Here is a 60758-nt window from a genome sequence, read left to right as displayed (position 1 = left end):
CACTTTTAGTGATAATGGTAATCGGAACAAAAATAGAGAAAATCTCCCTAAGGGGGGCACAGGCAGCAATAGAAACCCCAGGGGTTCTAATCCCTCCCCACTCTATACAGAGATGTAAAGGTTTGCCTTTAGTTACACTTTAAACAGTGACAGTTGGTGCATATAATATAATAATAATAATAATAATGATAATATTTGGGGGAGGCAAACCAACGCCACCCCCCCCCACCCCCATGCGGGAGACGGACGGGAATTCGGCGACCCCCCTTCCTGCGGGAGATGACAGGAATGTGGTGATGGATGGGAAGCGGGTCCTGACTGAGACCCAATTGGCCAAGAGTCCTAAGACTCCCCTGGTCAATCAGGTCTCAGGAACTGCTTCCTGATTGGCCGGGAGGTGAATCTGGGAGACGATAGCGAATATTAATTCGCTATTGTCACACAAGTGGGTGGGCTCGGGGCGCAGTGCTCTGCGCCCCAAGCCCACCCTTTTTTTAAGCCAATCAGGCCTCAGGCTCTAATCATGTGCTTCCAGAAAAAAAAACAAAGCATTGAAATCCATGCGTCCGGCGCCCCGCATGTAGATTAGGGGGCTGGAGGCATGGATAGGGGGGTGGCGCCCGTGCGCCCTATATGGACAGGGCCGCTACTGACATTAAATGAAAGCTTCTGTGCCTGGGTCCCGACTATAAATCATAATGACAGTTACCCAATATATTAGCTCACCGCTACACGAAAAATGTAAAGGTGAACTAACACTGGACACTCTTTTTTGTGCCGGCAGCAGGTTGCATTTTTGGTTCATAGACTTTAATGGAAACACAGCACAAACGCATCAAAATTGCACTGCTTGCGTTTCTGCTGCATTTTTTTGCTGGTTTCTCCTGCATGACTACAGATACCTCCCAAAAACACGCTAAAAACGTCTGCCAAAAAAATGCAGAATGCACTGGGAACAATGCATCAACTGCAACTTACAAAAGTGTGAACCTAGCCTATGGCCCCATTCAGATATCACATAGCGTTCCCACTTACGATTCGGAAAGCGTGACTTACATGCGTTTCCCTGTATGTCGAATAGGGAAGCATCTTTACTTCAATGGGCTGCCCTATGCGTGTCTTTCACATAAAAGAAGCTCCTGCAACAAGATTAACGTGATTTGTAAATACGCGTTTTGCCATGATTGCCGCACAATTCTGTTGCACAACAGTTGAGAAAGAATTGCCACCGCATTTTGGGTGCCATTAGCAGGGGGGGGCCGTCCATTAGGGGCGCACAGGCGCCGCCCCCCTAGCCATGCGTCCGCCCCCCTTATCTACATGCAGGGAGCTGGATGCATGGATTCCAATGGGGGGGGTTTAAGCACATGAGGCTTTAAAAAAGGGTGGGCTCGGGGAGCAGAGCATTGAACTCACCCAGTTGTGTGAAAATAGCGAATTAATATTCGCTATTCCTACACCCATCCTCCACCCAGCCAATCAGGAAGGGGGTCCTGAGACCCATCACCCAATTGGCTGAAAAGGACAGGTGATCCGATTGGACACCTAGGAGGAGGAGAAGCCTGCCCTCCCCGCCGCTTGTTGCCTACCTGAAACTTAGATGGGGTAAGTCGACTGACCGACCACGAGACCCCCGGGGTGACCTGACCGAAGGGGGAGCAGAGGGGGGGTCCCACTGGCCGACCCAGGGGGGAGGGGGGTTAGTGGTTGTTTTCCCACCCCCCCCCCCCCGAAAAAAAAACCCATCAGCCGCCACTGGTCATTAGGAATAATGGCATCCAGATGCGCATTGCACATTTTGCTGACATTTGGTGTCCTGGAACAGAATCACAGCGATTCTGCCCGTGGTTCCAAGCTGCCTAATATGAACAGGGCTTTAGATTTTTTTCTGTAAAAGTGAACTCATACCTTAAACCTGACCACCTCCGAGGAGCCAGCATCTTCTACTGGTCTTCATCAGGGTGCCAGGCTGCAGCAGTCTTTATAGGCCGGAGCGGGATGACGTCACTCCTGGCGCATGCACCAGAGTTCAGTCACAGTGCCAGAATGTAAACTGAGCATGCGCAGCTCAGTGTGCATTCCAAAGAAGACTGTGAACAGGCAGGTAGGTTCATTTTACTGAATCACAGAGCAAAAGATCAGGACTACAAACTCCTCACCTGAATTACTTTAGAGTCCGCATAGCCCCCTTTACATAAAAGTCTGCACAGCCCCCCCCCTTACAGAAGAGTCCTCACAGCCCCCCTTACACAGTGGCAGCTGGTGCTCAATAATTTAGGGGGGCGGCAAACCAATGCCACCCCCCCCCCCCAGTGGGAGACAAAGGGGGGAGGGTGGGCCGTTACCCCCTCCCCCCACATCCCACATGAGACGGACATGAAGACGGGGAAAAACAGCAACACCTCTGCCCTCCACCCCGCAGGAGACGAATGAACGGGAAGGCTGAAGGCCTCCTTACCTTAGGAGGCAAATGAAGAGTCCTGCCCAGGATGACACTCCGATCTCCCCTCCTCCTCCCTCCCCTCTCCGAGACGGGGAGTGCTGGATGTGGCTGAGTCGCTGCGGGATAGCCATCCCTAGAGACTTCACTTCGTGGCCTTTGCTTCTCCTCGAACTTCCGAACGGAAAGTGAGTCCTGAGACTCCCTGACCAGTCAGATCTCAGGAACCGCTCCTGATTGGCCGAAAGGAGAATCAGGAAGACAATAGCGAATATTAATTCGCTATTGTCACTCAACTGGGTGGGCCCAGGGCGCAGTGCTCTGCGCCCCGAGACCACCCTTTTTTGAAGCCAATTAGAGCCTTAGATTCTAATCATGTGCTTAAAAAAAAACAAAACCCATTGAAATCTATGCGTCCGGCGACCTGCATGTAGATTAGGGGGCTGGATGCATGGATAGGGGGGTGCCGCCATTGTCCTTACATCAGAGTCTGCACAGCCCCCCCACTTTACATAAGAGTCCACACAGCCCCCCTTACATAAGAGTCCACAAAGCCCCCTCTTACATCATCAGAGTCTGCACAGCCCCCCCTTAAGCCTTGTACACACAATCGGATTTTCCGCAGACAAAACCTTGAACTTTTGTCCGAAGGCATGTGCCTGGATTTTTTCTGGCATACAAATGGTACACAATTGTCGGCCAACAAACGAGCCGAAAAAGAGGAAGTTTAATTGTCAGGCACTACTCTTTGTGCTCCTTCTGCTAATTTTGTGTTAGTAGAAGTTTGTTGAGTGAGTTATTGCTTTGACCCAAGTCCAGTCCAGGAACAGGAGGAGGAGGATTTTCTTGGACAAAAAATTGGTCGCTTTATTAATCATGACCAATTATGTTATATGCCTTTGCTGCGGGAGCTCCAGGAGAATAATCCGGATGATTTTCTGAATTATCTCCGGATGACGGACCCCTGCTTTCACCAACTCTTGGAATTGCTGACCCCCTATATCAAGAAGCAGGACACATGCATGAGGCTTTTATTTTATTTTTTTGGTTGAATAATGATTTGATTTGGTATATTTTCTATATTTTTGGATGCATAGAATGCACTTTTTGGTTAAGTTCTATTGGCAGATATAATGTCTAATTGTATTGGTTTTCTTTTTTTAATGCACAATAAAAACATTTGTGTAGAATAATACTTGGCTATATGTTTTCCTTCAAATGACAGTTTGGGAGTAGGCAGTTACATTTTTTAAAATACAATGTAAAATTAACAAGGGACACCAACATAGTTGTATCTTTGATATAAAAACTCCGGGATAAGGGATATGGTGTTGTGGTAACTTGCCCAAATAAAAAATAACAAGCATAATAATATTATTCTTGATATCACTACAAAAAAAAGCCTTTTAAATTTGTTTGCAAAAACTCCATCATCAGTATCACCAGCAAAGCAGCTTCATTATTATCCCATTAAAGAAGAGAATTGTGCGCTGCATTTCCAGATTTCATAATTTGCCGCGTCACGAATGTTAATTCTCCATTACGAACGCTAGTTTACAAGACCGACCGCTTCTGGCTCGTCCTTGCTTTCCGAGCATGCGTGTTTGTACTTTGGACTTTTGTCCGACGGACTTGTGTACACACAGAAAATCCGACAACAGACAATTTTAAAGCCTGCCAATCCAACATTTGTCCATGGAAAATCTGACAACAATTTTCTGATGGAGCGTAAACACGGTCGGATTTGCCGCCAACAGCGTGTCATCACACATTTCCCGTCGGAAAATGCGATCGTGTGTATGAGGCTTTAGAGTCACCGACCACCCCCACGAACGCCTACCCCCCCCCCCCGTCTTGGTCCCTCGAAAAATTGTCTGCTCCGTCCAAATCGCCCGGGCCTATTTTCTGTCCCAGTCCATTTATGTCTATAATTGGATCTGATTAGATAAAAGTGTAATTGGAGGATGGGGTAAATAGCTCAATCTCTGTATTTGTGGACGATACTAAGCTAAGCAGGGCAATAACTTCTCCACAGGATGTGGAAACCTTGCAAGAAGATCTGAACAAATTAATGGGGTGGGCAACTACATGGCAAATGAGGTTCAATGTAGAAAAATGTAAAATAATGCATTTGGGTGGCAAAAATATGAATGCAATCTATAGACTGGGGGGGGGAGAGAAGCTCTGGGGTAATCTAGGATGGAAAAGGACCTGGGGGTCCTAGTGGATGGTAGGCTCAGCAGTGGCATGCAATGCCAAGCTGCTGCTAACAAAGCAAACAGAATATTGGCATTAAAAGGGGGATCAACTCCAGAGATAAAACGATAATTCTCCCACTCTTCAAGACTCTGGTCCGGCTGCACCTAGAGTATGCTGTCCAGTTCTGGGCACCAGTCCTCAGGAAGGATGTACTGGAAATGGAGCGAGTACAAAGAAGGGCAACAAAGCTAATAAAGGGTCTGGAGGATCTTAGTTATGAGGAAAGGTTGCGAGCACTGAACTTATTCTCTCTGGAGAAGAGACGCTTGGGAGGTGATATGATTTCAATATACAAATACCGTACTGGTGACCCCTCAATAGGGATAAAACTTTTTTGTGGAAGGGAGTTTAACAAGACACGTGGCCACTCATTAAAATGAGAAGAAAAGAGGTTTAACCTTAAACTACGTAGAGGGTTCTTTACTGTAAGAGCGGCAAGGATGTGGAAATCCCTTCCACAGGCGGTGGTCTCAGCGGGGAGCATTGATAGTTTCAAGAAACTATTAGATAAGCACCTGAATGACCACAACATACAGGGATATACAATGTAATACTGACATATAATCACACACATAGGTTGGACTTGATGGACTTGATGTGTCTCTTTTCGACCTCACCTACTATGTAACTATATAACTATATGTAACTATGTATAGTGTATGTGTGCCCTCGGCCTTCTCTTCCTATGACTCTGTAGATTTCGTTGCTTTCACTTTCCCTCTAGCTGGGTGTGACCGGCCGCCGTGCTGAAAAACAATACATGGAAAGTCCCTCATATCTTCTAGAACTTGCTTCCTCAACTGCAGAAGCAATAAAAAACTGTTCACATTGCCTTTAGCTAGTCTATTGTTAAGCTGGCCGCACACCTAGATTTTTATTTATTTTTTTTTCTTCCAGCCAGCTGGCTGCTGAAAAAAAAAAGAAACCGACAGATTCCTCCATCGGCACAAACAAGGTGGGTGAAGGGATCCCCCTGCTAGCCAATTGGATTCTGATAGTGGGATCTTGCGCTGTCAGAATACAGCGATCAGCAGCTGCAGGCGCCGATCGAGAAAACATTTCCAACAAGTCCCTCCAAGAGAAGTTAATCAGTCAGAATTTTCGATCGGTGTGGCCAACTTAAGGCCGGGTTCACACCTATGCGGGTTTCCCCGCATCTAATTCGCACAGCAGGAGAATGTGACTGGCTCCCTATGGAGCCGGTTCACATATCTTGCGGCTGCACAGAAACGCTGGGCGTCTTTGGCTCCGTTTCAGGGCCGAATTCAGGCAAAAATTCTGCCCTGATTCGTCCCTGAAACGGAGAACAGGGACGGACAGCGTTGCTGTGCGAACCGCGGCCGGTTTAGGTGTGAACCGAGCCTTAGGCCTCATGCCCATTGCCGGCCGGGTCAAGGTCATCCAGTGCCCAGGGCAAAGATGCCAAACCCCCCCCCCCCGATCCCCTGTTCATGATTCATGATGTACAAGCTTAGTGGATTCTACGATTCTAAAGGTCCATACACACGATAGGACTTTTTGACAACAAACATGCAAATTAGCTGTTTTAAGGCAACATCTGACCGTGTGTACGCTCCATCGGACAAACTTTTTCAGTTTTTCGGACTTTTGTTGGCTGTGCGAATGGATAAACTTTCCAGCAACAAAAGTCTGATGGAGCAAAGTCGGATCGTGTGTACACAAAACCATCGGACTTTTGTACAAACTACAGTACCTGCCTGCGAGAATGTTTCCAGCGCGATCCCATCGCGCTGGTTCTCGGCGACAGGGTACTGTACATCTCGCGCTGGCAGCAATAGGAAAAACACATTTTCCTATTGCAGCGAGCGCGAGAAGGAATTCCCCTCCAGGGGCATACCAGGCCCTTAGGTCTGGTATGGATTTTATAGGGAATCCCCCTACGCCGAAAAAAACGGCGTGGTGGTCACCCCCAAAATCCATACCAGACCCCTTATCTGAGCACGCAGCCCGGCCGGGCAAGAAAGGGGGTGGGAATGAGCGAGCGCCCCCCCCCTCCTGAACCGTACCAGGCCGCATGCCCTCAACATGGGGGGGTGGGCACTTTGGGACAGGGGGGTGCCCTGCGGCCCCCCTCACCCCAAAGCACCTTGTCCCCATGTTAATGAGGACAAGAGCCTCTTCCCGACAACCCTGGCCGTTGGTTGTCGGGGTCTGCGGGCGGGGGGCTTATCGGAAGCCAGATCCCGGCCCCCCACCCTATGTGAATGAGTATGGGGTACATCTTACCATGTTTCTCGGCCGACCCTGCACCGATCATCCCACTCCGCGGTCCATGCCTGGGTTGAAATGTCTGACGCATCCGCTCCTGACGAGTGGGTAAACCCACGAAACGCGTAGAGCTCTATGTTGATGCCGCAGCCACATACCTCATACGGATTATGATTTATTTATTTAATTACTTTTTGACCATTAATATATTCTATTTTTTATACCATCTGGTGGATACAGATGTACCACGCGGGTGCATGTGCTGGTGTCAAGCCTGCTGCTATTGGCATAGACATGTCATTTTTATGTGTATATATATGTCCATTTCTGACTACATGATGTTATGCAGGTATTTTCCATTCTATACACTCAGCCCTTGTGTACGCTTCTTGTGTATATAAGATATGAAATATTTTTATGTATGCAGACCTATGCTATCAAATAAATGTGTTTATATTAATTCACCTCCACTACTCCATTGCTTCATATAAAGTCCCAACTTCCTTTCTTACAATGCCATAAGGGATGGAGGCACCTTAGGGTGCTTCATCGAAAGTCCCGCGGGATGGAGGCACCTTAGGGTGTTTCATATAAAGTCCCAAACTCTCCCCCCATTTCTATACCCATTCACCTGGGGGAAAAAAGTGTCAATAAAAAAACACTAGACAGGTTTTTAAAGTAATTTATTAGGCAGCTCCGGGGGTCTTCTTCCGACTTCGGGGGTCTTCTTCCAACTTCTCCGCTCTCTCTGGCCTCTTCTCCAGGTGTCCGGTTCTTCTCCCGCTCTCCGGCCTCTTCTCCAGGTGTCCGGTTCTTCTCCCGCTCTCCGGTTCTTCTGCCGTGTTCCTCCGCTATTTTGTGCTCTTTTGCCGCTCTTTTGCTAGCGGTGGCCCGGTCTTCTCTGTTGTCTTCTTCCCTCTTCTCTTCTTCCGATGTTGACACGACGCTCTCTCCCGCTGTAATGCCATGTGCGAGGTGCGCAACGACTTATATAGGCATGGGGCGTGGTCACCAGGTGATGTCACCCGGAGACCCCGCACCTTATGATGTCACAGTCCCGGGCATGATGGGACTGACATCACCTGGTCAACATCGGAAGAAGAGAAGAGGGAAGAAGACGACGGAGAAGACCGGACCACCGCTAGTAAAAGAGCGGCAAAAGAGTAGAAGATAGCGGAGGAACCCGGCAGAAGAACCGGATAGTGGGAGAAGAACCGGAGAGCTGGAGAAGAGGCCAGGGAGCGGGGGAAGAACCGGACACCTGGAGGCTGGAGAGAGCGGAGAAGTCGGAAGAAGACCCCTGGAGCTGCCTAATAAATTACTTTAAAAACCTGTCTAGTGTTTTTTTATTGACACTTTTTCCCCAGGTGAATGAGTAGGGGTACGATGTACCCCTACTCATTCACATAGGGTGGGGGGGCCGGGATCTGGGGGCCCCCTTATTAAAGGGGGCTCCCGGATTCCGATAAGCCCGCAGACCGCAACAACCAACGGCCAGGGTTGTCCGGAAGAGGCCCTTGTCCTCATCAACATGGGGACAAGGTGCTTTGGGGTGGGGGGGCCACGGGGCGCTCGCTCGTCCCCACCCACTTTTCTGACCGGCCGGGCTGCGTGCTCGGATAGGGGTCTGGTATGGACTTTGGGGAGGACCCGCACGCCGTTTTTTCGGTGTAGGGGGTTCCCCTTAAAATCCATACCAGACCTCAGAGCCTGGTATGCTCTTGAAGGGGAACCCATGCAGGTTTTTTATTTAAAATTTGGCGTGGAGTTCCCCCTCATGATTCATACCAGACACCTGTCGGCAATGCTTGTCGCTCATCGGGAAAGGAAAAAACATTTTTCCTTTTCCCGATGAGCGAGCCGGCTCAGCCAGCTTGAATGGTTATTTATGTCACAATAGTTATTTATATATATATTTGTATATTTTTTTGTTTCGTATACATGTTCACATTTATGGGGGTCTGAACCTTATGGTTTAGGAGACGCATTTTTCATATGTTTTCCATTTGGACACATGAGCGTTTTTGAAGGGCACAATCCTTCGTGTCTGACATAGAAATCTAGTTATTCACATAGTGCACTGTTAGGATAATCTAACTATATATATATATAGTCTATGGTTAATAAAACATAGTGGTGGTACACAAATTTATTCAAACTAGTTGGCGCAGTCCACAAACACGTTTCTCTTTTATACCTCACCCGCTAGCGGGGAGGGGCCTTTTTTTGAATGCAGCAGATACAAATGATTGGCATAATAGATATATATTTGTGATTCTTTGCGCCAGTACCCTGTATGTTCACATACTCTTTTACATTAAACTGGTAATTGCGCGGTCATGCGACACTGTACACAAATCACATTTATATCATTTTTTTCACACAAAAATGTTTTTTTTTTTTTTTTTGGTAATATTTAATCACATCAACAGTTATAGGGAAAAAGGGAAAAAGACGGGGTAAGGACACGTAGTTGAATGGAGGACCAAACCATGATAATCATATGCCATATGAAATTTATTACAGCAAAAAATGTCTAATAATGAAAGAAATATTTGGGTTTTTTTATTTTTTATTATATAACAAAAAATGCAAGAAAATTTTGAAACAAATTTGAAAAATTATTATTATTATTATAAAATATATCTAATAAAATCTAATTTTTTGAACAAATTCAAAAAAAATTATTATTATTATAAAATATATCTAATAAAATCTAATTTTTGAAACAAATTTGAAAAAAATATTATTATTATTATAAAATATATCTAATAAAATCGAATTTTTGGAACAAATTTGAAAAAATATTATTATTATTATAAAATATATCTAATAAAATCGAATTTTTTAAACAAATTTGAAAAATATTATTATTATTATTATTATTATTATTATTAATAATAAATATATCCAATAAAATCTAATTTTTGAAACAAATGTAAAAAAATATTATTATTATTATTATAATTATTTTTATAAAATACATCTAATAAAATCTAATTTTTGAAACAAATTTGAAAAGATAGTATTATTATTATTAATATTATTATAAAATATATCTAATAAAATCGAATTTTTGAAACAAATTTGAAAACATATTATTATTATTATTATTATTATTATTAAATATATCTAATAAAATCTAATTTTTGAAGCAAATTTGAAAAATTATTATTATTATTATAAAATATATCTAATAAAATCTAATTTTTGGAACAAATTCAAAAAAATATTATTATTATTATTATTATTATAAAATATATCTAATAAAATCTAATTTTTGAAACAAATTTGAAAAAATATTATTATTATTATAAAATATATCTAATAAAATCTAATTTTTGGAACAAATGTGAAAAAATATTATTATTATTATTATTACTATAAAATATATCTAATAAAATTGAATTTTTGAAACAAATTTTAATAATAATAATAATAATAATAACAATAATAATTATTATTATTGTTATTATTATTATTAAATATATCTAATAAAATCGAATTTTTGAAACAAATGTCAAAAAATATTATTATTATTATTATTATTATTATAAAATATATCTAATAAAATCGAATTTTTGAAACAAATGTCAAAAAATATTATTATTATTATTATTATTATTATTATTATAAAATATATCTAATAAAATCAAATTTTTGAAACAAATTTGAAAAAATAGTATTATTAATATTATAAAACATATGTAATAAAATCAAATTTCTTCAAAAATGTAGAACAAAATGTCACAAGTGCTGGCAGTGATTGGAGCTTGTCCTGCTGATACTATGTACTGGAGACACTATACTATTGGGGACACTACTAAAGCAATGATCAGCGACTTATAGTGTGAATGTGATAGTGTGGCGGACAATCTGACACTAACTGACACTGGGGTGGCAACTGACCAACTAACACTGACATCACCAGGGACACTAATACAGCGATCAGTGCTAATACTATACACTGTCACTGTACTAATGACACTGGCTGGGAAGGGGTTAACATCTTGGGGTAATCAAGGGGTTAACTGTGTGCTGCTTTTGACTAAAAATCAATTTGCTCCTTCTCCCTGCTGGGAGAAGAAACAAAGAGATCGTTCCCTCTGTACAGAGCACTGTGTTGTTTGTCAACACAGGACTCTGGGCTGTGATTGGACACAGTGGATCAGCAGGTCTCGGCCATGAATCATTATGCCAGGACCTACTGACACTGGCTGGGCAGGACAGTAACTGAGTAACTGGCACAGACATCGCTAGGGACACTAATACAGTAATCGGTAATAATACTATACACTGTCACTGTACTAATGACACCAGCTGGATGACAGGAGTGATCAGGAGGGCAGTCAAGGGGTTAACTTTATCCTGAACATGCACTTGTGTGCGGCTTTCACCTATAGAATGGTCTGGAGTCCCTCCTTGGTTTGAGTTCTGAACAGTTACTAATATCAGGGAGAAATCCGTCCGGAGCGATCAAACATACCGATCTGTGCTGTGAGATCAGCAGGTATACAGCCAAAATGATTGGCTGTAACCTGCTGACAAACTCCAATCCAATGTCCAATCACCGCACAGATCAGCAGGGGGCGCACATGCACCTTTGAACCAGGACTGGATGGACAGAAATATGACGGATAAAACAGACAGAGCTGTGTAAATCCCAGGACTGGATGGACAGAATCATGGAGGATAAAACAGACAGAGCTGTGTAAATCCCAGGACTGGATGGACAGAAATATGGCGGATAAAACAGGCAGAGCTGTGTAAATCTCAGGACTGGATGGACACAACTATGGCGGATAAAACAGGCAGAGCTGTGTAAATCTCAGGACTGGATGGACACAACTATGGAGGATAAAACAGGCAGAGCTGTGTAAATCCCAGGACTGGATGGACAGAACTATGGAGGATAAAACAGGCAGAGCTGTGTAAATCCCAGGACTGGATGGACAGAACTATGGAGGATAAAACAGGCAGAGCTGTGTAAATCTCAGGACTGGATGGACACAACTATGGCAGATAACACACAATACTGAGTACAATGTATCCAATGTCACTTTCTTTCTGCTCTCTGTCGCCATCTCTGGCCATATGTGTAGTAGCAGTGTGAATGTCACGTTCTTTCTGCTCTCTGTCGCCATCTCTGGACAGATGTGTAGTAGCAGTGTGAATGTCACTTTCTTTCTGCTCTCTGTCGCCATCTCTGGCCATATGTGTAGTAGCAGTGTGAATGTCACGTTCTTTCTGCTCTCTGTCGCCATCTCTGGCCATATGTATAGTAGCAGGGTGACTCAGTGGCCGGGAAGTCACATGATTTTCTAGAATCCGATACGGACGCCTCCCGCGCTTCAAGTTTCTTCCAGCGTCACTCTAACAAGTCTCAGCAACCATTGTGAGAGAGCCAATCCCTTTCCGGCATTCGCAGTCACATGACCCCTTTGATAATAGCAGACTTTCCGATTGCAGGCCTCCTCTCCTGGACTGAAATGGCTTCCTCTGATTTCACTGCACACTGTGAGCTTTGTAAATGCAGCTGTTGTCTGTCCCTGGATTAGTCTCTGGACATTCTCCTTTAGATGGACCAAAATCCATATAATATGAGGTCACAGATAATAAACACCTTCAGGCCGGGTTCTCACCTATGAGAATTGGATGTGGATCTCCCCATAGTAGTAGAATGTGATTGGCTCCCTATGGACCCGGTTCACACATCTCCGGGGGGGTTGCGGAGCGCACTGTACAGAAATGTTGGGCGTCTTTGGCTCAGTTTCAGGGCTGAATTCAGGTAAAGAATCGGCTCTGATTTGTCCCAGACACAGAGAACAGGGACAGAGAGCGCTCCTGTGTGATCCACAGCCTGGTATAGTGTGATCCCGGGGCTCAATGTGTAATCAGGACGGTCCTTGTACTCGGGGGGGCAGGAGGGACGGCTGCCCTGGGCACTGTGGTGTCATTGGAGGTGCAGGGGCACCACAAGGAGAGTGGGGGAGGGGATTTGTGATGGGAAGGGGAAATTGGGGCGGGAGGAGTTAAGAATTGTTCTAGGAAAGGAAATTTGGGGAGTTGTGCTAGAAGTGGTGATTTGGGATGGGGGAAAATGATTTATGCTAAGAGGGGGATTGGGGGGGTGCTAGAAGTGGTGAATTGGGGGGGGGGGGGTGCTAGAAGTGGTGATTTGGGGAGGGGGGGTTTGGAGTTGGGGGATGGGGAAAAATGATTTGTGCTAGGAGGGGGGATTTGGGGGGATGGGGAAAATGATTTCTGCTAGAAGTGGTGGTTTGGGGGGGGGGATTTTTGTGGAGTGGGGGATGGGGGAAAATGATTTGTGCTAGGAGGGGGGATTTGGGAAGGTGTGCTAGAAGTGGTGATTGGGGAGATTTTTGTAGAGTGGGGGAAAGTGATTAGTGCTAGGAGTGGGGATTGGGGGGGGGGGATTAATGCTAGAAGTGGTGATTTGGGGGTGTTGTAGAGTGGGGGGATGGGGATAATGATTTGTGCTAAGAGGGGGGGATTTGGGGAGGTGTGCTAGAAGTAGTGATTGGGGGGGGGGGGGGGGTTGTAGAGTGGGGGGATGGGTAAAAATGATTTGTGTTAGGAGGGGGGATTTGAGGGTGTGCTAGAAGTGGTGATTTTTGGGGGGGGGGGGCGTTTTTTGTGGAGTGGGGGATGTGGGAGATGATTTGTGCTAGGAGGGTAGATTGGGGGGGGGGGGTTGTAGAGTGGGGGGATGGGGGAAATGATTTGTGCTGGGGGGAGGGGGGATTTAGGGGCAGTTGACAGAGATGTATTATTATTCCCCCCACCTCAGTACCGCCTGCTGAACATGCCCCGTGTACCTGCATGGCGGTGGCGGCACAGTGTGGTGTTTTTTTTTAGGGGTTAAAGCAGGTGGTGAGCAGGTGTTATGTTGCCTGTCACACTGTGGATCGCTCTTCAGAGGGCTTAGTGTAAATCAGCCCACAATCAGAGGAATGAAGTGGAGTAGTTTTTGGTCGGATGAGATCTCGGGAGGGATTATATCTGTAGAGAGCTCCATGGAATGTCTTACCAGCCGGTGACTCCTTGTTATCTCCTAGTGACATCACCCGGCTGTATGAGGCTCCGCCCCTCACCGCAGACTCCGCCGGACATGGAGTAATTATGGAGACTTCCTGAAAAACAGACTCTGCAGAGGGCGGTTCTCGTGCAGAAAAACCTCGGAGTGCTGTGAGAATCGCAGGAGAGGAAACAGCTGCCTACTGTATTGTACAGAGAGGGGGGAGGGGATCCGGGAGACATCACAGTGATAGGTGAAGGGGTTGTCAGGCCCGGAATCTGCTCATATTTTACCTCCTTGGTTCCTCCATTCTAATGAAATGTCATCACTGGGTCTCTGTGCTTCTCTATGCAATGCAGGCAGATCATGGCTGGTGGAAGGGGCCAGCAGGGTGATGTACATAGACCCCTGAAAACATCCAAGCCCCCGTCCTCAGTCCTCTCAGGAGTCCTCAGTCCTGATGCAGGCAGTGGGCGGGCTCATGGGAGGAGTGAACTATGTTTACTACACTTCAGTTTGTGAATGAATAGGAGCCTATGTACAGAGACTTCTATTCATTCATATGTAGAAATGGAATGGGGACGATGTCTGTCCTCAGATGTTTCACCAAAGCCCCACCCCCAAAAAATAAAACAGTAACAAATATTACAAATAACATTGTTTTTTGTTTTACATGTTTTTTTGTTTTTTGTTTGTACACAGTGAGGCCTCATTTCCATGGGGGTATAGTACAGTGTACACCCATGCCAGGCTGTGTTTACCCGCACAGGGAGGCACAGGTGTTCCATACACCCCCCATACGGGCCGTCCCATTCATGTCAATCAGGAGGCAGCGGCACACACACAATCTGCCCTCATGTGGGGCGGGGGTGGGGCGGGGGTCAGGGTGCGCACTGTCTGTGTTCAGGGCTCTGCACCCCCAAACACACTGATTGGGAGCAGCAGCTGTGTCTGTGCCGCCCCTGTGTCCTGAATGACATGAGTGGGACGGCCTGTATGGGGGATGAATGGGACATCTGTACATCCCAGTGCATGCAAATACCGCTAAGTGTATTTTTAGTGAATTCAAGGATTTGATAAACATTTGCACAACTATTGTGGGGCCTAAAAGGTCAACTATTGCACAGATTGTACTGGGGGTCAGACTGACTTGGGAGGGGGTTATACTGGGGGACAGACTGACCTGGGGGGGATTATACTGGGGGACAGACTGACCCGAGGGGGGGGATTATACTGGGGGACAGACTGACCTGGGGGGGATTATACTGGGGGACAGACTGACCTGGGGGGGATTATACTGGGGGACAGACTGACCCGAGGGGGGGGATTATACTGGGAGACAGATTAACCTAGGTAGGAAGTATTATACTAGGAGACACTGACCTGGGGATTATATGGGGGGGGGGGCAGATTGACCTGAGGGGAAGAGTTATACTTGGTGAAAGACTGACCTGGGGGGGGGGATTATACTGGAGGACAGATTGACCTGGGGGGGAGATTATACTGGGGGACAGACTTACCTGGGGGAAGGATTATACTGGGGACAGACTGACCTGGGGGAAGGATTATACTGGGGGACAGACTGACCTGGGGGGATTATACTGGGGGATAGACTGACCTAGGGGGATTATACTGGGGGACAGACTGACCTGGGTGGGGGTGGGGGATTATAATGGGGACAGACTTACCTGGGGGGAAGGATTATACTGGGGGACAGACTGTCCGGGGGGGGGGGGGGGGGGGATTATACTGGGCGGGTGGGGGACAGATTGACCTGAGAGGGGGGGATTTTACTGGGAGACAGGCTGACCTGGGAGACAGACTGACCCGAGGGGGGGGATTATACTGGGAGACAGATTAACCTAGGTAGGAAGTATTATACTAGGAGACACTGACCTGGGAGGATTATATGGGGGGGGGACAGATTGACCTGAGGGGAAGCATTATACTTGGGGACAGGCTGACCTGGGGGGGAATTATACTGGAGGACAGATTGACCTGACCTGGGGGGGGTTTAACTGGGGGACAGACTGACCTGGGGGGGTTATACTGGGGGACAGACTGACTTGGGGGAGTTATACTGGGGGACAGACTGACCTGGGGGGCATTATACTGGGAGACAGACTGACCTGGGGGTTATTATACTGGGGGACAGACTGACCTGGGGGGGGTTATACTGGGGGACAGACTGACCTGGGGGGGTTATACTGGGGGACAGACTGACCTGGGGGGCTTTATACTGGGGGACAGACTGACCTGGGGGGGTTATACTGGGGGACAGACTGACCTGGGGGGGGTTATACTGGGGGACAGACTGACCGGGGGGGATTATACTGGGGGCAGTAGGGGACAGATTGACCTGAGAGGGGGGGATTATACTGGGAGACAGGCTGACCTGGGAGACAGACTGACCCGAGGGGGGGGGGGGATTATACTGGGAGACAGATTAACCTAGGTAGGAAGTATTATACTAGGAGACACTGACCTGGGAGGATTATATGGGGGGGGCAGATTGACCTGAGGGGAAGCATTATACTGGAGGACAGATTGACCTGAGGGGGAATTATACTGGAGGACAGATTGACCTGGGGGGGATTTAACTGGGGGACAGACTGACCTGGGGGGTTATACTGGGGGACAGACTGACTTGGGGGGTTATACTGGGGGACAGACTGACCTGGGGGGGTTATACTGGGGGACAGACTGACCTGGGGGGCATTATACTGGGAGACAGACTGACCTGGGGGTTATTTTACTGGGGGACAGACTGACCTGGGGGGGTTATACTGGGGGACAGACTGACCTGGGGGGCATTATACTGGGAGACAGACTGACCTGGGGGTTATTTTACTGGGGGACAGACTGACCTGGGGGTTATTTTACTGGGGGACAGACTGACCTGGGGGGGTTATACTGGGGGACAGACTGAACTGGGGGGGTTATACTGGGGGACAGACTGACCTGGGGGGCATTATACTGGGGGACAGACTGACCTGGGGGGATTATACTGGGGGCAGTGGGGGACAGATTGACCTGAGAGGGGGGGATTATACTGCGAGACAGATTAACCTAGGTAGGAAGTATTATACTAGGAGACACTGACCTGGGAGGATTATATGGGGGGGGCAGATTGACCTGAGGGGAAGCATTATACTTGGGGACAGGCTGACCTGAGGGGGAATTATACTGGAGGACAGATTGACCTGGGGGGGATTTAACTGGGGGACAGACTGACCTGGGGGGTTATACTGGGAGACAGATTAACCTAGGTAGGAAGTATTATACTAGGAGACACTGACCTGGGAGGATTATATGGGGGGGGGACAGATTGACCTGAGGGGAAGCATTATACTGGAGGACAGATTGACCTGGGGGGGGGGGGATTATACTAGGGGACAGACTGACCTGGGGGGGTTATACTGTGGGACAGACTGACCTGGGGGGGTTATACTGGGGGACAGACTGACCTGGGGGGGAATTATACTGGAGGACAGATTGACCTGGGGGGGGGGGGGTTATACTAGGGGACAGACTGACCTGGGGGGGTTATACTGGGGGACAGACTGACCTGGGGGGCATTATACTGGGAGACAGACTGACCTGGGGGTTATTATACTGGGGGACAGACTGACCTGGGGGGGGTTATACTGGGGGACAGACTGACCTGGGGGGGGTTATACTAGGAGACAGACTGACCTGGGTGGGGGATTATACTGGGGGCAGTGGGGGACAGATTGACCTGAGAGAGGGGGATTATACTGGGAGACAAAATGACTGGTGGAGGGGGGAGGGGATTATACTGGGGGACAGATTGACCTGGTGGGGGGGGGGGTGGATTATACTAGGTAACAGACTGACCTGGGGGGATTATACTGGGGGACAGATTGACCTGAAGGGGGGGGGGGGATTATACTGGGGAACAGACTGACCTGGGGGGATTATAAAGGGGGACAGATTGACCTGGGGGAAGGATTATACCGGGTGACAGACCAAACTTGGGGAGGGGGGATTTTACTGGGGGACAGACTGACCTTGCCGGGGATTTTACTGGGGGACAGACTGATCTGGGTGTCGATTATACAGATTGACCTGGAGATGGGGGGGGGGGGAATTATACTGGGGGACAGTCTGACATGAGGGGGATTACACTGGAGGGGGGGTTGTTTTATTTAACCATGCCCTTTACGCTCACCCACTGTAAAGCAATTTGGCCACACCCATGCTACACGTGCCACACTACTCTTCTACTTGGTGTGCCCAAAGGTGCCCCCATGTCTTTTACAGTCCTAGCAATGTCCCTGGCACAATGAAAGCCATGCCCACTCTTCACTGTGACATACTGAGCACACCACTTTTTTTTTTTTTTTTTTTAATGGAATAATGGGGCCCAACATATGATCTTGCACACAGGCCATGATTACGGCCTGTAATGTGCTTGCATACTCAGAGCATGTGCATCAACCGAGCAAAGCACCAGTAAAACCACGACTCTGCCACCTGTTGAACCACCCCATCCCGCTGCTGCCCACAAGTTTAAGCCCGTTGGCAGGTTTCCCTATGACTTACACTAGACAGGAAGTCAGTTTTATGCATTAAAACGTCTCTCTGTGAGACAACTGAGTGATCTGAGATCTCTTTATTTCTGAGAAGTGAAGGCCACTCAAAGATCTTTTATATAAACCAATTTATTCAGAAGCCCCTCACAATACATAGGTTGAAATGGCATGTCCTTCAAGCTCAACCATCAGTGTTGTAACATGGTGTGGTGCTTCGAGCTGGGCCCTCTTCATCTTCTGTTTGTTGGGTGTATTTCCATTCATCGTGTTTTTAAACAGTTCAGTAAAAATTTTTGGGTTCTACTAATACTGAGTACAAATAAATTATCTTCATTGTGGATATTGTGTAGATATTGGTTTTCGTCTGTGGATCTGGTGCTGGGTTGGAGGAACCCCTGGAACCAGCTAGTCATTGTGCCAAAATGACAGTTGAGCCCTAAATTTTTAGATGGCATTGGGCTAAGATTTGTTAGTTTGGAGGTAGACTGACTGGTTCCTGAATTCTACATGCATTAACCTACTGCTCCTCGGTTGGGTTCATGAAACATGCAGTTGTGTTGATGGCCAACGTCAGGACTGAATTTATAGCTGGGTACCAGGTGATGCGTAGATCTTCAAGGGCTGGGCATTCTTCCCCTTGTCATGCCAGCAGACATCGAAGAATGGGTAGAGGCACCCCGAGAATCGCTCATGGAACGTGTACAGGAGTTTGACGTTGTCCTCGTCGTCCGAGTCAAAGAAGGAGATGACCCCATCAGAAAAGCTGAGATAGATCCCGATCTTTTCTGGGCGACCATCCACGCGGAGGGTTCGAGGTTCCTTCTGCTCTACATGGGCCTCGTAAACCTTCCCGTCCTTGCATCCCAGGAGCCAGAAGCCATTGGCAGGGGTGGCGTGCAGCTTGCCCTTTCGGTTGGCGGATTCAGAGATGACACCCAGGGCCCACCTTGGCTTGTCCTCCACGACAACCTCCCAGTAATGCTCTCCTTCCGTGAAGCTCTCTTTGGAGACTAAGCAGTTGCTCTTGTCGAAACGCGCTGGGTCATCAGACACTGACTGTTTGTGGTCAGAACATTCGACCGATTTGCCGTCGGAGGAGATGACCAGGTTCTGCTGGGCCGAGTTGGGGTCAAAGGTTAGGTTTTCCAGAGCTGTGAAGAAATGTGAAAGAAAATGGTGGCGGTCACATCAATTGTGGAAAACTCAAATCAGGCAGGGCCACACCTCCTCATAATATTTCTCTTATTGGGGGAGATACGGGGGGTGGGGATAGACACAGCTTCCCTCCCACTGACTCTCAATTATTTCTAAGCAGGGAGAGCATAGATATGCTGGGTGCAATTTAAGAGATAAGCTCATTTGCATGCTAGCACTTGCCACCATTTCAGAAACGGAATAGTAACTTACAAATGATAAGATGTGTTTAAGGATGTACTTTAAAAAAAAAAACAAACAAAAAAATGATTCCTGTGAAAGTGCATATACATTCATTCTGTATGAAATGTGCAAACAAATTGGGCTATTTCCTGTTCTGGAGGAATGTTTATAATTGATTTAAAACAGAAAATACCCTGTTTGGCCACTAGATGGTGCTAAGTATCACGGGCAATTCCTATAATACAAAGCACCATCTAATGGCCAAATGCAATATTTTTTTCAGTCCAGCATAGAAAATAACCTAAAAATCATTTTTTGTCACATTTGAACAGAACAAAGGGGCACACAATTTCACAGTGTAAATTGCTATGTTTTTTTTTTTTTTCTTTTTTTTTTCATAAATATACCCCTTAGTGTTTTTTTTATCTTCTGTTCTAACAATTTCAAATAACATTTACATAATTGTACATTAAAGTAACCGATACTCCTTTTTTGGGGTAAATTATGACATTTTTCTATCTACGGATACACTTCTATATTTGGCCACTTCTTTTAAATCAGTTTACAATATAATATGACTCAGTAGTGCCCTCCTATGTCTTGTCTTAATGCAGGACTTCAGCCATAAATAAACTAAACATGAATAACCCGTTATTAGATAAAATAGCTAAACCATATTTTGCTGCAATATTCACCTTCAATCAAAAGATTTCCCTGCAGTATTTTTGTTCTGCAACTAGATGTCCTCAGTCTAATGGCCAGCATCATTCAACCCACTTCCAGGTCATCCCAGACCCACCCCCAGCTTGTGACTGGACAGTGAAAGGAGAAGCAGCATGCTGATGAGCTCATCTCTCTGCTCTCTCCTCCTATCAGTATCCTCTTGTCAGCTCATGAACTAAAGTGAACTTCCTCTCGCTCTCCAGCCTTGCTGCAAGAGGCTGATCTCTGCCTAGAGTTCAACTTAAAAGCTTAGAAAAACCCCAACAGTGAACTTCTCTTATTTATTCCCTTTTCATCTGCTAAATATACCACTTAACCACTTCCGGTCGTTCTACGTCGGTACTTTGAAGAGGAATAATGTTGTTATGGCAGCAGCTAGCTACCATAACCCCGGCATCGTCTTCTTCAGTGGGCGGTCTGCTTTCAGATAAAAGTGGCCTCTGTGGTGGATTCGCCGCAAAACCACTTTTATCGGTGATGGGAGAGGGTGCCTTCTGCCGCTTACCGGAGCTGCCGGTAGCGGCGGAGGCGATCGGGTCTTCTCCCTGGCTTGGGGGGGGGGGAGATGGCCCTCACCTGTCTCCATACCATTGCAGGGCGGAAGCGACGTCAAAACCTCACTTCCACCCATAGCTCTTAAAGAGACTTTTTTTATTTTAATTTTTTTAAATGACATTACTTTTTTTTTTTTATTGCATTTTAGTGTAAATATGAGATCTGATGTCTTTTTGACCCCAGATCTCACATTTAAGAGGTCCTGTCATGCTTTTTTTCTATTACAAGGGATGTTTACATTCCTTGTAATAGAAATAAAAGTGACACAATTTTGTTTTTAAAAAGAACAGTGTAAAAATTAAAAAATAAAAAGGTAAAATAAATAAGGAAAAAAAAAATGTAAATGCGCCCCGTCCCGACGAGCTCGCGTGCAGAAGTGAATGCATATGTGAGTAGCGGCCACATATGAAAACGGTGGTCAAACCACACATGTGAGGTATCGCTATGACCGGTAGAGCGAGAGCAATAATTCTAGCCCTAGACCTCCTCTGTAACTCAAAACATGCAACCTGTAGAGTTTTTTAAACGTCGCCTATGGAGATTTTGTAAGGGTAAAATTTTGTTGTCATTCCACGAGCGGGCGCAATTTTGAAGCGTGACATGTTGGGTATCAATCTACTCGGCGTAACATTATCTTTCACAATATATAAAAAAAATTGAGCTAACGTTACTGCTGTCTTATTTTTTAATTCAAAGAAATTTATTTTTTCCCAAAAAAATGTGCTTGTTATAGGGCGTACACACGGTCGGACTTTGTTCGGACATTCCGACAACAAAATCCTAGGATTTTTTTCCGACGGATGTTGGCTCAAACTTGTCTTGCATACACACGGTCACACAAAGTTGTCGGAAAATCCGATCGTTTTAAACGCGGTGACGTAAAACACGTACGCCGGGACTATAAACGGGGCAGTAGCTAATAGCTTTCATCTCTTTATTTATTCTGAGCATGCGTGGCACTTTGTCCGTCGGATTTGTGTACACACGATCGGAATTTCCGACAACGGATTTTGTTGTCGGAAAATTTTATCTCCTGCTCTCCAACTTTGTGTGTCGGAAAATCCGATGGAAAATGTCCGATGGAGCCTACACACGGTCGGAATTTCCGGCAACACGCTCCGATCGGACATTTTCCATCGGAAAATCCGACCGTGTGTACGGGGCATAAGACTGCTGCGCAAATACGGTGTGACAGTAAGTATTGCAACGACCGCCATTTTATTCTCTAGGGTGTTAGAAAAAAATATATATATAATGTTTGGGGGTTCTAAGTAATTTTCTAGCAAAAAAAAAAAAAAAAAAAAGTTTTTAACTTGTAAACACCAAATCTCAGAACGAGGCTCGGTCCTTAAGTGGTTAAAATGTTTTGTTATATCTGTACAAAAAAATAATCATAGATCCTTGTAAGTTGATAACTTCCTGCTGTCTGCAATGTTATCAGTTACACTGTTCTTGGCTGTCACCCCCCCCCCTCCCCATCTTATGGAGATAAGGGAGGTGTCCTGTAGTGCTAACATTATTTTGCTGTTCCATAGATATGGTATAATGAGTGAGGGTAGTAGTCGCTCTAGAGCAGGGATCCTCAAACTACGACCCTCCAGCTGTTGCAGAACTACACATCCCATGAGGCATTGTAAAACTCTGACATTCACAGACATGACTAGGCAAGATGGGAATTGTAGTTCCTGAACAACTGGAGGGCCGTAGTTTGAAGACCCCTGCTCTAGAACAAGAAGCATGTTACCGGCAGGATCAACTGGTAAAAATAAAGTATTACAATTCTGAAAAAAGAAAAAAAAAGAATTCACCAACCTCATCTAACAAGTGGCAAGCTGCAATATATTACATTTATGTTACACTTTAACTTTTTGCCACCATGGACATCCAGAGGGCATACGTTTAACACTGTGATGTAACACTGTAATGTGAATGCTGTGCTACTACTGTCACCTGCTGGGCATATGTGGTATTGCAGGCTAACAGCTTGTTTGATCCAATTAACACCAGGGACATTACTTGCATGGAGTTTGTATGTTTTTCCTGTACTCGTATGGGTTTCTTCTAGATGTCGCACTTTCCTTCTAAAATCATATCAATAAAGTCATAGGTGTGCGCAGCCTATTGCATTAGGGTGTGCACCCCAAAGCTCAAACACACATGCGCGTGTGTGTATATATATACATACTGAGGGTGTCAGTAGGGCAGAGGTCGGTGTCAGTATTTTTTCATTTTTATTATTTTATTTTTTAGTATTTAAAAAAAAAATTTTTCATTTTGTTTTTTACAATTTTTTTAGGAGCCCCATTAGGGGGCGTTGGTGAAATATTACGGGTCTAAACAGGGGGAATATGTTCCACAGGGGCTGATTAGGGTGGCACACACCTATGAATAGATTAATTGCCTTTCTTACAAGCATCCTATGGGCATTAGAGTGTAAGCTCCTTTGTGGGACAGTGATTGGTGTAAATGGCTAAAAACATGCCAGCATTAGATACAAATAAAAGAAAAAAAAATAGGGGTGTGGCCTGCCTCGGAAGTCAGAAAAGTCAAGGCTACAGCAGCACTCCCTGGGTGCCCCCTGGGTAGAGGACCTGGAGTTCAGCAATGGTACTGGAAGATGCCACTGGGGTACCAGCAGCCAGGTAACAGTTCATTTTGATACTTTGTAAACCTTGATGTGTGATTCTCTGTAGACATGTGCACTGCCGAAAAATTTGTTCGTTTTTTTGTTTCATTTTTTTTTTTCGGGTCATGTTATGATTGCAATTCGTAAATTTGTAAATTCGTAAATTCGAAAATTCGAAAATTCGAATTTTCGAATTCATGAATTTTCTAATTTATGAAAATCAGAAAATAAGAAAGAAAATCTGAAAATTCAAAAGAATAACTAATAATATCTAATTATTAAATTATGGGTATTGGAATTTCCTTTCAAATTGGGCTGTTAGTGAACGTAATGAATAGGAATTTATCCGACGTTACGAATTATCCGAAATAACGAATGCCGTATCTAAAAAAAAATGGAATGGAATGAATTAATAAATAACAATAATAAAAGTTTTAATTATTACTGTTGTTATTTGTTATTATTAGTTCGTTACGTTCCATTCATTTAGATGTGGCATTTGTTATTTCGGATAATTTGTAACTTCGTATTCGTTACGTTCACTAACAGCCAGATTTGAAAGGAAATTCCAATACCTATAATTTAATAGTTAGTAATAGTTAAGTTATTATTCGTTATTATTTCAGATTTCTCATTTTCGGATTTTCGACTTTACGAATTTTCGAATTTACGTATATTCAGAAAAATTCGTTACACAGGTTTTCATTAATTCGGATTTTCTGAATTAACGAATTTGTCGAAAATCGTTAAAAAAAAAAAACTATTTTGAAACGAATTGCACATTTCAAAATTCTCTGGAATGTCTACATTTGATGAATAAAGTTGCACCCCATTGATTGTGTGTCACGGGATCTGCTATTGGACTCATCAATGAGCAGACAATGATGGAAATCCTGAGTCAGTACTGGATTATTATGATTAGTTCTGTGTAATGTGGGCCAATCAGGTGTGTCCCACCCCGAAGCCCCTCCCTGAATCTTACCTGGCATCAGCGCCCGGAACATCTTCCGCCACACCTGGAACTTGAACTCATCGGAGATGATGGGCAGCTGAATATCCAGCCGGCCGGGAAGAGGAGGCTCAGATAGGATCTTACCCAACCTGATAACAGAACTCTGCATTATTATACTGCTGGTATTTATTAACTCTCAGGACAACCTACCATGCTAATAATATGTATTATGTCACAGTAACAATGTAACAAATTAACTCTTTAATCCAAGTCCTGTATAAAGACAATTAGGGACATCACTGATAAAATTAAAAGGAGATTTTGTTTTTGTTTTTCTGTTTTCTTTTTTTGTTTTTTTTTATAGCATAGGGTTCTTTACAGTTAAAGAGTTGTACAAAAAGACAAGGGAACATCAATGATAAGGTGATAAGATTTTTACTTTGCTATAGGAAGGGGCTCTTTACAGTTAAAGGGTTGTACAAAAGGCAAATGAACAATGATAGAGTGAAAAGGAGATTTCATTTTGCTATAGGAAGGGATTCTCATACCTCCCAACTTTTTTGAGATGAGGGACACCTATTAGCAAAGGTATGTAGGCATAGGACACGCCCCCTGCCACACCCCCTTAACCGACTGCCAACCAGCGCACGCCGATTTACATCGGCAGAATGGCACTGGTAGACAAAAGGGCATACAGGTTTAAGAAGCGGTATTGCGGGCACGCGCGCCTGCCGCGGTCACCGTGACTGCAGGTCCCGCGGACTCAATGCCCGCCGGGTGCCCGCGATCGTGTCACGGAGAGGTAGAACGGGGAGATGATTTTGTAAACAAAGCATTTCCCCGTTCTACCCAGTGACAGGACAGAGAGCAGTGATCACTGTCCTGTGTTGAAGCCCCTCCTCCCCACATTTAGAATCACTCCCTAGGACACACTTAACCCCTTCACTGCCCCCTAGTGTTTAACCCCTTCACTGACAGTGTCATTTACACAGTAATCAATGCATTTTAATAGCACTGATCGCTGTATAAATGACAATGGTCCCAAAATAGTGTCAAAAGTGTCCGATGTGTCCGCCATAATGTCGCAGTCCCGATAAAAATTGCAGATCACCGCCATTATTAATTAAAAAAAAAAAATTTAAAAATGCCATAAACTATCCCCTATTTTGTAGACGCTATAAATTTTGCGCAAACCAATCAATATTCATTTATTGCTATTTTTTTTTTTTACCAAAAATATGTAGAAGAATACATATCGGCCTAAATTGAGGAAAAAAAAATTTTTTTTATATATTTTCGGGGATATTTATTATAGCAAAAAGTAAAAAAATGATGTGTTTTTTCAAAATTGTCGCTCTTTTTTTGTTTATAGCGCAAAAAATAAAAACCGCAGAGGCGATCAAATACCACCAAAAGAAAGCTCTATTTGTGGGAAAAAAAGGACGTTAGTTTTGTTTGCGTACAACATCCCATGACCGCGCAATTGTCAGTTAAAGCGACGCAGTGCTGAATCGCAAAAATGGCTCTGGTCAGGAAGGGGGTAAAATCTTCCGGGGCTGAAGTGGTTAAAGGAGAATTATACAAAAAAAAAAAAAGATTAGTTAAACGTTTAAGTGCTTTTTTTTTTTTTTTTTTTTTACCACTACTATTCCTATATTGGCTTTTGACAATAAGAAATGCAGTAGGATGAAAGGTTTAGCGCTGGGAAACACTTTTTGAAAGATAAAAAGTGCATTTTATATACAACTAAAAAGATCAGACCAAAAATTGTCAAAAATGAGGGACAAATGAAAAGGAAAGAGGGACATTGTTTCAAATCAGGGACAGTCACCTAAAAATCAGGGACAGTCACCTAAAATCAGGGGCAGTCACCTAAAATCAGGGGCAGTCACCTAAAATCAGGGGCAGTCACCTAAAATCAGGGGCAGTTGGGTGCTATGGATTCTATACAGTGAAAGTGGCTGTAAACCTTCAGGGACAACTTTCACCTACAAGTAGGCCTAGATTAAGGCTTACCTGTAGGTGCTTGCAATATCTCCTTTAACTTACACGGTTTAGGAGATATTTGCAAAAAAGACTGTACCGCCGCCCACGGAGCAGGCGCACTGAGCGTGCCGTTTCCAAGGGCACGCGCGGGAGTGACGTCACCGCGGCTCCGACCAATCACATCGCCGGAGCCTGCAAACACGGAAGTCACTCCAGAAGACATGGCGGCGACGGAGCAGGGGAACGAGGACCGCTGCGGGGGCTTCAATCTCAGGTAAGTAATTCATAATGAGCTAGTATTCTATGCATACTAGCTCATTATGCCTTTGTCTTGCAGGTTGTAATTTTTTTATTTTATATCTTTTTTAACTGTGAAGGGTTCTTCATAGTTAAAAAAGACAAGGGAACATCAATGATAAGGGGAAAAGGAAACATCACTAAAGGAAAGTGTTCTCTACAGTAAGAGTTGTTAAAGGGGAAATATACCATCTACATCTGCTATGTTGAGACTTGTAGCCCTACAACAGCGGAAGAGTTGTTGGTTTCACATATAAAATGCAAATTCTTTTTTTTTTTTATCTTACCTAGATGTCACCACACAGAATTTCTGCAAACAAAATAAATACAGAAGATCAGAATGATGAGTATAAATGTCCGTTTGTAAATCATCATCATATTGCGAAATCAGAGACTGAAATATAAATAACCGTCTCCATTAATTCAGGCAGCTGGCGTTATTTTTAACCACTTGCCGACCGGCTCACGCCGATATACGTCAGCAGAAGGGCATGTACAGGCATATTAATGTACCTGTATGTTGCCCTTTAAGACGCGGCATTGTGGGCGCGCGTCCGCCGCTACCTCCGTGAGTGTGATCGCGGGTGCCGCAGACTCGATGTCCGTGGGGATACCCGCGATCGTCTCACGGAGAGGAAGTATGGGGAAATGCTGACATAAACAAGCATTTCCCCGTTCTGCCTAGTGATAGGACACTGATCACCGCTCCCTGTGATCGGAAGCGGTGATCAGTGTCGTGTCACACATAGCCCCTCCCCCCCACAGTTAGAATCACTCCCCAGGACACACTTAACCCCTTCAGCGCCACCTAGTGGTTAACCCCTTCACTGCCAGTCACATTTACACAGTAATCAGTGCATTTTTAATCGCACTGATCGCTGTATAAATGTGAATGGTCCCAAAATAGCGCCAAAAGTGTCTGATGTGTCCGCTATAATGTCGCAGTCACAATAAAAATCGCTGATCGCCGCCACTAGTAAAAAAAAAAATGCCATAAATCTATCCCCTATTTTGTAGATGCTATAACTTTTGCGCAAACCAATCAATAAACGCTTATTGCGATTTTTTTTTTTTTACCAAAAATATGTGGAAGAATACGTATCGGCCTAAACTGAGGGAAAAAATGTTTTTTTGGGGATATTTATTATAGCAAAACGTAAAAAATATTGTGTTTTTTTTCAAAATTGTCGTTTTTTTTTTGTTTATAGCGCAAAAAATAAAAACCGCAGAGGTGATCAAATACCACCAAAGGAAAGCTCTATTTGTGGGAAAAAAAAGGACGTTAATTTTGTTTGGGAGCCACGTCGCACGACCGCACAATTGTCAGTTAAAGCGACGCAGTGCCGAATCGCATAAAAGTGCTCTGGTCTTTGGCCAGCCAAATGGTCCGGGGCTGAAGTGGTTAATGTATACAGCCAAAAAAGAATCAAAACTGCTGTAAAAAAAAAAAAAAAAAGCCGTTCTGTAAGAGAGAATTTTACATGCGTTCTGTGAACTAATAAGCTGGTGTGAGAATGGGACAAAATTGAATGTTCTTAGGGTATTTTCTCTTCTGGTCAAACACTCTTTAAATATTATAGGCAATAGCAAAGGTAGGTTCAATTGTAAGGAACAGAGAGAATAGGCAAACACCACATTATGGCCACTAGACTTGGCTGAAGATCATAGGAAATAAATACATTTTAGGAAGAAACACTATGTCAAAATTCTAGAGAATGCTGGAGAGAATTAGCAAATAAATGTAACCATTGATACTAAGGGATCCCGGGTTATTTTGCCATTTCCTTCCAGCGTTTTCTAGAATTTTTACATTGTATCTTTATGTTTAAATACACTATATTACCAAAAGTATTGGGACACCTACCTTTATACACACATGAACTTAAATGGAATCCCAGTCTTAGTCCGTAGGGTTCAATATTGAATTGACCCTCCGCTCCAACTCATCCCAAAGGTGTTCTATCGGGTTGAGGTCAGGACTCTGTGCAGGCCAGTCAAGTTCCTTCACCCCAAACTCGCTCATCCATGTCTTTATGGACCTTGCTTTGTGCACTGCACTGGTCATGTTGGAACAGGAAAGGGCCGTCTCCAAACTGTTCCCACAATTGGGAGCATGAAATTGTCCAAAATGTCTCGGTATGCTGACGCCTTAAGAGTTCCCTTCAACTAAGGAGCCAAGCCCAACCCCTGAAAAACAACCCCACACTATAATCCCCCCTCCACCAAAATGATTTGGAACAGTACACAAAGCAAGGTCCATAAAGACATAGATGAGCGAGTTTGGGGTGGAGGAACTTGACTGGCCTGCCTAACTGGAACTAAGGGGCCAAGCCCAACCCACGAAAAACAACCCCACCCCATAATCCCCCCTCCACTAAAAGATTTGGACCAGTACACAAGCAAGGTCCATAAAGACATGGATGAGCGAGTTTGGGGTGAAGGAACTTGACTGACCTGCACAGAGCCCTGACCTCAACCCGATAGAACACCTTTGGGATGAATTAGAGTGGAGACTGCGTGCCAGGCCTTCTTGTCCAACATCAGTGCCTGACCTCACAAATGCACTTCTGGAAGAATGGTCAAACATTCCCATAGACACACTCCTAAACCTTGTGGACAGCCTTCCCAGAAGAGTTGAAGCTGTTATATCTGCAAAGGGTGGGCCAACTTAATATTGAACCCTACGGACTAAGACTGGGATGTCATTAAAGTTCTTGTGCGTGTAAAGGCAGGCGTCCCAATACTTTTGGTGATATAGTGTGTGTTTAGTTTCTATGATCCTCAGCTCCATCTAGTGGCCATAATGTGGTATATTCAAATTAAAGTCTACTGCAATAGAAGAGATTTAACACTTACCTCTCCGTTGGTTGGTGTCTCCTACTTCCCCTTCATTCCAGCGCTGCATCCTCCATCAACCTCCGTGACGTTCAACTCTTCTGGGAGTGTCAGATGACCGTTTCCCCCAACGCACACCGTGGTTTCATCCGCTGACCCCGACATCACCACAGGACTCAGCATTGATGTAGGGGGTGGTGGAAGGAACCATGGCTCTCAGTGGGGGGGGGGGCATAGTGCTAGACTACTAATATAGAAGGGAGGTAGGAGACACGGGCCAATGGAGTATAATACCCGTTCCAATGAATCTAAGGCTGTCATGCTGACCACACACATAGAGGAAGTCAGGAGGAATGTCACCAATGGGGACACAATAAGTGATAAACTCATCCCCACTACATCTGAAACTAAAAAAAAATAACTTTAAAAAAATAAACTTTTCACTGCAGTTGAACTTTCCCAGTTTTAAATCAGCTCCAGACAAATAACCCTCCACGACATTGTTTGTTGAATTGTTTACCCGCAGGAATTCGGTTTGCTCCTGGCCTTCCACGTCTTTCAGGACTCCCTCCATCTGCTTCAGCTGCTCCACATAATGGGCCATGCTCTTCCTTTCCCCCACCAGGGCGGCGGTAGCGTTCTGCTCTGCCTTGTCCGCCTCCTGGCCCAGAGATGTCTCCATGATGTTCAGGTAGGAGCGCATGATGCTCAGCTGCTGCTTCACATTCTTCTTAAAGCGGGTCACCGTGTCCTGCGATATAGAGAATAGTCAGATACAGAGAACACAGACCCTGAGATCTCCGGGAGGAGGAAAATTCCTTGGAGTTTGATTAGGCTTAAAAACGCACTCAAGGCAGATATAAAAGGTGCAAAAAAAAAAAAAATGCAGCTCTGTACTCATCAATACATCATTACACGGATTTTGTGTTTTAAATGCAAGCAGTATAAGTACTGATTTTGACCTGGTATTATTCTCATGCGGTCTACTATACTGTGGAAGCAGCATGCTGATAGGAGGAGAGAGCGGACTGAGAGACAAGCTCATTGGTCTTCTGCTTTTTTTTGTGTCCAGCCATAGGCAGGGGGGAGGGACAAGACCTGTAACTTAACCACTTTAAGACCAGGCCTTTTTCTGACATTTTGTTGTTTACAAGTAAAAAAAAAATCTGTATTTTTTGCTAGAAAATTACTTAGAACCCCCAAACATTCTATATTATTTTTAGCAGAGACCCTAGAGATTAAAATGGCGGTCGTTGCAATATTTTATGTCACACTGTATTTGCGCAGCGGTCTTTCAAAAGCAATTTAAAAAAAAAAATAAAATACACTTTAATGAATTAAAAAAATAACAAAATAATAAAGTTAGCCCAATTTTTTAAATTTAATGTGAAAGATGATATTACGTTGAGTAAATAGATGCCTAACATGTCACGCTTTAAAATTGCGCACGCTCGTGGAATGGCGACAAACTACGGTACTTAAAAATCTCCATGGGTGACACTTTTTTACAGGTTTCCAGTTTAGAGTTACAGAGGAGATCTAGCGCTGGAATTATTTCTCTCGCTCTGACGATCGCGGCGATACCTCACATGTGTGGTTTGAACACCGTTTTCGTATTATTATTTATGCATGTGCGACTTTCATATGCGTTCGCTCCTGCATGCGCGCTCGGAGGGATGGGGGCGCTTTACATCTTTCTTTTTCTTACTTATTTTATTTTTTATTTTTATACTGTCCCTTTTAATTATTTTTTTTTTTGATCACTTTTATTCCTATTACAAAGAATGTATTAGAAATGAGCATGACAGGTCCTCTTTATGGAGAGATCTGGGGTCAAAAAGACACCGGCTCTCACATGTATCTTTAAAAGCAAAATAAATGTAATTTTGGTGTTAAAAAAAAAGAAGAAAAAAAAAAAAAAAAAGTGGTGATGACCGAGAACCGTAAGTGACGTCGGAGGTCGCTTGCCCGCACTTGACTGCCTGTCCAGCTATCTGCTGGACCGGATCGCTTTACCGGACCTGTCGATAAAACCCGGAAACAACCGGTAAGTGGTGGGAGGGGGGCATCCGCCACTGGGATCGCTTTTATCTGAAAGCCAGCTGCTTAACAAAAAAAAGATACCGGGATCATGGCAGATATCTAGCTAACGTAAAAAACGTGATGTATATTTACAGTTAATTGGCCGGCAAGTAGTGATTTTTTTAAACTTGTACCTACAGGCAGTGCCCTCCACCCCCTATTCATGCGTCCAGCCCCCTGATCTACATGCAGGGCGCCGGACACATGGATTCCAATGGGGAGGGTGGGTTTTTTTGAAGCATGTGATTAAAACCAAAGGCTCTAATAGGCTTCAAAAAAAGGGTGGGCTTGTGGCGCAGGGCACTGCGCCCAAAGCCCACCCAGTTGAGTGACAATAGCGAATTAATATTCCCTATTGTAACACTGAATCTCCTCCGGCCAATCAGGAAGCGGGTCATGGGACCCATCATCCGATTGGCCAAAAGGAGATCCGATCGGATTGGCAGGGAGGAGGAGGAGAGGAGAGAGAAGACGCACACAGGGGGAAATGAGCAAACAAGCAGCCTGGAGAGAAGCCGCTGTCACCTGCCGCACTGCCCGCGAGATGGGGTAATTGTGGGGCACCGCCTGACTGACCGACTGGGGGGGGGGGGGCACCCGTGACCAGGCCAAATGGCAGGGGGGGGATGGGGGGGTGCTGTCCCCATGACCCAACTGACCAGGGGGGGGTTTTAGTGGGATGGATTGTTTGCCGCCCCCCCCAAAAATACAACACCAGCCACCACTGCATAAAGGTAAGCCTATAATGATGCTACTGAGCAGTTGACCACTCCGTCCGGACAGACTGGGTCTATGGAGGTACAGTATATGACAGTATATAACAGTATATTATCAAGCCATGGCTGTCCACTTTCCTAGAAGACACTTTTAGTGATGATTTGATGAGTTTTAGGTTTTCCTATGATAGCTGGTCATGTTGAAGAGACGTACCTGGACCTCAGCCACCTGTCTGTCCAAAACTGCCACTGTCTTCTCCTTCCGAAGAAGAGCTTCCTGCAGGAGGACCTGCTGCTGGGGGAGTTCTCTCTGCAAGAAACATATATACTGGTATTAAAACATGTATCACATCAGACAATCCTTTATTGTGGTCACACTGGAAACTACAATGTAGCTGAGTAGGGGTAGAAAATGAAATCTTTCTTCCAATGATGTCACCTGCCCAACACTCTTACAAACAAGGAGCTCCCATTGTATACATACACAATATTACCAAAAGTATTGGGACGCCTGCCTTTACACGGACATTAACTTTGATGGCATCCCAGTCTTATGCCGCATACACACGGTCGGATTTTCCGACGGGAAATGTTGGATGTGAGCTTGTTGGCGGAAAGCCCAACCGTGTGTATGCTCCATCGGACATTTGCCGTCGGACTTTCCGCCAACAAATGTTTGAGAGCAGGATCTCAAATTTTCCACCAACAAAACTTTGTTGTCGGAAAGTCAGATCGTGTATACACAAGTCCGTCGCACAAAAGTTCACGCGTGCTCGGAATCAAGCAGAAGGAGCGGCACTGGCTATTGAACTTCCTTTTTCTCGGCTCGTCGTACGTCTTGTACGTCACCACGTTCTCGCATTCGTAATTTTCGCCCAACATTTGTGCGACCGTGTGCATGCAAGACAAGTTTGAGCCAACAACCTTTGAACAAAAATCCACGGTTTTGTTGGCGGAAAGTCCGATCGTGTGTACGCGGCATTAGTCCGTAGGGTTCAATATTGAGTTGGCCCACCCCTTGCAGCTATAACAGCTTCAACTCTTCTGGGAAGGCTGTCCACAAGGTTTAGGAGTGTGTCTATGGGAATGTTTGACCATTCTTCCAGAAGTGCATTTGTGAGGTCAGGCATTGATGTTGGACGAGAAGGCCTGGCACGCAATCTCCGCTCCAATTCATCCCAAAGGTGTTCTATCGAGTTGAGGTCAGGACTCATCCATATCTTTATGGACCTTGCTTGCCTTCTCATCCAACATCAGTGCCTGAGCCTGACCTCACAAATGCGCTTCTGAAAGAATGATCAAGCATTCCCATAGACACACTCCTAAACCTTGTGGACGGCCTTCCCAGAAGAGTTGAAGCTGTTATAGCTGCAAAGGGTGGGCCAACTCAATATTGAACCCTACGGACTAAGACGTGTAAAGGAAGGCATCCCAATACTTTTGGCAATATAGTGTATAGCACAGTGTATAGAGTGTAGCAGTTCAGTGTATGTAATATATAGCACAGAGTATAGGAGTGTAGCAGTTTAGTGTATGTACTATACAGGCAGTCCCCGGGTTATGAACACTTTGAAAAAGTATTTCCCAGTGCTACACTTGTCATCTGAATTCTAAATTGCTGCATTTGTACAAAAGCCAATATAAAGGAATAGAAGTGGTAATAAAGCACTTGTGGATTTAGCCAAACATTTTTTTCCTTATAATTCACCTTTAGGGGGCATGGCAGGTTGTGTGTCCTAGGCCTACATACATTTGCTAATAGGTGTCCCTCGTTCCCATCTCAAAAAGTTGGGTGGTATGACTTGTGTTGTAAAATTTTGGCAAATTTAGGGCTAATAGGCTACTGTCAATAAAATGCATGGGGAGCTGGGCTGGTCCAATGCAACAAAATAAATAAATAAATAAAGCAGGTAGAGGGCCTTTCTTTACAAACCACTTTTAGGGGCCACAGATGACACAGCAGTGTAAAATTGTTTAACAGCAAGAGAAGAGGCTCATCCCATATGTACTAGAGACAAATGGCACAGGCCCGGGGTTTTACAAAAAGAATTAAGATACTACAGAGGATACAGCAGTGTAAAATTGACCAAAAGCAGGAGAATTTCTAATGAGAACGACTAGGCCCAATTTTCTAGAGACAAAGAGCAAAGGCTGTGGCTTTACAAAGATTAAGTGCAGAGGATTCAGCAGTGTAAAACTGGTCAGTAGCAGTACAGTGTAAATCTGAGAAAATAGGCCAAAATGTAATAGAGACTACAGGCAGGTGTTTAATTACAGGAAATAGGAGATTGCAGATGATATGGTAGTACAATATTGGCCAGCAGCATGACAATTTTAATGAGCAAGACTGGGCCCAAATTAACTAGAGACTAAAAACATAGACTGGGGTTTTACTACAAGAAATAAGATACTGTGGAGAATACAGCAGTGTAACACTGGTAAGCAGCATGACAATTATAATCAGGGATAGTAGGCCTTACTGTGTATATACCTAACTTTTATTTTTTCTATGGGGATAGGGGGTGCGGGGAAAGCGAATGATATAATATGAGGTGCTTTAGGTGTACACTGTTCTTGAACCTATTTTTTTTTTTCTTATAAATTAATGCAGAGGAGCTATATGAATCTCGAAATTGGATGGACAGAAACACAGATCCTTTTGCAAGTAACAAAGCTCTTATCTATATACACCGCTCAGCCATAACATTATGACCACTGACAGGTTAAGAAAATATCTCATTACAATGGCATCTGAAAATTGGTGGGATATATTAGGCAACAAGTGAACATGTTGTCCATGAAGTTGATGTGGTGAAAGCAGCAAAAATTGGTCACCGCAGTTTGTTGTGTATGGTGCTCTGAAGCCCATGGTGACCCGTGTCCACAGCCAAATGCTTCTACAATGGTCACATGAACATCAGAACTGGACTACGGAGCAATGGAAGAAGGTGGCCTGGTCTGATGGATCACGCTTTCCTTTACATCATGTGGATGGCTGGGTGTGTGTGCATCACTTACCTGGGGAAGAGATGGCACCAGGGTGCAATATGAGAAGAAGGCAAATTGGCAGAAGCAGTGTGATGATTTGGGCAATGTTCTGTTGGGAAACCTTGGGTCCTGCCATTCATGTGAATGTTACTTTGGTGTCCATGCCTCAATGGGTCAGGGCTGTTTTAGCAAAAGGGGGCCATACTCAAGATTAGGTGGGTGGTCATAATGTTATGGCCGATCAGTGTATTTTATCTGTGTATTCAGTTATTTACCTGGAGTTCATCTTTCTTTCACTGTGGTTCTAAATAACCTGTGGTAAGTTTCTGTGTGCCGAGTATTACCTTCATCTTGGCGTGGGCCTCAGCAGCTGTGATGATATTGTGGCCCCTGTGTTTGCCCAGTGAGGCGCACACCCCGCAGATCAGCTCCTTGTCCTGCTCGCAGAAGACGCTGAGCGGGTCCAGGTGCTCCAGGCAGTGGCCCTGCGGGACTTGCTTGAAGCTTTGGACCAGATTCTCCAGCTGACGGTTGATGCGAAGAGTCTTGGGATGGGTCGGGGCCTGGCAGGTGGGACATAGAATGGAACCATCCTGCTCCTGGCCCTTGGGGGCCTCAGTCAAGCAGGCCTGGCAGAAGGTATGCCCGCATTCCGGGGTGATGGGGGAGTGGAAGAGCTCCAGGCAGAGCTGGCAGGTGAGGTCATTCTGCATGCCTTGCACAAGCTGAGGGTTCGCCATTGCTGGAGAGAAGACACTGGAAGCACATCAAACATGTATCCAACATGCAGGTGACTGTTCTTGTGAAGGAAAACGTGTAGAAAACAGTTGAATGGTAGCAAAAGCATTTTTTTGCATAGATTAGGATCCTTAACCCTTTGTCGGTTGTTTTATTTATTTGCTGATTGTGTCCCCCTGGGGAGATTTCCCTTCACTTCCCGACCCAGCCACACAACAGGAAGTGAGAAATTCTCTCCAAAGGGAGCAGAAATCAACCCATTGGAAGATTTTTTCTGTTTTTGTTGCATTGACAACTTTAAAATTTGGGGTTTCCTAACGCTTTTTGAATGATGATGGCCATCTGGACAAACATAGAGGGTGACTCTCTCCAGCGAGGACACAGACAGCATTGTTATTATACTATTATCTTATTATCATACTATTATCTTATTATCGTATTACTAAATATTGTCATTACATTAAATGTATAATACTAATTATTATTATTAATATTATCATTACAGTATCTCACAAAATTGAGTACACCCCTCACATTTTTGTAAATCTTTTCTTCTATCTTTTCATGTGACAACACTGAAGAAATGACACATTGCTACAATGTAAAGTAGTGAGTGTACAGCTTGTATAACAGTGTACATTTTCTGTCCCCTCAAAATAACTCAACACACAGCCATTAATGTCTAAACCGCTGGCAACAAAAGTGAGTACATCCCTTATTTTATTTTTTTTATTAATTATTATAATATATAATAAAGATAATACATTTATAATAATTCTAATGAATTATTATATGACACACTTACTAATTACTGTTACATGGGTTGTAAAAACACCTTCATGTATTGTATAAATGACCTCAAACTGGAAGAAGAATTAATGCCGGTAAGGAAACCATGTCACCTTCTCAGTGCCGGCTCTCATTTGTAAAGTAATTCTGAGAATCAGTGTTGGGTGTCCCCCAGTAGACCAGCACCAATTTCAAGATTACAATATCAGGGGATTATGGGAAAGATTGCCAAAGTAAATATATATGCTCTGGCAGATTTACATTCCTGCAAGGCTATGTTTTCTAAAAGAAGTTATGTTTCCCCTCTGACGGTTGTCACCATAACAGATGTCCCCATTGGAAAATGTCATCTCTATTGCTTTAATTGCATGTTTGCCGAATAAAAATGTCAGCTGAGCCACATAGATTAGTCCTAGTGGTGGGATTGAGGGATCTACTCCATGGGGAAGAAACTGGATTAAGCAATCCCTGTTTAATTTCCTAGTGTGGAGGGTTCTGAGGGGCTAAATGTGCCTCCTGACGTGAGTGGTGTTACCTGGTCAGGCTGAGGTCTAGGAAAGCAGAGGGCCCGCAGTGTCAAGTGCCCCATAACAGTGGTAACCCAGGGGGGCACTGAAGTAGCACTATGGGTTTGGGACTCCAGAGTGTGAAATAACACTTGCCATGACAGCAAACACTTTTTTCCTGCCCCTCACCTCATGGACTAGACCCTTTGGCCAAGACAAATATTGTTAGGAAGCCTCAAGGCCTAGCCACGTCTTCACATGTTTGTCATTACACGTATTTTTGCTTCTTTTTTCACTTTCACAGAGTGTGAGTCTACAGGCCTACCCTTAAGTCTAGGGGGAGGATGCGTGGCCCTTAGGTTCTTTCCTCCCCTGCCTTGGTGAGGATCACCTTACTTTGAGAGAACTTCAACATAACTTGGTGGTTGGCTTCAATAACAAATGTCAGCTGAGCCACATTGATTAGTCTTATTAGGGGGGCTGAGGGATCTACCCTGTGGCAAAGAAACTGAATTAAGCACTCACTGGTTAAGGTGGGGGTCGCATGTAATTCCCTGGTGTGGAGAATTCCGAAGGGCAAAGTGCCTCCTGACTTGAGTGATACTATCTGCTCTGGGAAGCAGAGGGCCTGCAGTGTCAAAGGCCCCCTGAACCAACCCAGGGGGTTCCGGAGTAGCACTATGGGTTTGGGACCTCACAGTGTGAAATAGCACTTGCCATGACAGCAAATGCTTTTTTTCTGCCCCTCAACTCATGGGCTAGACCCTTTGGCCAAGACAAATTTTGTTAGGAGACCTCAAGGCCTAGCCATTGTATCATACACTTGACACACTATTTTTCTTCACATGTATGTCACTGCACTTATTTTTGTTTCTTGTTTCACTCCACAGGGTGGAAGGGTGTCAGGCCTACCCTAAAGTCTAAAGGGAGGATGAGTTACCCTTAGGTTCCTTCCTCCCCAGCCTTGTCGAGGATCAACTTTCTTCTGGAGAGCTTCAGCAGAACTTGGTGGTTGGCTTCAGCCAGCCATGAGGACAGGGGGTCCACCAGGCCTTTCAGCTAGGTGGACCATAGTGCCTAGCCCCTGTCAATAGATTTTCACCCTGGGTGGTCGGGAAAGGTCCTTCCTCTTTGGGAAGCGATCATATGACACACCCATGCACTTTTTTTGGTTCATTATGGGCTTGAAAAAAAGAAGTGGTGGGAGTACAGGGAGACATCTACCCATTGAGGACCAGGTTTGCTCAGAAATGATCTGCTGTTCACATTCTGTAATTTGTTTTAATAAATGGCCCTGAATTCTGCAGACTGTTGCTCCTGGATTCAGCCAGCTCTGCGGAGCATTCAGCCATAACTCTAGAGATATGAAGACGTCCCTGGCTATACACGAGAAGAATTTTGGGAGGGACCTGAACTCTATAAATAGCATATCAGTAAAAGCCAGGGACATGCCAGAGAGGGTAATGTCAGAGGAGAGGAGCAAGTTGTGACTCTTTAAACTTGGAAACCAATCCATAAGCTCATCTGCTTTTATACTCATCATATACGTGTTTTTTATGTTAAGTATAGCATGCTAAGTAATGTGTCAGTGTAACACTTCTATATAGATAGGTAGGTTTAGATCACAAGCTTTCCTCTGACAATAGCTTCATCTGCTTTCCTCTCCAGAAAGACAAGGCCATATTTGTTCAGGCATCATCTGGGTTCATTGTCTACTTCCTGAACTGAGATGCCAGCTCTGTGCTTACAAATGTCTGGCACTGATCAGTCCCTGCTGCAGCCTCTCACCTTGTGAATTGCTATAAAGTTACAATGTTGCAGTCTGATTCCTGGGGGAGAGGAGACTGAGGAAATGCTTCCTCCTACCTGCAGCAGACTGATGACATCACATCAGCCTAGGCAAAGTCAGTGACAATGATTTTGTTTGTTAGACAGTAGGCTGGTTGTCTACTTCCTAATGGTTCAGAGTGAGGACATCATGCGGTCATCCACATGTGATCTTGAAGAATATAATTGAGCAACATACCTGCAAATTGTCTGATGGCGTCCACAGAGTCACAGAGCTAACAATCTGTGAAGAGAAGAAGATGAAGGATATCAGAGTTGACATAAAATAGACTGGGGGGTGAATAGGAAAATGATATAATTGTGAAAAGTCAAAATAGATAGTGAGTGCTGACAGCTTGTTGGGATTAGAAGCACACTAGATTGGGAGCAACATATTTGAAACAATAGACAGACAATGAGCAGGTGAGACAGACAAGTGACCTGGAGAAAGAGAGAGCCTGACCAGGAGAGAGAGAGAGGGAGAGAGAGAGCAAGAGAGAGAGACTGACCAGGAGAGAGAGGGTGAGAGAGAGAGACTGACCAGGAGAGAGATAGAGAGAGAGACCAGGAGAGAGAAAGAGAGAGAGACTGACCAGGAGAGAGAGAGTGAGAGATAGAGAGACTGACCGGGAGCGAGAGAGAGTGAGATAGAGAGACTGACCAGGAGAGAGATAGAGAGAGAAACCAGGAGAGAGAAAGAGAGAGAGACTGACCAGGAGGGAGAGAGTGAGAGATAGAGAGACTGACCGGGAGAGAGAGAGTGAGAGAGACTGACCAGGAGAGACAGAGAGAAAGAGACCAGGAGAGAGAAAGAGAGAGAGACCAGGAGGGAGAAAGAGAGAGAGACTGACCAGGAGAGAGAGACTGAGAGAGTGAGAGACAGGAGAGAGAGAGAGAGAGAGAGACTGACCAGGTGACAGAGAGTGAGAGACAGAGAGACTGACCGGGAGAGAGAGAGAGTGAGAGATAGAGAGACTGACCGGGACAGAGAGAGAGACTGAGAGAGAGAGACTGACCAGGAGAGAGATAGAGAGAGAGACCAGGAGAGAGAAAGAGAGAGAGACTGACCAGGAGAGAGAAAGAGAGAGAGACTGACCAGGAGAGAGAGACTGAGAGAGTGAGAGATAGAGAGAGTGACCAGGAGAGAGAGAGAGAGACTGACCAGAAGAGAGAGAGAGACTGACCAGAAGAGAGAGAGAGAGACTGACCAGGAGAGAGAAAGAGAGACTGACCAGGAGAGAAAGACTGAGAGAGTGAGAGATAGAGAGAGTGACCAGGAGAGAGAGAGAGAGACTGACCAGGTGACAGAGAGTGAGAGATAGAGAGACTGACCAGAAGAGAGAGACTGAGAGAGAGAGACTGACCAGGAGAGACAGAGAGAGAGAGAGAGAAAAGAGACTAACCAGGAGAGAGAGAGAGACTGCCCAGGAGAGAGAGAGAGAGAAAGAGAAAAGAGACTAACCAGGAGAGAGAGACTGACCAGGAGAGAGAGAGAGAAGAAGAGACCAGGACAGAGAACGAGAGAGAAAGACTGACCAGGAGAGAGAGAGAGAAGAGACCAGGAGAGAGAACGAGAGAGAGAGACTGACCAGGAGAGAAAGAGAGAGAAGAAGAGACCAGGAGAGAGAACGAGAGAGAGAGAGACTGACCAGGAGAGAGAGTGAGAGACTGACCAGGAGAGAGAGAGAGATCAGAAAAGAGAAAGACTGACCAGGAGCGAGAGACAGACACTGATTGGAATAGACACAAGCCAAGTGGACAGGCACTAACCAGGAGTGGGAAAGAGAGATAAAATGACCAGGAGAAAGAGAGACTTACAGTGACCAGAAGGGACACCCTCCAAGTAGACAGGCACTCACCGGGGTAGTAGTGTTGAGGTCACTCAGTGGAGGTGTAGCTATGGCTCCTAGTGCCCAGTAATAAGAATGCCCATCCCCCGCCACCCACACCCAGTTATTTCTGACTGTCCGGGAACAGCTGAGGGTTATGGAACGCAGGGACAGATAGAGGCAGCTGTCACATCACACACACTCACCATGTCCCTCCATCTCACCAGCTGACCCTCTGTCTGAATCAATGGCCAAAACTAACATGACAATTTTCATTCCATTAAACTATAAGTTTGTGTTCTTTCTGTAGCAAAGTCCCGGGCCCCTCGAAGCCTAATGGTAACCTCCAGAGTTAGGGACAGCTGACATCCTTCCATGCAGCGTGTGTTGCAAGGCTTGGTGGGTGTAATGCAAGATGAACTGGTGGGCGCCAGACACTTTTAGAATGCTGTATAGTAAGGACCGCTGTCTCCTATGGCAACAAGCTTATAGTAGTTACTAACAGCAATTGAAGTCAACTATTTGCAACACAAACAGTTCTTAGTTTACCCCACCATCACTCACTGTGGGTCTTCACTCAACGAGCTCCCAGTCTCTCTCACTAGACTTCAAATCCACCAACCACTGGATCTCCTGAGCTCTTCCACTGTTAGCACTCAGTATCTTCCTCAAGCGTCACTCCCGCTTCCCTGCTGGGTCCCCTGACTTGGGACTTTCTGAAGTTGCCCCACTTTTTCACTGTCCCTGGCTGGCGAGAAGACTGCTCTGGTACTGGCCTCAGCTTACTCACAGTGGTCCCCAGTAACAAGGTGGATGGTCCCTTAGTGGCAACAGCTTCCCCTTGACCTCCGACCACAACGGGTTCCCCGGCCGGCAGAACTGTTACTTCTGGTTGGACTACAAGCCTGCAGTCCCAACCCTACCCTGCTTTTCCTGCTTCTTGATAGGCCCTCAGACAGCCTAGCAGCCAGATGTCCCCGGGAATAGGCCTTAGGTTTCGGGCCTAGCAGCCCGGGGCAATATGACACAAGTCCACCCAGACAGCCGTCCAGGTGGCACAGAACCCCAATCACCTGACTCCACCCAAATAAATAGGCTTACCCAGCAGGCCAAGGGACCCAAGGAAAAATCCCTGCCCATTGGCTGAGATACCCCATTCATTCATAATCTGTCCTTGCTATGCCCATGTCTTATCCAATGTCACCAGCCACAATGCCACCTGGTGAAAAGCGCAGCAATGCCAGAATTAAGGAGAAATCAATTGATCCCCTAACAATTGGCCAAGGCGACTAAATTTAATAGCAATCCTGCCTAAACATCAGGGTGCTACATTTCTTTGGCACCCCACACACATTTTAATTGTTTGTTTAATATTCAATAGTTTTGTGCCAATGAAATAAAAGGGAAAGAATGTTAAGATAAAAGAAAGAAAAAAATAACTAGAAAAACATGTCAATATAAAGTACATATAAAGAAATAAGTATGTTGCGCTACAAAAAATCATAATAAATATATTCCTATGTGTAAATTTGCATCAAGTGTGTATCAATCAAATACAGAACGTATGTGATATATTCATAAAACATCAAATGTCAATCAAGTGGTAGGTTAATTGGATCCTGTCTAAATTGTCCCTAGTATGTATGAATGTGAGTTAGGGACCTTAGATTGTAAGCTCCTTGAGGGTAGGGACTGATGTGAATGTACAATGTATATGTAAAGCGCTGTGTAAATTGACGGCGCTATATAAGTACCTGAAATAAATAAATAAATAAATAAGTAAACCAAGTAGTAAATTCATAAGTGACAGTTCATACCAGAAAAAGTCTTAAAGTGCAATGTGCATACGCAATATCAAAAGTGCAACATAAAATGTGAAAGTGCACAGTGCTATGCATATACACCAAAAGATTCTATCAGATGTTCCTTTGTGATAAGCAAAAATCATACATAATAAATGCCAAATAAAACGTGTAAAACAGTGTCCATATGTAATATCATCCAGCATGCTCATCCAATCTATAGTGCTGCAAAACCACGCTCTGGTGCACTCCAGTGACCCCCCCCCCCCCAAGGCTGTTGTGCTCACCTCAGAGCATGTGACACAGTGGTTAACTACGTCCAAACACGCTATGGAGCCACCCCCGGGCTCTATACTGAAATGCAGATGTCGATTTCCAGCTGGACCTGCAAGGAGTGGCAGCTTCTTCCCTGCTGCAAGACATCCTGATCTCCCCTGCAACAAGCAGATCCTCTCCAGGGATGGATGGGGCTCCTGTACAGTACGCTAAATGATCGGCTACAAGAAGGAAAATTCACACTTTTCTGAAACGGGTGCAAGATGAGCACAATGTATTGATTGAACCAGCTGGAGATCGACACTTTAAAACTTTTTCTGGTATGAACTGTCACTTATGAATTTACTACTTGGTTTACTTGATTGACATTTGATGTTTTATGAATATATCACATACGTTCTGCATTTGATTGATACACACTTGATGCAAATTTACACATAGGCTATAGGCATATATTTATTATGATTTTTTTCTAGCGCAACACACTTATTTCTTTATATCATTTTAGCACGATTATGAAACGCGAACTGTGTCTGCAGCTGGATATTATTATTATTTTCGCTTTATAGGCGCTGGATTGTTGTGGCTCGCAAGATCTCTACTTTATTAATATAAAGTGCATGTCTCTTATTACCAAATATAAATGTCAAAAACATCTAGGCATTTTGCATCTGGAGTGACAATAATAAAACCAATAGGTTATGACTATGAAGACACATAATACTTACACACAAAGTGTATCCAAAGCCTGAACTTTTTTTTTTCATTTTGGACGGCATATGGAAAGGATAATGCCGCGTACACACGATCAGACTTTTCGTCTACAAAAGTCAGACGGACGCAGACAGACCAAATCCGGTGGACAATCCGATCGTGTAGGGATAAAACTTTTTCGCAGAAGAGAGTTTAATAAGACTCGTGGCCACTCATTACAATTAGAAGAAAAGAGGTTTAACCTTAAACTACGTAGAGGGTTCTTTACTGTAAGAGCGGCAAGGATGTGGAATTCCCTTCCACAGGCGGTGGTCTCAGCGGGGGACATCGATAGCTTCAAGAAACTATTAGATAATCACCTGAATGACCGCAACATACAGGGATATATAATGTAATACTGACACATAATCACACATAGGTTGGACTTGATCGACTTGTGTCTTTTTTCAACCTCACCTACTATGTAACTATGTGTGTGGGCTTCCCCGGACTTTCAGCTGACTTTTCCAGCCGCAAATCTGACGGACTTTAGATTTGGAACATGCTTCAAATCTTTACGTCGTAACTCCGCCGGACCCAGAAATCCGCTCGTCTGTAGGCTAGTCCGACGGACAAAAACCCACGCTAGGGCAGCTATTGGCTACTGGCTATCAACTTCCTTATTTTAGTCTGGTGTACGTCATCACGTACGAATCTGTCGGACTTTTGTGTGATCGTATGTACGCAAGTCCGCTCGTAAGAAAGTCCGCCGCAAGTCCGCCAAAAGGCCGTCGAAAGTCTGTCGGACAGGCTGTTGAACTTTTGTAGCCATAAAGTCCGACCGTGTGTACGCGGCATTTAAGTTGTTTTGCCATCTGTGTCCCAGTGGGGAGATCATCTTTTTCTTCCAGTCCCGTAGACACAACAGGTGGTCACTGGAACAGGTGTCCCCATAGGAAGACTTCCCGACCACCACCCGTTTACTAGCCTCTTGGTCTTTGCAGCCTGTAGGCCCGCTGTGGTCAATGTCCTAAAGCTCCCAGAATATTTTTGGAAGAAACCATTTTTGGGTGTCTGAAAACACAACCACCTTCACACACCTAGAACAATTGATGTGGGGGGGAGAGCAGGATATATTGTTATTGCACTTTGAACATTCTCAGCTGTAGTTGACAAAATTCAACTAGATGTAGCTAACCAGGAACAACAGGAGCCACCATTTGGGCAGTTATTTTAGCAAACCTGGCCTACCGACCCAGAGTTGCGAGGCAACTGTACCCTGCCAGTCAGTAGGTTCTGTAGGCCTAGGGTACATAAGGAGTTATATAAACTGTAGGTAAACAGGCAAAAAAAAATGCCCAAGCCTGCACTACCACCTCTGCGCTTGACTGAATATAGACGACCCAATTGGAGCTGCCACTTTAAATATAAAATATGTGTAAACTGAATCCACCCCTAAAATATGAAGATGAATAGTGGCGCTATCCCCCCTTATTGTGGGAGTGAGAAGGGCACTACCGCACACCCTGATGCTGTAAAGTGAGCTGGAAGTGCACTTCCAGCTCACTTTACAGCATCAGGGTGTACGGTAGTGCCCTTCACACTCCCACAATTAGGGGGGATAGTGCCACTATTCATCTTCATACATAAAGAGTTAGTCAGACAGGGGGCCTTTGGTCTGCAAAAGGCATTCTCTTTGTGGATGCCAACAAGAATTGGGATGTAATCAGGGCTTTTTTTCAGCAGGAACGCGGGGGAACGCAGTTCCGGCGACCGGCACCTCCAGCACTGAATGTTTGTAATAGCATGGGGTGTGGGGTATGCTGGAGGGCCTATTGATGTTGGCTGCTGGGGAATCTATTGTCACGCTTGGGGATCTGATTTTGTGTGAGGGTCTATTGTTGCTGATGGGGAATCTATTGTTCCTGGGGGGGTCTTATGTTGCTGGGAGGGATCTACTGTTGAGGGAAAGGCCTATTTTTACTGGCTGCTGGAGGATCTATTGTTGCTGCTGGGGGTGAGGGGGGTCTAATGTTGCTTGGGTGGATATTTTGTTACTAGGTGTGATATTTTGTTGTGGGTGGTTCACTGTTGCTGGGGAAGTCTATTGTTGTGTGGGGATCTATTGCTGGGATTCTATTCTTGCTGGCTGCAGGGGATCTTTTTTACTGCTTTTCTTTTTATCATTAACATGTTCCATACAAATGATTTAGCACCACAAAATGATACTTGGTTCTGTATTCTCTAAAAGGGGCAGTACTGGTAGGTGTGTAGGGGGTGGAATCAAGGGACGGTGGTCTGAGGTGGGTAGGGGGCAGAGACAAGGTTGACTCAGACGGGGGGAGTTCCTGCACCTATTCTCCGAAGAAAAAAAGCCCTGGATGTAATCAAGAATAGGAAGGGGCTTGGGTTCTGCGCCTGGTTTGGGTTGAACCCATGTTTGGCTAAACCCAGAAGGCAGCTGTCGGTGTTGGGCCATTGAGCTGTGGGAGGGAGATTCTCCAGCCCCCAATTTCACATAAACAAAGGGGCCTGTTATACTGTGTTTGTTCTATCACATCTTCTCCAAGATGTTCTATCACCCAAGTTCAGGAATAGTCCTTTTTTTCCCCCTCCCTACAGAGCTCTCTAGTAATGCCGGGATATGTTGTCCCAGAGCCAACCGGTAACACAGGCTCAATTTACCTATGGACTACATTTGCCACAAGTCATTGTTGCTTCCAGCAGACTCTGTTCTCCCTACAATCCACAGCAGCTCAGTTTCCTCCTCTTCTGTTTTCCCCAGGTGGTAGGTGGGGCTTTCCTCCAGCTTTCTCTTTAGCTGCATACAGCCCTCCAAATGTCCGTCTCTCTCTGTCCTCTCTTCACTGGCAGCCCAGGAGAGGGAGAACGGCTGCAGCACCGGCTATGTGTGAACTGCTGCAGTATGTGTGACACTGCTATGACAACCCCGTTCATGCAGCTGTAGTCCAGGGAGTGCCCACCTCCTACCTACCTCTGTTTTTTTTGCCCACTCTTACCCAGCAGAAGACAGAGTGACCCACAAGTACCTCCAATCAGCTTTTGGAAGGAACCCAGGAGCATGGATACTGCTCTGCATGGCACAACTTTTGGTGGTAAAACCATCACCATGAATACTGCAGGTTGGTTCTTTCAGTGCAGCACATACAGTACATGCATCACCAGGACAGGTGAGCCTTAAAGTATAACTTAAAAGTAAAACTTTTTTTTTTTTATTGCTGTCTGTGTCCCTGTTAGGCAGATTTACCCTCTCCATTTGTCCTGTTTACCATTATCACCGACAGTGAAAGTTAAAGAAAATTCCATATTTTAGGTTGACATTAAAACAGTAATAGAGGAGAAATCTTCCAACGGGGTGATTTTCTCACTTTATAAGGATTTCATCTTAATTCCTGTTTTGGCTATGGGACAGGAAGTAAAGGGAAATTTCTCTAATGGTACACAGAAAGCAAAAAAGAAAACCGACAGGGGTTATAACCCTCCCTTACTCTATCCAAAAAGAAAAAAAAAAAATAGCCTTAAGTTACACTTTACCCACTCACCGACTGTATACTGTAAATATACAGCGGCAAGGCGGCTCCCCTGGGCAGGATCGTGATCCTGAACACACGCGCCGCGGGCGACCCAATCAGTGGGTCTGGTGAACACGATGTCCACCGGGACTCGCCGATCGTTCGTGACACAGGCAGAACGGTGGTCTGCCTATGTAAACAAGGCAGAACGCCATTCTGTGAGAAGGGAAGGTTGTGATTCTGTGTTCCTGCAAAGCAGGAACACGGATCTCTGCCTTCCCATAGTAGAAGCACCTCCCCCACAGTAAGCAAGCACTCCCTAGGCACACATTTAACCCTCTGATCGCCCCTGATGTCATTAGTACAGTAACAGTGAATATTTTTAACACTGGTCCCCAAAAAGTGTCACTTAGTGTCCGATTTGTCCGCTGCAATGTGGCAGTCCTGCTATAAGTCGCTGATCGCCGCCATTACTAGTAAAACAAGATAAAAGTTCCATAAATCTATCCCATAGTTTGTAGACGCTATAACTTTTGCACAAACCAATCAACATACTCTTCTTGGGATTTTTTTTTTACCAAAAATATGTAGCAGAATACAAACTGGCCTAAACTGATGAAGAAATTAGATTTTTAATTTTTTTTTATTGGATATGTTTTATAGAATAAAGTAAAAAGTATTGCTTTTTTTTTTTCAAAATTGGCGTCATTTTTTGTTTATAGAGCAAAAAATAAAAACCGCAGAGGTGATCAAATACCACCAAAAGAAAACGGAAAATTGAATACTTACCTTTTCGTAATTTTCCTTTCCTGGTGCCTACCCATGGCAGCATACCAATGGTTGGTTGCTCCGCCCCCGACCAACCCATAGGACAACTTTAACTCTATAAATAAAAGAGTTGTTCCTCCCCACCGTCATTCTTGTAACTAGATCTCAGGATTATTGAAGGGAGGGTGTATGCTGCCATGGGTAGGCACCAGGAAAGGAAAATTACGGAAAGGTAAGTATTCAATTTTCCGTTTTCCTGGTGCCTCCATGGCAGCATACCAATGGTAAATAACTCGCTTACAGGGAGGGTACTGCAATAAGAAATTTAATGAGAAACTACAGCCTTGACATCTGTAAGGTTCTTTCCCCAAATTCCCGGGAAGTAAGAACCGCTGGGTGTACACTATAGTGAGACATGAAAGTATTGAATGACGACCAACTAGCTGCTCGGCGAATTGTCTCAGGGGAGACCCGCACCAATGCTGCCCAAGAAGAGGCCATTCCCTGAGTGGAATGCGTGTTGATCGCATCTGGGACTGCCAGACCACTAGCCCGATAGGCCCTTTGGATTAATTTTACGATCCAGCTTGCCAAGGTCGTCTTGGATGCTGCCATTCCCTTTCTGGCGCCTTTTGGGATGATAAATAGTCTTTGATCTTTGCGCAACTGTTGTGTTGAGTTTAAATATTGTCTCAGGGATCTGGCTACATCTAACTCATGTAATCTTGAAGACTCTGGATCTTCTCCAAATGCTGGGAGAACCCATTCCTGATTAAGATGATAGAGAGAAGGTACCTTAAGAATGAATTGATGGATGGGTTGCAAAACCACCCTGTCCGGGAAGAAGGTGATGTAAGGTTCCCGTGATCCTAGAGCTTGGATCTCTGACACTCTGCGAGCCGAGGTGATGGCAGTCAAGAATACTGTTTTTAAGGAAATGTCCTCTAGGGTGCAACCTTCTGTGGGAGCAAAGGGAGAATTTGATAGGACATCCAGCACAATCGTCAAGTCCCATTTGGGGTATAATGCTTTCCTGAGAGGTCGCAATCTCAGGACTGCCTTCAAAAAGCGTTTGACCAGAGGGTTCAAAGCCCATCGTGTATCTGTCAGGGCTGAGAGAGCCGAGACCTGGACCTTAAGAGTGTTTAGACCTAACCTAGATCCAAGCCATTCTGTAGGAAGAGAAGCACATTCTGGACCCCAGGATCCAGGGGATCGAAATGATTAAGCTCTGCCAGCTCTGTAAATATTCTCCATATTCTGTAATAGGTGGAATTAGTGGAAGACCTTCTTGCCCGAAGAAGTGTTTGAATAACATTATGTGAGCACCCTAAATCATCCAACCTTTTCCATTCAAATTCCAGACCCTCAAGTCTAGGATTTCCGGATGGTGAGAGAAGTCGTTTTGAGATAGAAGGTCGTTCAGGTGTGGAAGAGGAAACGGTTTGCATACAGCCAAGTTGACTAGGAGTGTGAACCACGGTCTCTTGGGCCAGTATGGGATTACTGCCAAGACTGTGACTTTCTCCATCGTCAGGTGCTGAAGAAACCTCAATATCAGAGGAGTCAGAGGAAATGCGTTTCCTTTCTGGAATTTCCAAGGCTGGGCTAGAGCATCTACTCCCGCAGACTCTGGGGACGGGAATCTTGAGAAGAAGAGCGGCGTCTTCGCGTTGAGTGGAGAGGCAAATAGGTCGATTTGGGGGGTACCCCATTGTTGGCATATCCAATCGAAAACCTTGGGATTCAGGGACCACTCGTTGTTGTTGACGAATGATCTTGACAGATGGTCGGTTAATTGGTTCTCAGACCCTGGGATGTATGAGCCCCGCAGGTTGATTAAGTTCCTCTCGGCCCAAGTCAGAATGGGCGTCACTTCGCTGAGTAAGGACCTGCTGTGTGTTCCCCCCTGGTTCTGGACATAGGCCACTGCCGCTTTGTTGTCCTTCTGTAGGAGTATGGATTTTCCTCTGAGGTAGGTGGCTAAATGTAGGATTGCCATCCATGCCGCCCTTAGTTCCAGTATGTTCGATACTACCGCCTCCGAATTGAACTGCCATCTCCCTTGGACTAGTTGACCTTGGAAGTGCGCACCCCAGCCCAACTGACTTGCATCTGATGTAAGAATGGTCCATGGGATGGGTCCTAGGGAACAATGAACCTGCAGATTCGATGGTCTCGTCCACCACCAGAGACTGGACTTCATTTATGGATGTGACTAGTATCCTCTGATTCAGGCGATTCCTCCTCCACTGTGCCAGAAAGCCCAGTTGGAATCCCCGCAGATGCCACCTGGCCCACTTCACCATGGGTATACAAGAGGAAAGGGAGCCCAGGAGACTCAGACAGTCTGACGCCAACATGGAACGGCTTGCCAATACTTTCTTTACCTTCCTTATCAGGACAGGGATCTTTTCTAGGGGAAGTGAAACTGCCCTCTCTGGAGTGTTGAAAAGTGCTCCTAGATATGTCGTCTTTTGTGTAGGTGTGAGCTGGCTTTTCGAGTAATTGATTAACCACCTGAACTTGCTCAGAGTGTCTAGGACCATTTCTAGATTTCTAGGCTCCTTTTGTGCTGGGATAGAATGAGGATGTCATCTAGGTAGTGAAGCACTCGAATCCCTTTCTCTCGAAGAGCAGCCAGAATTGCCACTGGTACCTTGGTAAAGGTTCTGGGAGCTGTTGAGATCCCGAATGGAAGGCATTGAAACTGAAGGTGCAAATCGCCTACTTTGAATCGTAGGCAGGGCCGATCCTAGGGTCACTGGCGCCTGGGTGCAGAAATATTTTTGGCGCCCCCACATGGGCGTGGTCATCTTACCAACTCCTCCCCTTTACAAATGTTTCTATGGCAACGACTCAAACACAGAGATGCTCCCCTAAGAAGTCTTTGTTACCCTGGGATCCTCCTGTGATCTTTTAATAAAGAAAATACAGGAAGAGAGTACACTAATGAGACCTGAAGGGGGGTCTCTCTGATGCACACAGAGAGGGCTTCTGTTAGAGAGTCTGTTAGAAAGAGCCCCCAGACATAGTACAGGAGATGGTCAGAGACTGCAGACATAGTACAGGAGATGATCAGAGACTGCAGATATAATACAGGAGATGGTCAGAGACTGCAGACATAGTACAGGAGATGATCAGAGACTGCAGATATATTACAGGAGATGGTCAGAGACTGCAGACATAATACAGGAGATGGTCAGAGACTGCAGACAAAGTACAGGAGATGATCAGAGACTGCAGACAGGATATAAAAGATGATCAGAGACTGCAGACATGGTACAGGAGATGGTCAGAGACTGCAGACATAATACAGGAGATGATCAGAGACTGCAGACAGGATATAAAAGATGATCAGAGACTGCAGACATGGTACAGGAGATGGTCAGAGACTGCAGACATAATACAGGAGATGATCAGAGACTGGGGACATAGTACAGGAGATGATCAGAGACTGCAGACATAGTACAGGAGATGATCAGAGACTGCAGACATAGCACAGGAGATGATCAGAGACTGCAGACATAGTACAGGAGATGATCAGAGACTGCAGACATACTACAGGAGATGATCAGAGACTGCAGACATAGTACAGGAGATGGTCAGAGACTGCAGACAGGATATAAGAGATGATCAGAGACTGCAGACATAGTACAGGAGATGATCAGAGACTGCAGACATAGTACAGGAGATGATTAGAGACTGCAGACATAGTACAGGAGATGATCAGAGACTGCAGACAGGATATAAGAGATGATCAGAGACTGCAGACATAGTACAGGAGATGGTCAGAGACTGCAGACATAGTACAGGAGATGATCAGAGACTGCAGACAGGATATAAGAGATGATCAGAGACTGCAGACATAATACAGGAGATGATCAGAGACTGCAGACATAGTACAGGAGATGATCAGAGACTGCAGACATAGTACAGGAGATGGTCAGAGACTGCAGACATAATACAGGAGATGATCAGAGACTGCAGACATAATACAGGAGATGATCAGAGACTGCAGACATAGTACAGGAGATGATCAGAGACTGCAGACATAGTACAGGAGATGATCAGAGACTGCAGACATAATACAGGAGATGATCAGAGACTGCAGACATAGTACAGGAGATGATCAGAGACTGCAGACAGGATATAAGAGATGATCAGAGACTGCAGACATAGTACAGGAGATGGTCAGAGACTGCAGACATAATACAGGAGATGATCAGAGACTGCAGACATAGTACAGGAGATGATCAGAGACTGCAGACCAGTACAGGAGATGATCAGAGACTGCAGACATAGTACAGGAGATGATCAGAGACTGCAGACATACTACAGGAGATGATCAGCGACTGCAGACATACTACAGGAGATGATCAGAGACTGCAGACAGGATATAAGAGATGATCAGAGACTGCAGACATAATACAGGAGATGATCAGAGACTGCAGACATAGTACAGGAGATGATCAGAGACTGCAGACATAGTACAGGAGATGATCAGAGACTGCAGACATAGTACATGAGATGATCAGAGACTGCAGACATAGTATAGGAGATGATCAGAGACTGCAGACATAGTACATGAGATGATCAGAGACTGCAGACATCGTACAGGAGATGATCAGAGACTGCAGACATAATACAGGAGATGATCAGAGACTGCAGACATAGTACAGGAGATGATCAGAGACTGCAGACATAATACAGGAGATGATCAGAGACTGCAGACATAATACAGGAGATGATCAGAGACTGCAGACATATTACAGGAGATGGTCAGAGACTGCAGACATAGTACAGGAGATGATCAGAGACTGCAGACATAGTACAGGAGATGATCAGAGACTGCAGACATAGTACAGGAGATGATCAGAGACTGCAGACATAGTACAGGAGATGATCAGAGACTGCAGACAGGATATAAGAGATGATCAAAGACTTCAGACATAGTACAGGAGATGATCAGAGACTGCAGACATAATACAGGAGATGATCAGAGACTGCAGACATAGTACAGGAGATGATCAGAGACTGCAGACATAGTACAGGAGATGATCAGAGACTGCAGACATAATACAGGAGATGATCAGAGACTGCAGACATAGTACAGGAGATGATCAGAGACTGCAGACATACTACAGGAGATGATCAGAGACTGCAGACAGGATATAAGAGATGATCAGAGACTGCAGATATAGTACAGGAGATGGTCAGAGACTGCATACATAATACAGGAGATGATCAGAGACTGCAGACATAGTACAGGAGATGATCAGAGACTGCAGACATAGTACAGGAGATGATCAGAGACTGCAGACATAGTACATGAGATGATCAGAGACTGCAGACATAGTATAGGAGATGATCAAAGACTGCAGACATAAACCAGGAGATGATCAGAGACTGCAGACATAGTACATGAGATGATCAGAGACTGCAGACATAGTACAGGAGATGATCAGAGACTGCAGACATAGTACAGGAGATGATCAGAGACTGCAGACATAATACAGGAGATGATCAGAGACTGCAGACATAATACAGGAGATGATCAGAGACTGCAGACATAGTACAGGAGATGATCAGAGACTGCAGACATAGTATAGGAGATGATCAGAGACTGCAGACATAATACAGGAGATGATCAGAGACTGCAGACATAGTACAGGAGATGATCAGAAACTGCAGACATAATACAGGAGATGATCAGAGACTGCAGACATAGTACAGGAGATGATCAGAGACTGCAGATATACTACAGGAGATGATCAGCGACTGCAGACATACTACAGGAGATGATCAGAGACTGCAGACAGGATATAAGAGATGATCAGAGACTGCAGACATAGTACAGGAGATGGTCAGAGACTGCAGACATAATACAGGAGATGATCAGAGACTGCAGACATAGTACAGGAGATGATCAGAGACTGCAGACATAGTACAGGAGATGATCAGAGACTGTAGACATAGTACAGGAGATGGTCAGAGACTGCAGACATAGTACAGGAGATGGTCAGAGACTGCAGACATAGTACAGGAGATGATCAGAGACTGCAGACATAGTACAGGAGATGATCAGAGACTGCAGACATAGTACAGGAGATGATCAGAGACTGCAGACATAGTACAGGAGATGGTCAGAGACTGCAGACAGGATATAAGAGATGATCAGAGACTGCAGACATAGTACAGGAGATGATCAGAGACTGCAGACATAGTACAGGAGATGATCAGAGACTGTAGACATAGTACAGGAGATGGTCAGAGACTGCAGACATAGTACAGGAGATGATCAGAGACTGCAGACATACTACAGGAGATGATCAGAGACTGCAGACATACTACAGGAGATGATCGGAGACTGCAGACAGGATATAAGAGATGATCAGAGACTGCAGACACAGTACAGGAGATGATCAGAGACTGCAGACATAGTACAGGAGATGATCAGAGACTGCAAACATAATACAGGAGATGATCAGAGACTGCAGACATAGTACAGGAGATGATCAGAGACTGCAGACATAATACAGGTGATGGTCAGAGACTGCAGACATAGTACAGGAGATGGTCAGAGACTGCATTTCCTATGGACGTTAGTAAATAATGGCCAATCGACCCTCTCACCTGACCCAGCGATACAGCAACGGTTCCTCTGATCAGGAGTCAGCTCACTCTGAATTGCCCGTGGTGACTCCGCTGGATAGCACCCAGATCTGTATTCTGACAATGACTCCATTCCTTTCTCCACCAGGGATGGTGCTAGGCTGTGTGGCTTTCCCTCTGGTGGCGCAGGGCAGCGGGGTACTCTCTCTGATGGGGTTCCCTCAGCAATGTCCTCTCCCTCTGGAGTCCTGGGTGTACTTCCCTGAAAGCTTTCCCGGACTCCTTGCTCTCTCTCCCATTCAGCTGAGCATGCTGTGTGAGCTCCAGTTTCCGTGTTACAGTGGGGCTGCCAGTCCTCGGGACTACATGTCCCACAATCCTCTTCTCTGCTCCTTTTTCTATTCTGTTTCTTCCCTGGGCATATGAAGGCGGGGGAAGATACATAGTGGGCAGCTGTGCTGGCAAGCGCTGCTCACTAGTACAGCAGCGTGCGCGAGAGGGAGAGGGAGGGGGGAGAGGGAGGGGGGAGAGGGGGAAAAGAAGAGCCCGCAGCTGCATTGGCATCACTAGGGTTGGGGTCACTCCCCCTTCCACCAACTATAGTCGCCCCTCAGTACAGACCCCCCTCCACTAAGTATAGACCCCCTCCATCAGGGAAGAACCCGCACTAAGTATAAACCCCTCCCTCAGTACAGACCTTCCTCAGTACAGACCCCCCCAGGAAACCCCCCCTCCATTAGTACAGACCCCCCCAGGACAGACCCCCCTGCATTAGTACAGACCCCCCCCAGGACAGACCCCCCTCCATTAGTACAGACCCCCCGGGACAGACCCCCCTCCATTAGTACAGACCCCCCTCCATTAGTACAGACCCCCATTAGTACAGACCCCCCAAGACAGACCCCCCTCAATTAGTATAGACCCCCCAAGACAGACCCCCCCTCAATTAGTATAGACCCCCCAGGACAGACCCCCCTCCATTAGTACAGACCCCCCCCAGGACAGACCCCGCCTCCATTACTACAGACCCCGCAGGACAGACCCCCCTCCATTAGTATAGACCCCCCCAGGACAGACCCCCCTCCATTAGTACAGACCCCCCCCAGGACAGACCCCGCCTCCATTACTACAGACCCCCCAGGACAGACCCCCCTCCATTAGTATAGACCCCCCCAGGACAGACACCCCTCCATTAGTACAGACCCCCCTCCATTAGTACAGACCCCCCAGGACAGACCCCCCCTCCATTACTACAGACCCCCCAGGACAGACCCCCTCTCCATTACTACAGACCCCCCAGGACAGACCCCCTCTCCATTACTACAGACCCCCCAGGACAGACCCCCTCTCCACTACTACAGACCCCCCAGGACAGACCCTCCCTCCATTACTACAGACCCCCCAGGACAGACCCCCCCTCCATTACTACAGACCCCCCAGGACAGACCCCCCTCCATTACTACAGACCCCCCAGGACAGACCCCCTCTCCATTACTACAGACCCCCCAGGACAGACCCCCTCTCCACTACTACAGACCCCCCAGGACAGACCCTCCCTCCATTACTACAGACCCCCCAGGACAGACCCCCCCTCCATTACTACAGACCCCCCAGGACAGACCCCCCCTCCATTACTACAGACCCCCCAGGACAGACCCTCCCTCCATTACTACAGACCCCCCAGGACAGACCTCCCTCCATTACTACAGACCCCCCAGGACAGACCCCCCTCCATTACTACAGACCCCCCAGGACAGACCCTTCCTCCATTACTACAGACCCCCCAGGACAGACCCTCCCTCCATTAGTACAGACCCCCCTCTATTAGTAATGACCCCCCAGGGCAGACCCCCCTTCTCCATTAGTACAGACCCCCCCCCTCCATTAGGGTACAGTACATAAAAACACCCGGGCGGCAGCTGGAGAGGAGAGGACAGTGTGCAGCCGCGCCGCCCGGGTGGAGAACAGAAGTGTACACAGCAGGCAGCAGGAGTGAGAGACACAGAGAGGAGGAGAATGTGTCAGCACGGACCGCTCCTCCCCGCCTCCCCCCCGCACGCGACATCACTCACGGCTGGTCTCTCTCCACACAGAGACCAGCCGCTCTACCTCCCTTCTCATCTCTGGCTTGAGCAGTTAATACAGCGGCGCCTTTCTTCTTAGAACACCGGCAGAGCGGCGCCGCTGGACACAAACAAGAGGAGGAGGAGGAGGGAGGGGAGCACTCTGGCGCTTCAGCGCCCCCACCTCTCTGGCGCTCGGGTGCACTGCACCCCGTGCACCCCGTCTAGGACCGGCCCTGATCGTAGGAAAGGTTGCAACTGCTGCAGGATAGGTATATGGAGATATGCGTCTTGAAGGTCTATAGAGACCATCCAATCCCCTGGCTGCACTGATAGGATCACTGTATTTAAGGATTCCATTTTGAAATGCTCTGTACGGATGTACCTGTTTAACCTCTTCAGGTCCAACACGGGCCTCCAGCCGCCTGATTTTTTGGGGACCAAAAAGACTGGGGAATAGAACCCTGAGTGTTTTTCCAAGTCCGGAACTGGGACTACTGCTTGCTGCCGGATAAGAATTTGCATATACTGAAGAAGGACCTCTCTCTTCTCTTTGGAGGTTGGTATCTTCATTGGCTGGAATGAAAAGGGTGGAGGCCGTTTTCTGACTGTCCAGAAATGCCCCTGAATGACAGTGGACACTGCCCATTGATCTGTACAATTCTCCACCCAAACCTGGGCGAACACCCTGAGCCGAGCTCCTACCGGAGCGGTTTGGGTGGATAGGGAGTCAAAAAGACTTCTGGCTCTCAACCGTGGATGTTGAGGTTTTAGGCTTCCCCGCCTTCAAGAAAGTTGCCTGCGAGCCCTTCCAGCCTCTTCTGTACTCCCTGCCCGGGCGGTACGTTCTGGAATCTCTTGCTCTCTGCTGACCAGCCGGACGTGACACAAATCTTTTTCTCCTGCTTCTGTCCTGGGGAATTAGACCACTTTTTCCTCCTGTGACTCTGGTAATCGCTGCATCCATTTTGTCGCCGAACAGAGCTTTCCCATTGTATGGTATGCGACACCATGATTGTTTTGACCATAGTTTTAGCCACAATGCCCTTCTGGCAGTGATGGAATACAGCATAGCTCTGGAGGAACACTTCAGGACATCAATGGCGGCCTCCGCCATGAAATCTGAGGCCAGCTTCAGCTCATCTATTGCTTTGATGATCTCGTTAGACCCCACCCCCTGTCTGAGGACTGTCTCAATATTGTCTGATCATACTCTAGTAGCCCGAGAGATTGAAGTCAGGGCTACTGCTGGCTTGCATGCCCCTCCTGCTGCTTGATAAGATTTTTTCAGATCTGAATCGATCCTTCGATCAAGTACATCACTGAAAGAGCCGCATCCTCTAGGGGCAGTGTTGTAATCCTGGCTAATCTCATAATTGAAGCATCTACCGTTGGAAGCGAATCAAAAAGCTGGGCATCTGCTTCAGCAAGTGGGTATAATTTGAGAAAACGATTGTAGGCTAAGGGTCTTTTATCCACCTTCTGCCATTCATCTGTCACAACTTCCTTTATTTCTTCCATTAAGGGGAAGGTTGACAATTTTTTCTTCAGGTGTGGAAAATATTTCTTTGCTTTAGATGGAGGCTCTGGATCTTCCTCCCATTGGATTGCGTCCTTTACCGCATTGATAAAGGGTTCCACTAGAGCAAAATCAAAGGCTGAAGCATTTTCTTCTGCCACATCCGAATTGCTTTCAGAAATAACTTCTGTGGCTGGCTGTGGATTGGGTGCATTTACCGCTGCTTCCTCTGCGGGTGGGGTCACTTGATCTTGGGATAAGGCTAACTCCCGCATAGAGTCTTTGATCATCCTTTTGATTGATTCCATTGACTCAAGTTTCTCTCTCTCTTTGTCTCCTGTAGCTTCCAGGAGGCATTGACCACATACCAATTTATCAGGGAGGGCTTGTTTGCCACACACCCAGCATGCTTTCTCTCCTGGATACACAGGTCTGTGCTGGGAGTCCTGTTTACTAGAGGTATGTCGGGATGATTTGTGCCCACTGCGAGAAGTATGGGCCGAGGACGAATGAGAATGACCCGAGCTCCTATGGTCTTTTGATCTTCTATCCGTAGACTCTCTATGGGATGATCTGTGGGAAGATCCGTGATGCGGGCTAAGACAAAAATAGAAACAAAGACAAGAGTGCTTCCATCAGCCCGGGGTGCTCTTTTTTCTTGACAAATAACTTACCTGAATGTTGCAGCCCTTACCTAGTGGTATGTTGAGGATCTTTTTGATGCGGCATTATAGTACTAGGGGCAGCTGAAAAAGAAAGATTAAAATTTAATATAAAAGTAGTTTAAAAACAAAAAAGGATTTTGCAGAGGAGGGAAGAACAGCAAAAAGGAAAAAAAAAATATTTTTTTATATATACATATAGGTGTATATATATATATATATATATATACATACATACACACTCCCATTCCTCCCTGGTACCTTGGTTGGGCTCCATAGCACAGAGTCAAGAAGGATAAGGGAGCTGGAGAGTACACCTCATAGATGTTTCCCCTCAAGCAGCTGCTCCGCTACTGATAGTAAGCTCTCTTATATACTAGAGAGCGGTCTGGGAGTCCCAAGATGGCCGCCGTTGACTTCACAGCGCTACTGCTCATGCGCCGTGACGTCACGCCGAGGTCCCCCCCCCCCCCACTGGGAAAGCAGGGCCGAACGGTGCGTGCGAAGCGCTGCACACTCAGAGGAGAGCTACACAGGCACATGAGGCATGCTGTGGAGGTAGGAAACAAACCTCATAGCGTTTTAGCACAAGCAATTTAAGCATTTTGGGCTTTAGCATGCCAAACAAGGGAATATATAGGAGAGAAAACTGGCTCCTGTTTAACCCACCAAGCCCCAAAAAGATCCACAGAAAAACGGCTCCCATACTTATCTGGCGCTTTTAGGAGCCCAAGCAATGGGACTCCATACTGCAGGAGAGCATGAACCTGCAATGGTCACACCATAAAGCTGTGAGGTAGGGCTGAGCGCTTGATCCTGTAGGAACGAGGACAGAGAAAAGAATGACAGTGGGGAGGAACAGCTCTTTTATTTATAGAGTTAAAGTGGTCCTGTGGGTTGGTCGGGGCGGAGCAACCAAGCATTGGTATGCTGCCATGGAGGCACCAGAAAAGTTCTATTTGTGGAAAAAAAAGGACATACATTTTGTTTGGGTACAACGTCACACGACCGCACAATTGTCTGTTCACCGATTCAGCCCCGGAAGATTTTACCCTCTTCCTGGCCAGAGCACTTTTTGCGATTCGGCACTGTGTCGCTTTAACTGACAATTGCGCGGTCGTGCGACGTTGCACCCAAACAAAAATTGACGTCCTTTTTTTCCCACAAATAGAGCTTTCTTTTGGTGGTATTTGATCGCCTCTGCGGTTTTTATTTTTTGCGCTATAAACAAAAAAAGAGCAGCAATTTTGAAAAAAAAGCAAACTTTTTTTACTTTTTTCTATAATAAATATCCCCCAAAAGTATATAAAAAAACTTTTTTTTCCCTCAGTTTAGGCCGATATGTATTCTTCTACATATTTTTGGTAAAAAAAATCGCAATAGGCGTATATTGATTGGTTTGCGCAAAAGTTATAGAGTTCTACAAAATAGGGGATAGATTTATGGCATTTTTATTATTATTTTTTTTTAATTAGTAA

General features: G+C 45.6%; 1 protein-coding gene across 5 annotated transcripts; it reads right to left on the bottom strand.

Moving 5' to 3' along the window:
* Nucleotides 1-18634: 18634 nt before the first annotated feature.
* On the bottom strand, nt 18635-41456 carry TRIM72 (tripartite motif containing 72). Of its 5 annotated transcripts, none has more exons than XM_073635926.1 (8): nt 41380-41456; nt 39720-39764; nt 36005-36416; nt 32887-32982; nt 30395-30625; nt 27327-27349; nt 24787-24905; nt 18635-19674 (listed from the first exon to the last, which is right to left on the bottom strand). In XM_073635926.1, exons 3-8 carry the CDS (start codon nt 36398-36400, stop codon nt 19106-19108), a joined length of 1434 nt encoding a protein of 477 aa, XP_073492027.1. In that variant the 5' UTR covers nt 36401-36416; nt 39720-39764; nt 41380-41456; the 3' UTR covers nt 18635-19105. The 5 variants fall into 5 exon arrangements, with proteins under 5 accessions (XP_073492027.1, XP_073492026.1, XP_073492029.1 ...); XM_073635925.1 differs by having other exon boundaries at nt 41339-41440; XM_073635928.1 differs by having other exon boundaries at nt 36005-36402; nt 41339-41435.
* Between the last annotated feature and the right edge of the window lie 19302 nt (nt 41457-60758).

The sequence above is a fragment of the Aquarana catesbeiana genome, linkage group LG06 (assembly GCF_042186555.1).
Source record: "Aquarana catesbeiana isolate 2022-GZ linkage group LG06, ASM4218655v1, whole genome shotgun sequence".
NCBI classification, from domain to species: Eukaryota; Metazoa; Chordata; class Amphibia; order Anura; family Ranidae; genus Aquarana; species Aquarana catesbeiana.
This window is presented reverse-complemented; position numbering and strand designations above follow the sequence as displayed.

Coding starts and splice junctions, on each gene's coding strand:
- TRIM72 (XM_073635926.1), bottom strand. CDS start 36,400: ATGGCGAACCCTCAGCTTGTGCAAGGCATGCAGAATGACCTCACCTGC. Junction 27,350..30,394: donor AGCAAACCGAATTCCTGCGG/GTAAACAATTCA, acceptor TTTTGTTTGCAG/AAATTCTGTGTGGTGACATC. Junction 19,675..24,786: donor GTTCCGGGCGCTGATGCCAG/GTAAGATTCAGG, acceptor ATTTCTTCACAG/CTCTGGAAAACCTAACCTTT.